General features: G+C 41.7%; 3 protein-coding genes across 3 annotated transcripts; all 3 read right to left on the minus strand.

Moving 5' to 3' along the window:
• Positions 1 to 2,902: 2,902 nt before the first annotated feature.
• calm1b (calmodulin 1b) lies at positions 2,903 to 14,722 on the minus strand. The gene is made up of 6 exons (XM_071478677.1): positions 14,591 to 14,722; positions 9,647 to 9,677; positions 8,622 to 8,765; positions 5,175 to 5,281; positions 4,746 to 4,881; positions 2,903 to 3,982 (listed from the first exon to the last, which is right to left on the minus strand). Exons 1-6 carry the CDS (start codon positions 14,591 to 14,593, stop codon positions 3,954 to 3,956), a joined length of 450 nt encoding a protein of 149 aa, XP_071334778.1. The 5' UTR covers positions 14,594 to 14,722; the 3' UTR covers positions 2,903 to 3,953.
• Positions 14,723 to 18,963: 4,241 nt separating this feature from the next.
• Positions 18,964 to 29,255, minus strand: psmc1b (proteasome 26S subunit, ATPase 1b). The gene is made up of 11 exons (XM_071478676.1): positions 29,166 to 29,255; positions 28,582 to 28,635; positions 27,938 to 28,034; positions 27,606 to 27,730; positions 27,320 to 27,505; positions 26,934 to 27,062; positions 26,069 to 26,165; positions 22,256 to 22,445; positions 21,543 to 21,694; positions 20,642 to 20,796; positions 18,964 to 19,321 (listed from the first exon to the last, which is right to left on the minus strand). The coding sequence occupies exons 1-11, from the start codon at positions 29,166 to 29,168 to the stop codon at positions 19,187 to 19,189; spliced, it is 1,323 nt and encodes a 440-aa protein (XP_071334777.1). The 5' UTR covers positions 29,169 to 29,255; the 3' UTR covers positions 18,964 to 19,186.
• Positions 29,256 to 33,915: 4,660 nt separating this feature from the next.
• kcnk13b (potassium channel, subfamily K, member 13b) lies at positions 33,916 to 44,854 on the minus strand. The gene is made up of 3 exons (XM_071478678.1): positions 44,406 to 44,854; positions 39,123 to 39,910; positions 33,916 to 35,759 (listed from the first exon to the last, which is right to left on the minus strand). Exons 1-3 carry the CDS (start codon positions 44,740 to 44,742, stop codon positions 35,604 to 35,606), a joined length of 1,281 nt encoding a protein of 426 aa, XP_071334779.1. The 5' UTR covers positions 44,743 to 44,854; the 3' UTR covers positions 33,916 to 35,603.
• Positions 44,855 to 72,089: the final 27,235 nt, after the last annotated feature.

The raw sequence follows: 72,089 nt of genomic DNA on the forward strand, positions 1-72,089 counted from the left end.
AGGGGAACTGGTCCATTGCTTTAAAATGACGCCATCTTTACAGCCACCAGCAAGAAAAATATGCTTGTTTAGCTCAATATGACAACATCCAAAACAAACACATTAGGCTGGTGCTAATGGACCTCTAGTACGACTGTGTGTGTGTGTGTGCATGGTAGAAAGTGCCAGAAGCTGATCCACTTCCTTAACTTGCTAATACAGCTGGACACTACACCAACAAACAGGGATCCATGTCACCAAACACATGCTCTGTCTGCACCTGCCCGCCCACACACACACACACACAGGATACACAGGATACACAGCCTCTCATAGATGTGCACACTCCTGCTGTATGTCACAGGCCTGTCTCATAAGTGTGCCTGTTCTTTCCAGGAGCGCTGATACGTGATACCTCTGCCCGGTCAATCCTTCTCGCATTACTGCCTCTGCAGTGTGCTGCTTCATTTACACGTGAAATATTGATGTTCTTAATTTAACCCCCAGGGTGCTCAGGTGTCCCTTCCTCCCCTGAGAGGAGGGGACGCCTTTTCCAGACAACCAGCAGCCCCAGAGCCATAACCACACCCTTTCCTGCCAGGGATTGGTTGACAGTGGGTGTTTAGTTGTGCCTCATTGGGTGGCTGGCACTTAGAGCGGTAGCACAAACACACCAGTGGGCGCTTATCCCAGTGGGTTTTGCCCTCTGGTGTCTTACCTGTTGTGTTTGTCTGACACATGTACTGCATGCCTGTCAGAGTGTGTACAAAGTTTAAGGCTGTAATCGTAGAGTTCGAAGTGTTAGAAATAAATGATGTGGTAGGAAAACTGATCTGCAGACTGTTCCTAACATCTGTGAATTTCAGTCATTCAGACAGCAAACTGGCTTTTTTCCCACCATTCACTGCTGCTCCAGACCTCCAACATAAATTGATTTCTGTTCATAAATATTAATAAAGTGAAACGTGAGCTCAAGAAGCTCAAGGTAATTTCATTTCATCATCCTTGTTTTCATTCATTTTTATTCTCTAATCAACATTTCTCTGAAGGGAGGTGGTATTCCGGCGACAGCTCTTCTAAATGACTCCTCTCGTTTCACTTTTTATGACTGTGCTGTCACCAGTGACCTCTCCCTCACCTTTGAGCCAATCAAATGCCAGTGGCTTTGATTAGCAAGGCTCAATCGCTGCTATCAGATTTAGCTACTTCCTGTTAGCGTGAGCAGCAACAGTGAAGGAGAAATTCTAAAACAACCCAACTAGCTGCAAATAAACAGTATGACTCGATAAGTAATCAACTGATTTTACTAATTTATTAAATTATTTCACAATTTATTGATAGCTTTCATTTCATTTGACAAGGCTGCACATGCTACCTACCAAGCCAGCTAGCTAGCTAGTATGGGCTTGAATCATTGGGCCTACATGGCATCAAAATGAAGAGCAGAGCAAACTGAGTGAAAAGCAAACGTCTTGTTGCTTTCTCGAACCAAAACTGAGACTGTTTCACTGTCATGAGAGGTAACATTATGATATCAATATATGGCATGAGATAAACATGTCACAGGGAAAATGTAAACCTTTTACAAAAGCTCATTTGGAAATAAAATAAAAAAAATTAAAAAAAATTCAATCATGAAAACTAAATTAACTCCTAGAAAACTGTTGAAATGAAAATCATCAAAAACACTACTTTCACAATTTCAGCCATTTTCCTTTAAATGTACATTTTAAGGTTTGAAAACCTGACCAAGTGAGGTAACCAAGAAGAGCAGTGCTTCAGCCCCGACTGTCAATCAGCTTCACTGCTGTTCCTATTGGCTTGTCTGGTGCTGCAGGGAGGGGCGAGGAAGGACGGCTCAGTGCATTAGTTTGCCTGGTTTTCTTCAAAAATAAAACACCATGGCTGTAATTAGGGGATGATAAACATACTTACTGGCAGTAGTTGGGCGGGGTTTCTCATCCTGTTCTGTGTTACTCGCCCTCTCCTTCATTCAGCCTCTGTTTATCTGATTAATGTGGGGAGGGCTCGTTCCACAGTAGCTAAATGGCATCTAATTTAAAACAGATCTACAGAGATAGTGTATGAAGAATGTAAAGAATGTTCTGTGGTTTTCCTCTTGAAAGTAGAACCATGCCCCATATCTGCGTAAAAGGAATAAGGTGTGTGTGTGCCTATGTATAGGTGTATAATTAAGGGCAGTGCTGGTTTCTTGCTTTATCTTGCCTAGTAAATGTGTAGGTGGGTGGAAATCTGTCTCAGTCTATCTTTGCTCCTTTCCAAACATGGTCAAATTACTCTCCAAACAGCTCCGTGCTAACTTGACTTTTTAGACATTTAGGTAGTATGCTGCTGGAGGCCAGCAGAGACCTTCCTGCCTGTCTGTCCTGTACTCTCTGTGTGTGTGTGTGTGTGTGTGTGCTGTTTAAAAAGTGCACACCGCAGTAAGTGTTGTGGCCTGGTTTGCCTTACTAGGACAAGCCAACATGGAGTCATTGGCAGAAGCAGGAGGGTTTATTCAAACTCCCACTTGCCTTTTCAAAAACCCCCATCATCCCAGTTACAGCATGCTGCTGTTGCCTAGCAACCAGCTGTGTCTTGAGAGAGAGGAGAGGCGTCATAATTGTGTATGTATATCCACGGCTGAGCGCGAGAGCAAACACTCTCTGCTGCCTCTCCCTCCCCTGTGGGCAGCTCACTCTCTCCACCACCTCACAGCCATGTAATGGGCCACAGTATCACACACTGTGCATCCTGCCTCTGCTCAACATCACCCAATGACACCGCACATGAGGAGAACGATGCTTATAATCATTTATTGTTGACACATTTGTCTCGTCGGTAAACAACATACAGACTTGTTATGCTGTCTTTATAGATTATTTTCACAATCAAGCAACAAGAAAAATGACATAAGACATGATAAAGTTCATGGTCTTTTATTTGAAAAAAAAATAAAGACTAGCATGTACAACTTGGAATGAATGTAAACTGAACTCAGACGAACAGTCGCGAAAACTGGTGCGCTGACACTCCTGACAGCATGCGCTGCGAACACAGCACACCCCTCACTAATGCTCTTGTCTGAGTCGAGAAACAGAAGAAGAAAAAGAAAAGTGAAGGCCAGTGATTCTCTCTTGCAAGAAAAGAGGACAGACACTCCATCTCAGCGAAAGAAATTAAAAGAAAATGAAAAAAAAAGAAAGCTCACCGTAAGACTCTTTAAGTCCCCCCTCCTTTTAAAAGGGCAGGACGCACAACTACTAAGATGGCCGTCCAAATAACATAACAAAAACAAAATAACATGCCAAACATTTGAAAATGTATTTTTTGTACATTGTTTTTTTCACTTTTTATCTAGCATACAATTAAGTCCCATTCCACTTTAACGCTTGAGTTAGAACCTGGTATATTCTCTCATGTTAACAGTACAGGGTTCCTCTCCAAATACAAAAAAACTGTACCAAACCAACAAGAGGACAGCTTATAGTGGAATCAGCACGCTCTGGTAGCCCGGAGGAGGGATGGGGGGGCAGGGGGGTTAGTGCTCCGGTCTCAAGCTGCATGCATGAAGAACAGAAAACAGAGAGAGAAAGAAGAGATGGCCAGCCCAGACATTTACCACTAGCAAATGGAACTGGAAGGAGTTCGCCAAATGCTTTTGCTTTAGTCTGAAGGTAGTAGTTACAGGGTTTGTTGTTATTATTTTTACTTGTTAAGTACTGATGCTAAACTGATCTCCGGGGGGAGGGGGACAGGATCACTAACCATCATTTTCATGCAGATATTTTTTGTATATTTTTATATTTTTCCTGTGTGGACAGAAGGATATTTTATTTCAACATTCAATTATTTTCTATACAGAAACAGTATGAATAAATGAACATTTTTCCAAGAGGTAAGTAAAACATTTTGATTTTTTTTTTTTCCTTTTTTTTTTCTTCTAAGAGGGGACAGGACAGGGCGGGCAAGCTTCACTTCGCAGTCATCATCTGTACAAACTCTGCAGAGAGAGAGGGAGAGAGAGAGGGAAGGAGGGAGAGAGAGAGGACAATAAGGACGTGAGGTTTAAGGCTTTGGCACAGCCTGTTGCCAGTGAGAGCAGTCACCTGCTAAATTGTTAAATGCTTTATTAATTTTTTAATCAACTTGAGCAGGTTCAGAACACACATCCTAATTAGTGTCCCCTTTCCAAACGGCTTCCATGTTCATCTCATTAAACCCAATTGATTAAAAAGCTCCTGCATTGTGCTTACCGTTTTAGAGCAACGTGATGACAAAGCACGCACATAAAATAAAAAAAACAGATCAAGGGAGACTTGGAGCACATATTCTCTCTGTGGTACACTGACGGTGTAGAAGTAGGACACTTTTCAGCCAAGACTTATGGACTGTTCATAATATATCAACAGCCTTCTAGAAAATGAGCGCAGTCTCTCGTGTAATGTGCCAAGGGAGCGACAGTAGGGGGATGGGAGAAGGAGAAAAAAAAGGCTCCTGGCACACTGATGATAATTCAGACGGATGACTTTCTCCCATCTCTGTTTCAGCAGGCTCCATCTATAGCTCCTATCTAATAACTAATATTACGTGTGGCTGGCTTATCTTGCAGCCGCCCTCAGAGAAATACACAGCTTGGAAAATGAAGTGCTCTGGTCCCCCTGTTTAATAAAAAACTTGCACCATGGCCTAGAAACTAAAGCTATTTGTGCACCATGACATTTTTGTATCTGCTTCCTTTATGGCATCTTATTTTATTCCTTTACCTTCGTAGTTGACCTGTCCATCTCCATCAATGTCTGCTTCTCTGATCATCTCGTCCACCTCCTCGTCCGTTAGCTTCTCTCCCAGGTTCGTCATGACGTGACGGAGCTCTGCGGCGCTGATGTAGCCATTTCCGTCCTGGATGCAGCATGGGATCACATGTGTGAAACATTGTAAAAAGAAATCCCCACAGGCTGACAACTGCTGTGGCAGGTGTTAAAACAAGCAGTACATTTTGTTTTGTTTTTTCCATGTGCAGGAACTTAGTTTACTTCCAGTCTTACTTAAAAAGCTTAACAGGTGATATAGCTGCAAGCAAGTCTTCTTGTCCCCCACGGAAAAATTTTAATATTCAAGTAAAATTAAAACATCAGCTTGCCAAGCATAGAAACTGTTCTACAATCTCATTATGCACTTGAAACCTCATTTACCTTGTCAAATACCCGGAAAGCCTCACGGATCTCCTCCTCGCTGTCTGTGTCCTTCATTTTTCTGGCCATCATAGTCAGAAACTCCGGGAAGTCAATGGTTCCATTACCTGGAATGGGTGATCAATGAGGCACATTTAATCAGCAAAAAAAATTCCAATTACTTAAAAGCAAATTCAGATAAGTAGAGATAATTTGACCCAGCATTTAGCTGATGAAGAGCACCCGACTGAAATATTCATTTAGTGCTCCAGTCCTCTTTTTTTTTTCCTCTCTGTATAACAGTAGCGTGTACATTATTCTGTGAGGCATAACCTCTCTCCAGTGACGGTGCGGCTTGGGGCGTGAGTAACCACAGCAGCCCTAAAATCATTTTAGTTTACACCCTCCTTCCTGTGATAAACACAGCTACTGCAAGCTGAGAGAGGGGGGGGGGGGTGTATGTGTGTGAGGGACTCTGTGTGTTTGTGTGTGTTTCCCTTTCTTCCTCAGGGAAGCCCCAGGAGGAGGTTGCGTATGTAATACACAGCACAGCAGCATTGCAAGGGATGGGGGGCGGGGGGCAACCCATGGCCAGTCATCCATAATGTAGATGTACAGTACACTGTGCAGCTTAGCCTTCAAGGAGCCTGGATAAATCAAAGGCTCTTCTCTCCTGGTGCCCCCTGTCAGAAACCGAGGCTGGAGGGGTAGGGGTGGGTGGGGCTTCAGCCCAGATGCTCCATCCCTTCTTTCACCATTTATCCATCTTAGATTCATTCTTTTTTTTGTCCTTTTTCCTTGTCAAATATCCGGCAGTGTTTGAATGTGTTTTTGGGTCGTGCAATAGGTAACACCACATACACCACCAACCACTGGTGGCTCATGTTTGCGTGCAATAGGATCAATATCCATGCTGCTGTTGTCAAGACAGGATTACCAGGGGATCAGACCCTCTTGACAGGGGAAGGATCTATGAGGAGCTCAGGAGCTCACCAACTGCAGCAACAGCAGAGAGGATGGGAGGGCTGGTGGTAAATCGAATGGTGCTGGTGGTAAGTCCTGCTTTATGTAGATGTAAGAACGTAGGAGTGTGGAGGTGTGTTATCATAGAGAATTGACACAAGGAAAAAACAGACATTTGTGAGGACGCTGAAGTGAAGGTCAGAGACGCTGAGGGCAAAGTACCCAGGAGGATTAGCCCTGGGGTGGGGCGGATTTGGGGGGGGGGGGTTTGTACGCAGATTAACCAGTGGTGGAGCACGCCTCAGAGAGCGAGACAGAGAGAGAATAAGGGAATGCATGTGTGAGTGTGGAACAAAAAGGGATACAGTAATGTGATGGGGCAGATGGTGAACTCATGACCCGGGGTAACAATCTAAGGACCTGTTATCTAACACAGAGAGACAGCCAGCAGCACCGAGGGAGCACATGCTGCCACTGGGGGGTTGGAAGGGAGGCTGAAGAGGGATAGGAGGGGGTTCCAGCTCTGGAGAAGAGAGAAGCAAGGCAGCCATTGAGTGATATCTGTTCACCTGCACCTCGGGCCAGCTGGAGGAAGGAGGGATGAAGGAAGGGATGGAAGCAAGGAAGAATGGAGATAGGGAGGCAGGTGGGAAGAGAGGAAAAAAACGGTGGGAGGGAAAGAGAGAGAAAAAGAGAAAGGGAGGGAGGAAGTGGGTGGAAGAGAGGGAGATGTGAAGAGGAGAGAATATAAGGAGTGAACCGAGTGGGAGATGGTGCGATTACACATAAGAGGTGCTGACGCAAACTATAGAAGGCTGAGGAATCTCAGTGCACTTGTGTGTGTGGTCATCGTTTTTCCTGCATCATAAAGCCAACTTCCATCCCTGAGATAAGAAAGAGGGGTGGGATTGCGTAATGATGATGAGTGATGTGTCGGGACCCAAGCTAGTATTTTTGTCATGCAGTTATTTAATCCATATAATTCTTTAATCTTGTCTCAAACGTCTCTTTTGCATATTTCAACTCATTAAGGTCTAACGCTGAAGCCCTGTGTCATTTTAAGTAGGCGTGTTTGATTCCCGATGTGTGTGGCTGTAAGATAAACAGCAGCTTCCAGATTCCATGTCTTACTCTAAACCACACTCTTCATAAATAGCGGCTTGGCTTTTACAACCAAATAGCCAAGAGACTGTTTCTTTCTACAGCTGTGTCCAGCTAAAGCCCTCCATCCTCTCCTCCATTCATTGTCATTCTTTACCACAGCATCCTTGTTTGGTAAATAAAGCTGATTTTCAATGGGCCAGCTGACATCCAATGGCTGCCGATGTGGGTACGGGATGTGCAAAGCGCAGAGAGGCCTTATGTAACCACTTTTATTTTCCATTACTAGCTTCATTGCTGTCTGACCTAGATTGCATCAGCCAAGGGAGGCAGAGGCAGAACAAGGGGATGTTAGTGCTGTGTGTGTGTGTGTGTGTGTGTGTGTGTGTGTGTGTGTGTGTGTGTGTGCTTGCTCCTGGGTGTAACCGAAGGGGGAAGGGGAGGGGGAGGGTGCTGAGGATGATGGGAGGACGTTTCAATAAAGGGGCAGCCAAGCCGCGGTGCAATTGATTTCTCCTGATCAATGTGGTCCCATTTTACGAAATCCTATAAGCTGACAGAGCACCACTGGGGTAAAGGCCCCACTGACAGCGAACATCCTCGACTCTACTGCACAAGGACGGCCAGCTTGGGAGCCACTAAGCTGAACTTCTCGGACTCCCCTCTCTCTGCTTTCAGTCACAGAGCCTTTGGGAGACGCTGCAGTGCAGGATGAAGAGGTCGTAAACACAGGAGCGTGGGACACTGTCTTTTGACACTTAGCCTTCTCACCAGCACTGTAAGCACCTCCTGCACATTCATTACTCTTACAATGTCAACTATGATGGACACACAGTGACTCAAGTGCTGACACAGAGTGACATGTCATCTGAAAATAAAGCTGGCCGGACAGTTGGCTCGGACAGTTGGTTGACAGTTGGCAGAGAAGGGGAGGGAGGTGGGCAACAACGCTACTGATGTGTCTCGAAATGGGGCAGTAATGGATGCTCTATATAATCCCTTATCCATTTGTAACAGAGGTCATGTAATGAAACGTTAACTCCAAATAATGGTTATAATCTCCCAAAAGGGAGAAGAACGGATACACCTCAGTTTGTACTATAGCACTTTGGATTCAGCTGAAATTATGAACTGGAAACATAATTTTCAAGATACAAGATACTTAGATGAAGTTCACAGTGAGAAACACATACTCATATTTATTGTTCCAGCAATGTCTTTGTAAAGTAAACCACCACTGACACTAAATTTTTTTCAGCTTCATCATTTGGGACCAATCAGGAGATGGACGAATCAGCTCTATTTCCTTACTTGGCATCTCATTATGACCTGAGATCTTGTTTATTACTAGTATATCAGTAATAACTGTTAATATCATGGCTAAATCAAGCTGGGTATACTGACCATCAGCGTCCACCTCATTGATCATGTCCTGCAGTTCGGCCTCTGTGGGGTTCTGGCCCAGCGACCTCATGACGGTGCCAAGCTCTTTGGTGGTGATGGTGCCGTCACCATCCTTGTCGAATAAGGAGAAAGCCTCCTTGAACTCTGCGGGGGCGGAGGTAAGAGTGAGAGGTTAGGTTACTGTTGCTGTGCAGTTACAGAAATGGGTTAGGCTAGGACACTGCAGTCAGGTCTGGAAGGTCAATCGATTCTTGTGAGCAATGTGACTACAGGGGCTGAGTTAACTCGGTTCATGCTCGTCTGTAAATTGGCCCACATGAGCTTGAACACAACTGAAGCTGAGTGTGCTGAGCTCTGAAACCACACTGGGATCTTATCTCTTACTGTGAGAAAAAAAAAAAAAAAAGACGAAGATCGAAGCAGAAAATTGGAAGTTGAAAAAAGCCACAAGATTTCAGTGTGAGTACTTGTGTGTATGCATCAGGTTTTTCTTAACAGCAACTACAGGCCATGATAACCCATCCAGGGAAGAGAGGGCAATACCGAGCATTACCCTTGGAGCATTAGCACAAGCTAATTAGCCACAGAGGGGGTTTGTCTAAGAAGAAACTGTGCAGCCTCCAGTATTAGTACAGAGCCTACATTATTTATCAAGAATATCAAGGTGTCTGAGTGACTGAAAGTACTTGTGAGTTTGCCTGGAAAACTGTCTATTCATGCAGCTTCGTGCGTTTGAGCCCTGACTCATGACATGCTGTAAAATACGTCTTCCTCTTACTTCCTGTTCATTTTCAAAGGCTAATGATCTACCAAGGGAGGGTGGGTGCCAGATCCTTCAACTTTCTGTTGCATGTCATGTTCTCTGTAAATGATGTGGAAGCAACCAGGACAGCTAATGAGAAATAGGAAGAGGAACTTTATTGAATATTAAAGGATGGAACTGATCTACCCGTCGCCAGTAAATATGTGAAGACAGGAGTTGGTTGCAAGGGGAAATAAAGAGGAGAAAATCTCTCTGTTCCTACCTGCAATCTGCTCCTCTGTTAGTTGGTCAGCCTGCGGTTGGAAAAAGAGAGGGGAGGGAGAGAATTACAAACAAACAAGTTACTCAACAAGGCAATTATTCCCAATACCAAACTGTTTCGTCATTACATTCCTCAGCCTCCCCACCCACCAACCACCACACAGCTTAACACTGGCCACAGTGTTCAGGGGTCTGTTGGCCTCAGTGCGAGGCCATCACCAGAGGCCTCTACTGGAATCTACTGGTGGCGCTGCCATGATTTACCAATGACGATAACTCAAATTAACCACAAGCCACAGTCAGAGAACTTGTTTCAATACTGTCCCTATCTTAACAGCATTTTCCTCTCAAAGCAGAATTTCACCATGCCCAATTGATTCTGTCCTTTTAATGATTTAAAGCCAATTGGAGTCTTGACTGCTGTCTGACTTTGACTGCTATATAATTGATGCTGATGCTGAAAATCCGTTATCAGACTCGGCTCACACTGATAGCAGCGGCTTATCAAGATGCTTTTTAAAGGTTGTGTTTGTTTGATAGGCTGCTAGAGCTAAAGCTAACACACAGCAATCTTTACAAAGGTACTGCATGATGTCAAGCCAGCTGCTGAGTGGCTCCATGGGATTGTACAAAAGTAGGCTATGCCATGGCGGTCCTCATAAGAGGGACTGCTGGGAAACAAGATGGAGTAATGACACGGATGAAGTGCTGTCTCCAGACCGGGAGAAAGAGTTTAGGCAGGGTTGTTTCAGGACATATCAGCATGGGAGTGTTTTCCATGGCTCTACCAACAGGAAGAGAGGCCTGCTGGGTTGGCGCGGGTTGGTTACCCCCCCCCCCCCCCCCTCTTCCCACCTTGTTCCCTCCACTAACCAGGGCGCTTTAATGGCTGATAGTGACTCATGAATGCTTTAAATGGCTTGGAAGCGAGCATCCACTGCCAGGCCCTGTTTTTACATAGATGGATCCAGCGTCTTTGTAAAAGCAGCACCACTGATTTCAAACAAACACCCACAGCAGTAAAGTGTGAATACAGAGCTTGTGGTGCAAACAACTCCCACAGGTACCCTCCCTCATCCCTGCTTCAGAAAAAGAAGGAGTTTGTTTTATTATCATTGTTAGCAGACCACTCTGACATCATTGTGCTTGGCAACAAAGGAGGAACACACAAAACGTGAGTGGTCACAGATGTGCACATGTACTCACACACTAATGTACATGCAGCACACACACACACACACACACACACACACACACAGTCTCTCTCTTAATGGCATTCTTCCTCAACACCAATACTTTCCATCCCCATGTTTCCTGTGAATTAGTCCTGCCTCAAAGCAAATTCCTCCCGCCCGTGTGTGTGTTTATGTGTTTGTACAAAACAAGAGTCATCCTCACATTGCATGGCTGTGGAAACCTGAGCTTCTTTTTCGAGGTGAGGGTATTTTTTCATTTTGTAATTGAAGTCGGTAAATTCAGTTTTGTTGCCTAATGGCTAGATTCGGTTGGACTGGATAAGATCTCGCAGATCACCGCATGACAAACTTGGAGCTGACCTTTAACTCGTCAAAAGACAGAAAGGACTCTCCTCAGCAGCAGCAGGACGGATCGATCCAGCCAGTGAGGGGGTTCATGGATAACTTCAGCGGCGCTCATACGATTAGCTGACATGATTCAATAACCTGCTCCGCACACAACAGCTCTCGCTTTTCTTCTCCTTCCCTTCACTCTCTTCCTGTCTCCATTTCCATTTGTGAGGGAGGGAAATGTCAAGAGACAAAAACAGCCTCACCAGCACTAACGTGCCACCCAGCTTGACCAATATTTTCACTCTCATTTTGTTCATTTTCTGACACCATCTTCCACTGTTCCTTTCATGTCTTATGCTCTGTCCTCATGTCAATTTCTCGCACTCTCTGACTCCCTTCCTCTCTCTGTCCTTAGTCACCCTGTTTTGTCATGCTGTGTCGCTCCTGTTGTATCTGTGCTGTCTCTTTCTGTCCCCCACTGTCTCTCTAAGTGGACTGGGTGTGGGGTGTGGTGACTCAGTGCTATGGATCCTCCCCTGGCTTCAGCCCAAGCTGCTGGGGACTCACAATGTTGCTGCACCACCAGGCCCACTACCGGCCCATCCCTTCCTTTTTGCCTTGTTCTTCCTTTTTTCCCCTGGCACTTGGACCTCGGCCAATACCAACTCCTCCTCCTGAAGACCTTTCCCTCTATGTGTCTCTTTTCTCTCTCATTATGTGGCATACTGTTCAGAGGAAACTCCCTGTGATTCACCATCCACGGTGTCTTATGGACAGGATTGTTCACTGCCAGGCTTCCACTCTTAATAACAGCTTGTAGAGGATAGCGAGCGTGTGTGTGCGTGTGTTTTTGAGGATCGTGGTGCTCTGCTGGCAGTAGTCTGTTGGCCTGCGTCGATCAACCACTCCTGCTGTTGCCCGGGCAGCCGGCCTCAGCAATGCGCTCCAAACAGGACTGTGAGAGGCAGGGGGCAGTTCACTAGGCCAGGGAGGAATATCTTTTACTCTCACTTGATGCCATATCACACTGCATCCTTCCCTGTTCATGCTACACTTAATTTGACAGGGGATGCAAAATGGTGCAATTATTATCTTCTTCATTAGCATCATCAACACTTTCCAGGTTTTTCGAGTTGCCAGTCTGTCACAGCAAGGTGCCCAGGCACTTCCTGAAGTAGCTTCTCTATATTCACCAAGTGAAAGGCGCAAAACCCAGCTGTCACTCTGACAGATGGGTATGACACACACACTCTCATACACACTTCCATTCACCATGACACAAGCACAGACATAAAGCGTCAGTGTGACACACACACTCTCTTTCTATAGGAGCACTGAGCTCCACAAAGCGCCGAACGCCTCTCCCCTTTGAGGCTGAACAAAAGGCAGCGAGGCCTCGAGCCCGGGCTGTGTCTGGAGGGGAGGAGGGAGAGAGGATGGCTGTAAACAACACCAGCCTCCCTGCACCCTGCAGACAAGGCCGGTCCACCATATGGCCTGATGGTGGTAGGTGGCTGGGTACTCCTCCGCACCACAGAGAGCACTTTACTGCTCCTAGACACTCGGGACATGGAACATGGCTAGGTGTTGCCGCCAAGCATATAAATTATTCACTGCAGCGGATCAGATGTCCTTCAAGTTACTAAACATGCATCAGCAAACAAGAGCGTAACAGGAATAGGATAGGGCCTTAGCATGGTCCAGCTACTTATTCGATACTTCCACCTCAATGGGGGAGGCTGTTTCCACTTCAATGGGCGTATTGATGCAGACAAGGGGCTTACGCCTGTGGATTAAACTTTTCAGGGATGCTGATACGCAGGCTAACTCCATAACAATTCCACTTTACACTCCGATTACCGCGCCGCGTTGCAACGTGAAACTGCATCGCAGCTCGATACCATATATGGGATATTTGATCACAGCAGAGGAGGGGAAAGAGATGTACAGCTTCTCGAGTCCCTCAGGCCGTCAGTGATCTATCAAGATGGATAATCAATGGATTAGCTTGAAGGCCTCTTTTCCATCCACATCCACACTTGGTAACTTCTCCTTGTGTGACGTAGCAGGTGGAGGGGCTCTGCTGGATTAGCTGCCTGCAGATGTCAAAGTGCACGTAGATGCGTGGCTCCAACATCTGGTGAAACTGGTTATAATCTGGTGGTAATGTGTATGTTAATATATTCTGCAAGTCACTGAGGCCTAGTGAAACCTAGTGGTTTCACAGACTTTAAGTTGCTACAGAATAATACATCAACTTTAAAAATGTATAAGCTGGAGAGCAGCATGGCAGTCCTGTAATATTTATATCTCAGGATATGTGGCGTTACACTGGTTTGGAAAACGTAAACTAAACTTCACAGCTGTTGATGTTTTTCAGAAAGAGCTTCTTGGACAACTCACACGGTTGCCACATTTGCATAACATCGAAAATTTGCAAAGAGGCAACCAAATCAGCCACATAGCACAAATAGATAACACAGCCTGAGATAAACCCCGCAGTAAAGGCGGAACTGCGCCTCATGTCGCTTTTTTTTTTTTTTTTTTTTTTTTTTTTTTGTGCAGCCCTTGCAGACAGTTACAGTATATCCCTGTAATTACAGGATATGGTCAGTTTCCGTTGCGGAACACTGACGAGATCCAGTTGTGCCAATCCCCCATCATGGCGCGGCTCCACCGGCAGCTCGGTGGTGCAACCTAGAAAAAGGGAAACCAAGCTCGTTTCCCTCCTGACGAGGGGCAGCGCCATTCACCGTGTTCACGCCGTGTTCACGCCGGGCACAGGGAGGGAAACCTGAATATCTCCGTCCCGACATACGGGCAGAAACATGTCGGCTGTGTCGGGAAAATGTCAGCGTGCGGCTCTCCTGCGTCTCTAATATCTGTAGGCAGGGCTTCCCAACGTGCCTGCGCTCCTAAGACGGATTGTAAAAACGTACCCTTAACTGAATTACGCTGTAATAACCCAGAATAGCTTGCTAGTTATTCCGATACCACCACATCTAGTCCAAGAATTAACTCGATCTGCTCCGAGCAGCCGCTCACCAGCTACTTGACCCGATATAGCCGAACAGCCGATAATGCTGTATGAATTGCGCAGTTATGGGGGAAATACGCTCCCGGTTTGAAGGTGACCATCATTTCAGACAAAATAACACAAACGCGAACAAAGCCAGATCATAATAGGTCCTCATGTTATCTCAAGCACCCGCTAAAACACGTAAAAAATGCGGTTTGCGGGCGTTTTCCGTCCTCGTCTCCACATACGAGCAGCTCGTAAGAGCAATCAATGAGTGAGCAGCGAGCACGGGGACGGAAAAGCATTAAACCGCCCCGGGGTTACACTTGTAGTAACCAGGCTCTAGTACAATTAAAAACGCGTTTCCCTTCTACACAGAATGAATGACAATACATACCATGTCTGATGGGTTGTGTGCTTGTCGGTCTGTGGAGGCAGACTAGGAGTGTGGTCGTCCCTTAGATGGAGCTCCACTGGCGGGTTAGGAGTGTGTATATCGGCCGTGGCCAGAATGGGGATTGCCTGTGTATCCCTCCGCCGCACTAGCACTGATCACTCACTTCCTTATTTCAATTCAGGGCTGTTGCAGCAGCTCGGGCCTCCAGCAGAAGACATGCCAATCACCGGGGCTGAAACGCCTGCAGTGCACGGAGAGCATCCTTCCACTCATACTGAACTGCATGACTGGAGATGCAGTGGACAGTCAGTAAATTATAGATATATCCATCTTTGGAGGATCATATGAGCCAGGATGTGCATTAAGACTGTTACCTATAGAATATCACTTTAGCAATGGATAGGCTATATAAAAACACTCAACAGACCTGGGGATCAAATCTCTTCTCATAAGCAATTAGCCTCCATCACAGCAAGCAATGCCAAACCATCGTGAGTCATGTCAGGAGAAGGTCTTTCAAGGGAAGTTTCTAAATGTTTATCCACAGTTGCTTACTGGAGGCCAAATGCACCACACTTTTTGATATTTACTTATGCCTTTGTTTCATGCACCATATGCTGCATTCTAATTTAATTAGCAAGAAGCAATATTTTAGAGTTGTTTGGTCGACCCCTTGGGAGCTTTTAGGCCAAGTTAGGCAAAGCAGCAATAAAGCAGTGAATTAAAGTTAAGCCCAAATAGTTACTGTTGTGTCATGGTTTACAAAGACCATAATTAAATTTGAGTAGATAAGAAAGTGCATCTGAACTAAGCCATCGGTATCCTTATCATCATCACTGTCCTTGCCAAGAATAAGAGAATCCCATAAATGGACAGGGTACACCAACTTGTTTGTCTGGATCATCTACTTATTCCTCATTTTTCCACCGCCTGATAATCATCACAAATCATTATAATACGAGGTGTAAACCTATTATGGCTAAAAGTAATCAACAAACGAAAGTTATTCATGTGTAAGAGAGAAGGCATTTGACATATTATACATACTCTAATCATAAACATAGGAAAAACTAACTGAATTTAAGAGTAATCTTTTGTTATTATTCAAGTCTATGATTCATATCAGTCAACTAAGGATATATTTCTGTGACTATTTGTATTTTGTTTCCATATGTAGAAATGTTGAACTCCATAATCAAACTCATAGGCGAGGGGAAAAAAATGCAGACTGTGCCTTTAAATTGAGGCAGATAATTATGAGAACTCACAAGTTCAGAGGATTTGTCTATTACACACAAGCATATAAAATCTCCTTTGGTGCATTTTGAAGCTGTCATATATCCACCTGACTTCTTATTATTCCGGAAAGAGAGGTGAATTCTCCCAACATGGGGTACTAGTTTGCAGCCGCGGAAGGATACCGCTAGTGTAGAAAGCAGCCTGGTCGACACTGGAGAATTTGCTGTGCCGGTGTGTGAGGTCGTCTCTGATTGGCCGCTGCAGACCTGCAATGTTATACTCCATGTGTCGGCCGCATCGATTGGCTACACGGGACCTGCATTGCACCAGGCAGTGGCACTTGATGGAAATATAATAAATATAAATACGGGAATCTTAAAAATCCACGCAGCTTTCAGCGCCGCGTTTCCGCTGCTTTGTCAGTGTCAGTAATTATTCACATGTATTTGGTGGAGACGGATGTAAAAGGCGACAGGTTTTCATTGGTGCGGGGTGACTGTTTGATAGGCTCCATATGGGAAGTGCGCAGACTTACTATTGGCTGCTGCACAGTCTGGTAGGCCTACGTGAAATTAACAATGAAGCATGGCGGTGCTGCTGCTACCTATTTAACCTGGGTGCGTTAAAAATAGAGCTTGTTATTAAAGCCAACATTAAGCTGCCCTCTGAATCAAACTAAAGTCAGGGCGGTAGAGTGACGACGCAGGATGTGGCAACGCAGATAGCATGCTGTCATAATAGTGTACACACGCACACGTATGTAAAGGTCCTCCAGCCTGTTGGTGACTGCGAAGTGTACCTGACTAAAGCACCACTCAGTGGACAAAGTGTAGAAATCAGGAACAGTTGTTTACAGCAGGCGGCAACACGGAAGACAGAGCTGCCACACACTGGATGCACACAGAGCAGGTCCTCTCTGCAGAGTCCTAACTTCAAATATAAATATTGAAATCACTGAGACCTGTTAGGAACTGGTTTCTACTTTGATTCAGGTGTTTATTAACATGTGAACGGACTCATACAAGGCCTCACAATGTTTTAAGTTAGTTGATGAGTTACATATTCAAGGCTGCGGTTGTGAACAATAAAACTGTATTAGTGACCATTAATAATAAGGAAAGTTCCCAACAACCCAAAGCCAGTGTTTTCAGTGGACCTGCACCGGGCAGTCACTCTGTACCTTGTTTTATTTGATTTAATTACCAGTTCTATGTATATGTATTTATGTGCACAATATATTCACTTTTACTTAATCATATGAGGATGTTTTCCTGTTGGACCCAGGAAGAGTAGTGCTCCTAACACCTAACGGGGATCCAAATAAACTCCAGCTTTTTAATATTTAAATCCAGCTCTTTAGAGATCATTATTACAGTTCTTTAAGTAAAATGCACAAGACTCCGCGGTTCAGTAAGGGAGCAGGCTGTTTGCAGTCTTCTCATCAGGTCAAGTAACTCCAACTCAAGTTGAGCTGTTTCGTTTGTTAATCTACTGGAACTAATCGGTACTTCTTACTGAATTTGTTCGGTGTGTTTGCCCTGTTTAACAGGAGAAATAGCTATTACATAAGCAGATATACATTTCTCTTGCTGCTTTGCGTCTCTCTGTCTCCTCCTCGCACACAAACAGTGTTGCTGCACTCTTTGCAGAAACACACAGGTGAGAGGGTGAATGCTGTTGTTTACATGCTTGGGCCTACATTTCCCTGCGCATGTGGGGATTTGAGAAGGCAAAGGTATGATCACAGCTCCACTTTTCCAACCTTAAACCTCTTACTGTCTTTAAAAGGCTGAATATAATATGACCTGAGGTGTCTGATAAGGTCATAATGCAGGTAAAGAATTGTCACGGTGAAGACTGTGAGGTGGATTTCTTTGTTAGTTCTTTCCCATTTCTGTGTTTACGCAGAGCTGCATTAACTAGAGCACAATCTGTACACACTGTGGCTGAACAATAATGTGGATGTGACATTTCAGAGAATGCCAACACCATGGTCAGCCCTGCTGATCATCCCCCATCAATGTCTGTAGCGCTCACGGGGGCGGTTTAGAAATACCCAACCCAGAGTTTGCCTTAAGCTGACAGGGCATTTGCCTCATTAGAACGCACACTCCTCTTCTTGTAACCCTCCCAGCCTTTCTGGCCCAACACGCCACGCTTGATTTGAATGGGTTTTTTTTTTTTTTCTCTCTCTTCCATTTGCTGAATGTGCTGCGATGTATGAGCTGCAGTTGAAATGCGTGACTGATTTAATAAGGAGAGTGTTTCCGAGGAGGGGGCTGCAGTACAGCAGCAGCAGCTCGGTTCTCACTCGAGCCCGAAGATGGCCCTGTAAAGTGGTTCGATGCTTGCTGCATGGGGCCACTTTCTGCTGAGCACTGAGTTACACATGGCTCCACATCAAGAGGAATTAAATCAACGCTGCTGCTCACCACATGTCAGACTGCAGCACCGGCAGCTTAGCTGGATTTACTTAACCGTGCTGTAATAACTTACAAGGCTGATTTGAATGGGGACGGCAAAAATCAAATCATATGCAGGAACAAAGAAACATGCACCAAAACTGACTTTGACTTCACTCTGTTGCTGAGGAACATTTCCCTTTAAAGAGTGAAGCATTAGTGCATTGACATTACGCAACTCCTGGAGGAAATGTCAGAGTAAAATGCGACAGTCTAGGTGTTCACTCTCTCATTGTGTCTAATTATGTGCACTGGTGTTGTTGTCAAGTGTGTGAAAGTCATGAGGAATATTCTAGTAATTAGTGAATTTCTTTTAAGAGAGGAAACGGGCAATTCCTCCGGGCCTTTGCTTTGCCTCTGGGCTCTCGTAATAAGAGGTAAGTCATGGTCAGGAAGTAGATGAGGAGGACAATAAGACAACAAACATGACTTTGCATATTGATAGGACCGATTTGTGTCGTTCGTTTGTGACACGGAGGGCGACAACAGAGACGGAACTAATTGAATAATTCATGCGATTAATTATCTCAAGCACAGAGATGAAGTCAATATACAGGAATCTAATAAAGAGCAGATGTCAGCAGATGCTGCGTCTGAGCAAACAAGATTTTAGAGGGAGCTCTGTAAATACAAAGGAGAAAACTGATGACAAACACACTATCGCCAGATATGTACTTTTTCTTTTTTTGTCATATTATTTATTGTCTGAACACATAACGGTAACAGGAGAGTGGGAAAAGCCAGACATGACATGCACAAAATATATCAAAACTCTCTCTGGGGGAGACAGACAACTCAACTGCTGCCTCCTTTCTTTCACACAGCGATAGATAGAGGTGGGGGTGGGGGTGGAGGGGTGAGGTGGGGGTGAGAGAAAACATAAAAAGTTTGAAGGTTAAAGGTAAAGCCCCTCCGGTGTGCCCTCCTGCTTCTTGTACAGGACGTTCTCCTTGGATTTCTTGAAGTCTTCGTTGGTGACTTTCATGCGGCGCTCTCGCAAAGCCATGAGGCCGGCCTCTGTGCAGATGGCCTGGAGGACACAGTGAGGGGAGGGGAGAGGAACAAGAATCAGACTCAATTTAGGCTTCAGTGAGTGTTTTTGTGGAAGAAAACAGACACATTGCACTTTGTGGAAATACAGTGAAGATGGCTGTGGAAGCTCATTCTACTACTGTGGAAACAAACAACAGCAACAACAAAGCCTTGCACTGCTTAGTGTTATTTAGTCCATGTTTAACTTTGTTGCTACAGAGTAAACTTGTAACACACACAAAACAGGGAGGGAAACTGATGAAATGTGGATACAAATGATTTGCAGGAATAACAAACACTATTAATTAAACTGACAATGTACAAGAGTATAGAGTGTATTAAACTAACTTTGGCTGTAGGTGGCATTTACTTTGGTTTTATTTCACCACGACAACTCATCACTGTTGCCATTACTACTAAATGACCAGTATTAAAACTGATCACAGATCAGAGCAGCAGATAAACTGAACACAATCTGACAATCAGAAGATCTTTAAGCCTAACCCTTACCCATGAAGTTCTCCCCACTCTCACTGCCTGAGGAGACAAGACAGGACCTGTTGTATGCTAATGTTAAAGAGGCCTGGAGATTCTATTCATTACTATCTTATGATAGTTTTTACTTTTTTACTTCCTCTTTCCTACTGAGTGTTGTGCAATTATAAAAAAGCTGTTTCCCTGCAGGGATCAATAAAGTTTTTATGATTCTGACTCGCCATTTATATTTTATGTTAAACAAAAATCTACACAAACGCTGAAAGCCCACTCAAAGTGTCATTCTCTATTATCCCACATGAGGGCAGCAGAGTTGAGTCAATGAGAGGTGAAGCTCTGAATGTACAGTAAACACTTGGATCTTTTTGAATGGAGGACATCGTACAGTTAAATAAGTTGACAGTAGAATAATTGAGAAAACCAGCCCTGCCACAGTGTGAAGCTGATCACTGTTCAGACCTTTTGAACCCACAGTGAACAGAACCAGGCCAGAGCGAATGAAGAAAACTGGCAGAAAACATTTACAGTTCCAGGAGGCCGTACGATTGGACACGCCTCCCATGCTGCTCAAATTCACCCTTATGTTAAAGACAACATACTCCTACAAATACTACTACATCTGTAAAGCACTAAAGAAAGACTCTCGCTATGGTTGGAAAATGTCAAAATCTATTGTCCTACCAATTATTTACAGGCTCCTTTTTATTCTAAAGAAGAATGTGTCAGGTCAGAAAGTGAGACGGACTTCAAGGTTTAGGAATTTAGCTACTGGGAGGAGCTGGAAAACCATTATGCAGTTGATAATGGACAGTCTGGCTCTTACCTTGATGTCTGCTCCTGATAGGTCGTCCTTAGCCAGGATGAGGTCATCAAGGGTGACATCGTCTGCTACTGTCATGCGGCTGGTGTGGATCTGGAAGATCCTCCTCTTGGTCTTCTCATCCGGCAGAGGAAACTCGATCTTACGGTCGATTCTCCCTGAGGAGACGGAGAGAAGGAAACACAAATGTGACAAACTGTTTTCAAGCTGGTTCTATTAAGACGTTCTCACCATTCTAGCATTATTTCTTATTTTGACATTTTAGTTCTTAACTAAAGCCAGTCAAAACCAGTGTGATTAATAAACGTAGCAGTGCACTTCAAACAATAACATTTTGTTAATTCAAATATTTATCTTTTAAGGATTTAATTAAGGAAGCACCTTTGCCCACGATGTCTCCACCCAGACTTTACTTTTACAATACAGTAAAGTATTTTAATAATAGAACTGACCAGTGATCAACTGATCACTCAATTAATTCAAATAGTTCTGGGGCACAATCAGTGAGAATGAATGAATAAACTGTTTATATGTAATGAGGTAAAAAGGAATAAGTGAAGATTTTCTTATGAACAAAAACATGATGATAACAGAAATGTTGATTACTCTTCTGAGTCTTTTATGTATAATAACAAGGAAGAATTTTGTATTGTTGTGTTAGTAAATTCATTTCTTGTGTACAAATGAGCATCTTTATCATGATCTGTGTCTTAAAGAGCAGCTCACATTCAGAGGCAGAACAAGATAAATATTCAGTTTCACAAGCAGAAAAAACTAATAATAAACATAATTTCTGCTTCCTGTCGTGACTCAGCAAAATCCACCATCTCTCAAATGCCACTCAGTTATACTGTAGGTATACGAGCCGGCAGCCAATCAGGGACAGATACAGACTCCTACTGACCGGGTCTGATGAGGGCCGGGTCCAGAGTTTCTATCCGGTTAGTGGCCATGATGACTTTCACGTCCCCCCTCGAGTCGAAGCCATCCAGCTGGTTGAGCAGCTCCAGCATGGTCCTCTGGATCTCCCTCTCCCCTCCAGAGTTAGAGTCATACCTACACAACACACACACACACACTTAAAAAGCTTAACAATGTACTGGGCTACACCACATTGTCCTACATCTTCAGGGCTCCAAGGACTCCAGCTTGTCCATCATGTGGTCTTGTTATCACCAACTCATTTCACTGAATGTCTGCCATCTCTTCCACGTGAGGTAAAAGCTGGAACAACCTCATTCATTATTTAACTCAGTGAAAATCCAACCAAAGTCATGTACAGGCTCATTCATTTACATCTGCCAATATGTCGTCTAACAAAGAAATCTGATTAATAAACCCGGTGTACTGCGCCGTTCAATAGGTTTACAACATTTTAAAATTCACCAAACAGACACACACCTTCAGTCAGATGAAGAGGAAAACACTGCAACCTGAACTGTTAATGTGCTGTCAACTACTGAATAAAAATACATCCATCACATATTAAGGCACAGTCTGTTTTCACACACACTAATCCAACACCTTGTCATCCACTTCTGACTCCTCAACACCACAGGTGTGACATCACCACCGCTCTGACGCTCTCAGAATCAAACTGCTTTAACCTCCTTGTACCTTTTGGTGCCGATGGCGTCGATCTCATCGATGAAGACGATGGAGGGTGCATGTTCCTCTGCCACCCTGAACAGCTCTCGGACCAGCTTGGGCCCGTCTCCCAGGTACTTCTGGATCAGCTCTGAGCCCACCACACGCAAGAAGGTGGCTGATGTCTGATTGGCTACGGCCTTGGCGAGCAGCGTTTTACCTAGTACATGCAGAAAAAAACAACAACACAGAAACAAGTTCAGTAAACATATTTCGCATGAAAGCACTAACAACACCCTTGGGCTTTGGAGCCTGCACACTGCTGTTTCTTTATTCTCTCTGTCTGAAGCCCATATGAATGTCGTTAATTATGAGCAGGGTAGAATAGAAATAGTCTGATGAGATATGCGAGACGTTTAAATCGAGAGGACATTTTCAGTCAAAGGGTCAAATGGTGACGAGCTGGCGAACAGTAGGTTTATTTTAAAAGGCTTTTGCAGTTCCCATGACATTTTCTTTCATGTACAGTGGTGAGACAGTTCGTGAACCCTTTGAAATTATACGGTTTTCTGCACTAATTGGTCATTAAATGTGATGTGATCTTTATCTGTGCTACAAGTGTAGACAAACATAATGTGCTTAAGCTAATAACACAAATAATTACAATCTTGTGTGTCTTTATTGAACACAGCCATTAAACATTCACAGTGCTGGCGGAAAAAGTAAGTAAACCCTTGGATTTAATAACTGGTCAAACCTCCTTTAGCAGCATTAACCTCTCACAAGCAGCAGATCAGACCTGCACCAGTCTTTCCTACAGAGCTGCTTCAGCTCAGCCATGTTCTCAGGATGTCTGGTGTGAGCGGCTCTTGAGGTCTTCCACAGCGTGTCTGTTGGGTTAACGTCTGAGCTCTGACTGTACTTTTACAGACACTCTGTGGACTGATGAATATCTTACACTCTTTGAGATGACTCGAACCTTTTCAGCTTCATGCAAATCAACAATTCCTGACAGTAAGGCCAGGAGCACAATGGCTGTGTGGCGTGTGTGACGGCTGCAGAAGGTCTTGGTTTTAATTTCAGCGCCCTTGTTAGCGGGTTGGAGCGGACACGCTGCCTGCTTGAGACGGATGCATTGCAAGATCTAGAGATTTGCCGCCTCGCCTATTTTTCAAGTGTGACGCATGGCTCCCAGCAAAAGCGTACAGAGAAACAACCTGTTGATATCATATTGACATCAGACCAGCAACATAACAAAACTGACACCGTCCACTAAAGTCACCAAAGTCATTTTCATATGACAGATACGAAAAATACAAATATATTTTCAACCATTTTAGCAGCTGCATGTGGAGACAGTCGCATTTTAGAGACATTTTCTGTCAAAAATAAATCTGAAATTAATTCATAATGAAAAGAAATCCAACATTCAAGTATCCTGCACACTCTATGTAGACAGACAGAGCTGGCAGTAGCAGCAACACAGCAGACATGCAACTGGTGTGAACACACAGAGCCGCAGCAGTTCAGCGATACAACCTCCACGCACAAGCAACACAGGCAGTGTGTTCCCGGCATAAGTCCTCTGAGATCTCATTTTTGCGAATCATGTTTCACATCAGCAGATGCTTCTAGTGAAAAGCAAACTCTCAATGTTTGTCGAAGCAGCTCTAGCTGACAACTGCAATCTGGTTTCATTGATATCTCCTGACTCCTATTAGCTTTTGTTGATGAAATTAGCCGAGGAGGTAACTTCTTTTTTCCCGGCTACACCCTGAATGTTAGACTGACATTTTCAAAATGGACAAAAACAATACCAAGATTTGTGTGTAATTACAGATTTTGTTGAGGGGAAAAGAACTAAATAGACCCCCTGCAGCAAACTGATATTAAAAGAAGTCTTTCTTCAAATGTTAATGTTCTGTTACTTTTATCCATGGACTTGTTCAGGTCAGCGCTCCAAAAGCTTCAGCTTGTGTTTTATGGTGAATACTGAGGTTTCCTCTGGATCCTTCTTCTGTTGTAGAAACCAGACTCTTTTCACTTTCACTTTCTTGGCTGGCTGCATGTCATTTGCATCCAGAGTCTGCTGATATTTAGTGGGATCTAATCTTCCTTCTGTCTGTGCCATGTTTCTTATCCCACTGGCTGCCACACAACCCCGAAGCGGTATACTTCCACCCTAGTGCTTCACATTGGGCAAGTTGTTCTTGTCATCAGATGCTGTTCCTTTTTTCTCTAAACACACCACTGATGTCTGTGGTCAAAGAGCCCAATTTTTATTTCGTCTGTGCACAGCAGTTTTTTCCAAAACGACTCTTGCTGACTGTTTGTGCATCAACACTGCACAGTGGAACAATGCACGACCACAGCTAAACCTTCCTGCAGCTACTTCACAATCATGGGGGTTTGTTTTGCCTTTCTGTCCAGAGGACGTGCAGCTTTACTCTATTTTCTTTGTCTCCCAGATTTTTTCAGTTTTTTAAGTTCATGAAACAAAAAATAACAGAGCATTGACAGTTTGCTGCAGGGGTTGTATTTACTTCTTCTCACTCCAACAAAATATGTAATTTGCTCAGGGGTAACCAACCATTTGCATACACCTGTATCAGCTCTTTCTTAAGTTTTGTTTATTTCTTATTTGGATTTGAAGGTTTTCAGGAGACCTACAGACAAAATACCACACACTGCTCAGGTGCACCTGAGAGCAATTATAAAAGGGTCACAGACAGCACATTGTTCCATCACATCCCCCAAGCACGTTTACCTTCTTACTACCTAATATCAACACAAATGAGATTTTAAAAAATGGGACTCATTAAGTTCTATATGAAGCAATTAGTACCATCCCTGAAAGAAATTTGTATACACATTTAATACAATATTTGTGTGGATTTATGTGCAATTATTCTGTTAATGATTTTTGATTGAGATATTTCTTTTAACAAATCTCCATCCAGTTTGTCCAAACCACAAGTTAAAATTCTCATGGAAAGACAGTGCAGTAATAAATGGTTATGTAATATAGAGAAGGATGGCAATATCTTATTTTCAGAGAATATATCAGAATATATCTATATGTATAAGAAACAAAAGTAAAGATTATAAACAGAGCAGTGTGCCATCAGCACCAACAAAGCAACACATGTCCAAAGAAAAATCTCAGGACTATTATTGCTCTTCTAGAATAATTTCAGATACACACACACCGTCTCCCCGTATTCTGATAATAGACATGTTATCTGTTGGCACACTGTCATCAGAGATAGTAAATAAACATGTTGCCATTGACACCCACAAAGATTAAAAACTTGTCTCCCCTTTTTCTTCAAGTGGAAGTTCAACTTTATTCCTATTCTATTTGTGGCGTGTAGCCCTTTGTAAAAGAATGTTATAGAGGTAGCACTGAAATTCACAGCCAAGCCCAACTTGGAGTACACCCTAATGCCTGGATTTAACTTGAAAATGCTAATGTGACTGGAAATTTAAAGGTTAGGCTATATTACATATTGCATATGTATAATGGTAGCACCATATTATTTAAAGAACATAATTATCAGTGCATCACATGTGTGAAAATATTATCTATGAATAGCTGATAATTTTCAAATCAATTCTAAAAAGAGGAAAATATGTACTGAATTGTCACTTTTGTTCAGTCCTTATTTAAATGGCTTCAAACCATTACAGTGTCGCCATGTTTCATGCTTTCTGAACAACATGGTGAACGGCAGGGTGGATAATAATGTAAGGTTATCAGCTTCTTAAAACTGTCTTTGTTTTACTCGGTTCTTTAAGACTTTGACAGCCACTGTTGTTAACATGTGTAATGAAAGAACTTACCTGTGCCAGGTGGTCCATACAGAATGACACCTTTGGGAGGCTTAATGCCCATCTCCTCATAGTACTCTGGATGTGTAAGAGGCAGCTCCACCGACTCCTGTAAAAACAACAGTAAACTACACAGTCAGCCTTGGCCTCTAATGATGATGTTAAACTAATACAAGCAAACAATGTTAGATACTTAACCTTACATGGTGATTACTTAGCAAATGTCTCAAGTGATGCAATAGGTTACTACATAAGCTACAAAGATAAACAATGTATTTAACTGTATTGTGTGTTTCAAGCAAACCGAGCATGCATATTGAGAGCAGAGTATTATAATACAGAAGTGACATGAGCAATTTTGCAGAATTCAACTGCAAAAGTGCAGCAGCTGCACAGTGTGCACACACTAGAGTTACCTTGTAGCTGATCTAGCCAGAGTGTCTGAGCACATTTTGGATTTAATGACTTAGTAATAACTAGCTTTGCCATTTCGATTTCATTTCAAAGACCTGCACCTGCAGCATCATAAAGACTTATTTTACTGGCATATGACACGTTTGGGACACCATCGCAGGGCGCACCAGCTTTCATTTTTTAACCACAAATCGCGCTTTCCAAAGATTCCTACTCCCAACTTTAAGTGTTTGTTTTTGGGTTTAGGTCAAGTGCTAAATGGTCTAGCAATTATTTTATAAGTAATTTATCAAATTAAAAATATATATGAAAAAATGCAGTTCAGCACTTCATAAGTCCACCTGTCTTCTTGCTTCTTTTTGTTTGTTATCATATTAAAATGAAGACTATAGGTTAGGAAATTTGCAATACATTTGTCACTGTACAACATCACAAGCTGAAGTGCACGCGTGATACACTGTACCTTGATCTCCTGGATCTGATTGTCCAGTCCTCCAATGTCAGCGTAGGTTTCTTGTGGGGCCTTCTCCACCTTCATCACTGTCACCAAGGGATCAGTGTCATCCATGAGCACCCCAATCACAGCATGAACCTACACAGGATTAACAAACATAGGACATTTAGTAAGATTTTATACATCAATTAAGAAAGGTCGCTGTAATTTTTTAAAATAATCTTTACAGTGTTGGGTGTTGTGGAATACTAGACAGATGGACTATTAAATACTGCAAATAGTTGAATAAAAGAAAAATACCAAATATCAAGAAGCCATACAACTGCAGTTACTTCTGGTTTACTGTCTTGAATAACAAGAGGAAGCCTAACATATGCGCTATGATTGAATGTTACCTTGTGGTTGAGCAGGACAGAGCAGCCTGGCTCCAGCAGATCCTTATCCACGAAAGACAGGATGCTGACGTAGTGCTCTGATCCCACAGAGGTGGACACGATGGCGTGGTTGTCATCGATGATTTCCTCCAGGGTGCCCACAGACATGGGGGTCCCTCTCAGGTCGTCCACCTTTGACCTCTCCTCCTGTAAAAAAAAAAGGCAAGAATTGGATTATTCTCTCTATGTTTAATCCAAATATACAGCAAACAAAAGCACATGAGGTACTAAGACTGTAAAGGCTGACCTCCTGTTTCTCTTCCAGGGGTTTCATCTGCTCCTGATTCCTGATAAACTCCTCCTCCATTAGTAGGTAGTCTTTGATTCGCTCCTGCTTGAGCAGCTTCAGGCGGCACTGAGTGTGAGGGGTGACTGAAAGACAGACAAATTGCTGCATGTGTAAACTTTTACCAAACAGTATCTTCATTTATATCCAAAGAAGAGAAAAAGAAATGGTATGGTCAGTAGTCCTGAGAACTGAATACCCATCATAAATGTACCAACTGCTACAAAAACAGAGACAGATGAACAGATAGATAAATTATTTCTTTAAAACTCCTTGTCATTTCAGTTTCTTACCCAATGGTAGTTTGCTGGCGGCATCTGGTCCCTTGGTCTTCTTCTTTTTTTTACCAACTCTGGTGGGAATTGGAGGCTCATACTTCTTTTTCTTATCCTTCATTTAACACACAGTGGAAAACATCAGATACACATCAACTGCAGTGTTTATCTTCCATAGACATTTACGGTAATAGAAATATTCATTTCCATAGCAACGTTAGCCAACTTCTGCAAATATTTCCTTGACTGTTATCTTCACACAAAGAGCAATACAACATCTTTGCTTACACATAGCACAGTAGCTTTTTGTACTCTTTACATAGAGTGGCCAGTAGTTTAACACAAAACCTGTGTGGTTGGCCTATCCAACAGTGAGAAGAACAATATATATATATATATATATATCATAGAATGCTATTTTACTAAATGTGAGGCAATCACTAGAAGGTGTACCACATTTTGCTGTTCTAGCTGCCACATCAAACTATCCTATATATTAGTTAAATCATCAAAAAATATATCAGCGCTGTATGCAAATGTAAGTATATAATTAATGTTGAAATTTGATGCCCATTATGAACGACTTAATTGAAAAGATCAGTGTTTGGTGATTAAATCGTGCAGATTCAGAGGTCAGCTAGCAGAAGCTGTGTCATTCTCACCTTGTCATCCTTCTTGCCTCCCCCTGGACCGTGGCCTCCACTCTGGCTTTGACCCTAGAAGAGGTTTGGACATTTATTGATAATGCTGAGAAAAAATTGCTATGTGTTTATTTTCACCGTTACAGACAGTGAGTTTATTTCCTAGACGGCCCATCAGCAGAGCTGTTTACAATGAAGTTTGCTTACGTCGCCGTTACCTGCCCGGATAGCAAGGCTCAACGTGTTAGCTTCCACTTAAAGAAAGACGAATTATAACATTGACATTGTCAGCCACGAAGAAACATTACAGACACTGATGCTAAGTGAAAAGGCTGTCTCCAAAGCATGAATGACTTCACTGGTAAAAGCCAGAATAACGACTCTGCTAACCGGGAGAGAAGCTAATACCGCTAGCCTTCGGCTAGTGGGCTGTTACCTACTTTTAATTCTGTTGTTACTTCACAAATAAAACAGAAAAACATGTGAGACTACATGATGGAGTGAATGTTAACGTTTCAAGCACAACGAGTAATGTTATATTAGCGAATAATACGTTTAAAAACAATAAATATACCAGCCGCAGAGAAAATTGCTTGCTCACTTACCATTGTTACTTGTCGCTCTGGTGTGACGTCAGATGGTATGGCGAGCTTGTAGGACAAAAAGCTCAGAGAGAAAAAAAAAAAAAATCTGTCGCTGGAACAGGCCACGGCGAGGCTACTGCTAAAACATTTTTTTGTACAATACTGTATGAGTTTAAATAGTATATTTAAACAATTTATATTAAAGGCCCAATCAGTATATTTTTGATGCAAATATTAGTCACTAAAATGAATTAAGTAGTAGTAATATTTGGACAATACGACATGTTTTTAACATTAAACGTAAGGAGTGAATAGAACAACATCTAAGACATCATGACGGCAGCCATGGTGATTTTATTGGAATATTTCATATACATTAAAATAAAACTTGTTTTAATTGGAATATTCAATCACAACATCTTTAGGCCCCACCAAACCGCAGGGCAATGGATAAACATAAAAAATGCATAATTTGGTGATGTCATACCTTCATACTGGTATTAGCCTGTGGTGCCAGCACACTGTATTTTGTTTTGATCAAAGTTTTCCTTTAAAGTTTATTAAGCAATTTTAATGAACATCACATGTCATGCGATGTCATGGTTAATTGTGCATTTTTGCACAATCTTGCTGATTTTTAATCACATTGTTCATTAGAGCAGGTGATAAAGCAAACTGTTTGCTGAGTTCAAAAGATGAGTTATTGCATGGTATTTCATAACAAAGGGGTTTTCTGAATGACACGAATGTAATGAGACAAGGTAGACTTTGATGCAAGGCTTTGAGGACAGCATCCTTAGTACTTGTAAGGTCTTGATGCGGCTGCTCAACAGTAAAGAAGATGGAATAAAGCTGCAGAAATGATTTTGTCTCAGCATATGTTTGACTAGCACCACATGCAACTTGTGCTTGGCTTGCTTGCTATTTACACCGTCACACTCATGCACATGATAAATCAATGATTATGCACATGACATTGGCAATGCTTTCCTCCCATACTAATTAAATCATTAGGGTAATTTGCTAATTGTGCAGGGCTGCCATTGTTTGTGTAGTTAATCCCCCCGCCACCACCCTCCTGCATCCCATCCCATCCACCCACAAACAAATTGTCATAAGGAAAATAAATCCACTTTCATTTATTTCATTTATTCTCAAAATACCACATGACTGTTCCATTAGAGGAAGTTTCAAATTGCCTCAAAACCAGGAGATATGACAGCAGTAACTCTGGGAGTTGTGTTGATTCGAAAAAGAGCTTTAACAAAGAGTTTTTGTATGTCTGCATCCATCGAAGTCTCACCTCCAATACACATGCATGTATTTGTGCACACATAGACACACAGACATGAACAATCATTTCTTCAAAGCTATTATTATCTGTGTAGGCACAGCTTCCCTTGATATATTCTCTGATTCTCTATTGAGCCATTTTGTGTGTGCCTTTTGGTGTGTGTGTGTGTGTGTGTGTATGTAGCATGCATTCACATGAGCATTGGCAATGCAAGGCAACATCTTTCTAGTTTGTGCATCAGATTATCTGTCTGAGGGTGAGACTGTCTCCATAGCAAAGAGTGGAGGCTGTTAGATCCAAGTTATTTTTGTCTGTTTTATTATTCTGTGTAAGATATTTGATTTCAGGATTCAGGGATTTATTCATGTCCGTGTTAGTTGCTCCTTCTCTACTGACTTCCTGATAATGTAGGTGACATCTCAACATTGGTTTTGATGGGGGCAAAATGTTAAGATGTAAGTTAAATACATTATATTGGTAGGTAGCTCATAAATTGTAATACATTACAACATCTTAACTTGAAAGAGTAGACCAATTAAATACACTAAAGAATTGTGTCAAATGGGCAAATTAAAGCTGCTCCAATTGACTGCTCTCTCAGTCATACTGCCCTTAATTATTGTCGACAGTCCACATATTGTTGTCAATCCTGTTCTCGCTCTGCACATTTATAGTTTACAGTGATAATGGTGGTCATTTTACCATGTTTGAAGGAATGGGTCCCTGTTGTTAGACTGAGTTCTACCTGGTGACCATCTATTTTGCCAGCCAGCTAAAATGACTACAGTTTAGTTAGCTAGCTAACTTAGTTAATGTTAGGTGCAGTTAGTTGTCATGTAATGTCATCTCAACCTGACTTTTTTAAGCAAACAGTGAAAATGAGAATCTTGTATAAGATTTTACTTTGGGGCTAAATACATGATACGGTGGTCACAGACCGAAGCTGCAGCTGAATGAGTGGCTAATGAGTGACTGATTACACTGGGGAACACAATTTTTGTTGAGTTCGGTCTGACAGCTGATTTTAACTCATTTTTGGGTGCGGAATCCAAAACTGATCTCAGATTTTCTCTATCATGTCAAGTTTTTGAACTATAGGATCCCCGTTTTCTTAAAACATATGAAAAATACTGTACTTAACAGATATGTGCTTGTTTTATAAAAATTTACAAATATTGACATACAATGAAATATGAAAGAAACAGGCATGACTGCAATGTTTATTTAACACTATTATGTTTTTACAAAGGATATGGCTACTGTCATTATAATCGTGTGCAGACATGATCTGGAACAAAGGAAATATATACCTATGTAAATAAAACACTAAGATGGAATAGTTACAAGCTTTGAAAACTAAAAAAACAGCATAAAACAAAATAGAACTTACAATGGTATGCCCATGGTTACAAGGTTAAGAGAAAAGCCAGCACAAATCCTCTTAATTCCTACTATGCCAGCTTTCTGTTTGCAGATATTGATGGTACTGACCTATTGGGAGCTGCACACACCTCTCACCGCACTGTCTCATTGTGACTGCACAAACAAGTTGCCACGTAGCTGTTGATGAGTCCAATCGTAATCAGCTGGCAAGTCTTACTACAGCTAATCAGTGGAATTTTGCTTATCTGGAGGGTAAGCTGTGGAGAAAAAACTTGACGTGCTAGAAAAAAACTGACTGCAATTTTGGAATCAGCGTGCCAATTTTAGTTTTAATCAGCATAAAAATCTAACTCAACAGAAACTTTTTTCAAATTGTTCCCCAGTGTAATGTTAGCCTCAGCTGTGAGCATCCAGGATTGGCTTCCACACATTGGAGAAATACTACATAGCGGAAGTGCTTGTGCTAGTGAGTGCTAATGATGTGCTCTTTGGCTTTGGTGGAAACACTGAGTAATGCAGCACTCACACGTCCATGTTGGAGGCTGCTCATTCACTTTGAATGGGGTGATATCATGGGTTGCTTGGATGCATTTTACTTTGCATTGCTTGTGGTAGAAGTTGAGAAAAGTTCAACCTTTCAAGCATCAGCACAGGCGTCAGCCAATGAAATCGTTTTTATGCAAATGTTCCGGCATGAGGCAGGTGCAAGCCAATCAAATTGCATTGCAAATATTCAGAGCGCTCAGTGGGCGCAGGTCAAGCCTGGCATTCTAGTTGAAAATGGAGGAGAGGTTGATTATTGATGTCACATATTGTGCTCTGTTACTACTCTAGGTAGAAAGCTAGTTAGGCGGATACGCTAATGACGGCATCACAAAAACACACTGTTTAATGGAGGTTCTGTAAACGAGCCTTTAAACAATAATATAGCAGCAGGTGTAGTAGAGTAATTCCGTCCTGACCAGAGAATATCCCTCAGCCCCCTCTGTGTTTTAGCCTGGTAGTGCGTGCATGTTAGTGCATGTACGTGTGCATGTGAGTCCCTGCAGTAAAACTGTTGCCCCCTCCCACCTTTATAAACATAGAGGGACCACCCCCACCCACAAGAAGCCACAGTGCAGTTTGCAATTTTCAGGTGAAACCACCTTCAAGAATTTCCTCCACTGAAGAAACCACCTTTTTGTCTCAAAGAAAGAGATAAGACCAGAGCACATGTGGACCAGCCATGGGGACTACTACTACTGCAACCCTGGTTGGCTGGTGGCCCGTCAAAACACCCAGAAAGTTTGTAAAGTTTTTACCGGCTCCGTCACTGTCATTCATGCCTCCGTGCAGATAATACCAGGGCTGAGCTTTTCCCAGTCCAACTGAGGAGAACTGCATACTGGTCTGGCTTTACAGAGATGGAAAGTTGGTTAGTTTTGTGACAAAGCATTTGTTTTGGTCAGAGCTGTAGTTGGTCTAGTGCAACATCTAGTGGCAGTGACGAGCGTCTGCAGAACCTTTAATATGGGAGCTGAACATCAGCCTCCTCATCAACAAAGCTCAGCAGAGGATGTATTTCCTGAGGCAGTTGAAGAAGTTCAACCTGCCAAGGACTATGATGGTGAACTTCTACACCTCCATCATTGAGTCCATCCTCACCTCCTCCATCACCATCTGGTACGCTGCTGCCACGGAGAGGGACAATAACAGACTGCAGCGTATCATCCACTCTGCGGAGAAGGTGATTGGCTGCAATCTTCCGTCCCTCCAGGACCTGTACGCCTCAAGGACTCTGAGGCGTGCAAGGAAGATTGTAGCTGACTCCTCCCACCCTGGACACAAACTCTTTGAGACACTCCCCTCTGGCAGGAGGCTGCGGTCCTTCAGGACCAAAACCTCTCGCCACAAAAATAGCTTCTTCCCATCTGCTATTAGCCTCATCAACAAGGCTAGAGAGCCCCACTGTTGCTGATCCCCCTGATCCTCAATTGCACCAATCACCAGAAAAAATTCCTTGTATGTGAAAACATAAAACTGATTCTGATTCTGATTCTGATATACTTTTATGTGATTTCGATTTTTTGGAAATGCTTAAATATCTGAAAAAAAAAGCAGAGTTTTTTTTGTGTTTATCTCATGCACGCTGTTTCAACATGTGGAGAAATCCAGGGCTGAACAGGTTTGCCTTGCTGGTCACAGTTGCTGAACTATGACTGGACAGGTTGGACAGTGTTTCTTTCTTTTCTTGCAAATACATTCTTTACATGTGTTTAACCAATGCTGTGTGCCACCCAGATCTCTCCTCTTCTCAGTTTATGCAGTTTTCAGTTTGTCATTGCATCTGTACAAAAATATTATTTCTTTACAGTTTTGCTAGGCTGTCATTTTATCAAGGCAACTCCAGAGGTTGTCTCTCAGCTCACGCTCTCTGTAATTCAGACACACTTTAATCAGATATACAAAAGCTCAGCTGGTGACATAAGAGGTGGAACCTGGAGGACTCTCACCCTGTAATTTCAACCTCCTCTCAGATGCATTTACATTGAGCTTGAAGATGACTATACAATCTGCCTAAATCAGGCATAATGTCGTGTCTGCAGGTCGTTCTTGCTCTTGGCTGGTCACAGGTTTCACTCCACAGCGATGTTATTGACAATCTCGTCTGTCTTTTGTCCTTGTGTTTACTGTGCTTGCTGTGAATCCAGGCAATGGGAAAAACATAAACATGACACTGCTGAGCAAAAATCAAATAGAGGCCTAGCTTAACTATTTGTTTCACTTTTTTACATTTACATCAATACCAACCACCTACAGGTCTAGTTGGCACCAGGGTGTGAAAATGTCTCCATGTCTGCCTCCGTGGTTGGATAATGTGCAGCAAAGCCAAAAACAAACAGCAGTCTGACATAATAGGTTTCATCTCAGATTCAGAACACTGCTCATTCAGCTTCGGATAGGTCTGTTTGGTTTGTAAACAGATTCTTCTCTGAGGTTTTGTCTTCTATTTGTCGTGATAATGAATTAATTCAGTGCCAAAGACAGAAGCCATTGAGTAGGATATAATATGGCTGTAAAGCATCTGTCTCAATCATGAATGATGTGAATGAGGGGTGCCATTGATTGCCTGAATCTGAAATAATATATTCTGCATTGAAGGTAAACATTCAGTTACCTGTGAATTAGGCTTCTTTTTCATTTTCCACATGACACTGAGTTTTATGTAATAACTACCATTAGACATGAAACCAAGAAACACCCTTTTTATTAAAGCTATTTTTCTCTCATTAATGTCCTTTACAGAGACAGATACAGTATGGATGTGGGCAGAGTCATAGTGGGTATAGTAAAGTACTGCACATGAGTGGAAGTTGTGGTTAGGTGTGAAGTAGCTGTGTAGTGTGCACGAGGTCTTTAAAGCGTAGATACAAAGGCTCTAGGCAGGCTTTTTTTATCACCATGGCAACTGAATTTCTTGCGGGGGAACATTCCAGCGCTCTGAGCCTGGTCCAGATGTGAGACTCCAGCAAACTATCATGCATCATTCATGTAGTCATGTTCTCGACAGGAAGGTGGGCTGAGATGGTTTGATTGTAAGCTGCAGCAGCCGGGGGTCAGCCTGCTTGTCAATGGAAAGGATGTATTATGTAGTCATGAATTCAGTCTTGTACGCCACGCAACTCTTGTTTCCTCTTCGGGAAGGCAGTCCTCAGTGCTTGTTTGTGCTTACCAGCCTCATCCTCTCAACCCTTTTGTATCCTTTGAAAAAAAAAAAAAAGATAGATTCACACTGTTTCCTCTTATCTGTCCACACTAGTCTCTGCCAGACGATTGTTCATGATGCCAAGGGCGCCCACCCCTCCTGAGAATCCGTTCTGACGTGAACTGGAGCTGGACTGGCGCGGGTGCCCAATGGCCATCTCCGATAGCTGTTTCTGCATAATAGCCAGGTTCACCTGCAGGGAGGGGAAAGAGATAGAGAAATCAACAGATGGGGCAATATTTGCTGTCTGTTTGGAAGTGGTACGTGCAACCTGTGAAGCATTGTGAAATAAGAATTAATGCAGTGCTGACAACAGGCACATCTGATTTCACAGGTGTGATATAGCAGCAGCCGAGGGTGTTGGGGTTTTTCTTCTCCGTTGCTGGGTTGACTTAAGTGAACAAACACAACAAACACTGACAGAAACCAGATATTTACTCTTCCATACACCAGCCTTTCCCTTTCATTTTTCACTCTGCAAAGCAATGTGGAGAATTTACACAATGGATGTGTACATTTGTTCAGTATTGAATCAAATGAGATGGAGGTATTTTATTCTACATACAGTTATATGTGTTCTTAGCCATGCTAAGGCCTTGGCTCTAGGGTTGGCAATGTCAGTCCACCACTTTGGTCCAGAGGGAAATATCTTGACAACTATATATATCTTACCATGAAATATTGTACAGACATTCATAGCCCCCAGAGGATAAGACCAGCCCTGGACATCTGTTTTTGAGTAGAAGATTTTAACAAATATTGCCATGAAACATGGTTCAGTCCTACATTATCCCCTCAGGATGAACTGTAATGACTCTGGTGATCACTTGACTTTTACTTCAGCACCATTGTTAGATCAGAAATGTAATTTTGACCCATACTTTGGTTTAGGATCAAATATTGCCCTCATCAGCCTCAGCTACACTTCAACTTTGATGCAAATTAGCAAATGTTTGCATGTTGGCACACTGAAGTAAGAGAGTGAAGATAGTAAACATTACTGTCACTCGGAACAGATTAGCATGTTGATTTAAGCATTTAGCTCAAAGCACCACTGTGCCTAGATATAGCCTTGCAGAGCTGCTAGAATGGCTGCAGACTCTTCTTGTTATAACTGAAACAAAGGGTATAATCAGAAATCTTTGTGCACACATGCAACTTAATGTAAGACATTTTATTGGGTTCAGTTTACCTTGAGAGAACCACAAAGTATTTTGATTGCATAAAGGTGTCAGATCAGTGTACAAAGTTAATGTTGTTATGCTGAACTAGCTGTTATTTTTCTCAGTAAATGGATGTGTCTGATGGGGCCATGAACTGTTGACTTCATCTTCAGTGTCTGGACCTAGAGTTTATAGACCTGTTTCTATCAATTTCACCACCTTTTGCAGCTAAAGAGGCTGCTGCAAAATAAAAATGTATTCCATTAACACAGACTGAGCTCCAAAGGCTATTATAAATTTCAAGCCACTGAATTCCGCCTACATGTCATGGACATTCAGGTGTCCCTGATTGAAAATGAAAAGGTCAGTGTGTCACCTTGAGCAGCTGCAACATTCGAACTTGTAGAAGTCTGTGAAATGTCTTGTCTACAGCCCTCCCTCTGTCCTCTCTCTCTTATTCTTCTCTCCGAAAGTACAGTATCTACACAGCCAGACTTTTCCTCTGTCTTTTAGAGTGAATGTTCAGACAGACTAGTCTAACATTCAGACTGAACTGCCATTTTGTTTCACTTCATTCATTCATATATTATTATATATTACACAATTCACAGCAATTCACAGGTCTGGAATATCAGACCTCTACAGACAGATGGGGCAATAGCATGATTTGCTGTCACCCAACACACTAGGAAGCATCCATGTCAGGCTGTGATGTTATCAGCCAGCTCTAAGGCAAAATGAAACTTCAGTTGTTCTTTGTTTTGAAAGGAGACTGGATTGTATTTGTTTTTGAGAGTATTGTAGATTTTCATCAGTGTTTTTGTGCATAAGCAGAAGAAAACAAAGCTATAGCACACATTTGGATTTATCTCTCTGGGGGAGGTGGGAGGATTTTAACATTACCTGCACTGGTAAGTGATTTCACTCCATCCAGAGCACGTACAGCATGTGGATCCTGGTTTTTTTTCACAGCTATTACCTACTGTTTTTCAGCAAACCTGCTGGTCCTTCAGTGATTTAAGTCTCACTTGAAGTGATGTCCTTGTAAAATAAAATGGACATCTGAATTTTTCCTACAGAAATAGCAGCTTGATACTTTTTAAATATAAGCTAAGTGTAAAATGTATCTGTTGTGTGAAAATTTTGTAAATGAAAGATGGTTTTGCTAATTTGAATTGGGAACTCATATGATGACAGAAAAAAAACATAAAACCATTAGCAGACCTTGTACAAGCTCACATGTAGAAATTACTACTTCCTCATCTTCAGACTGCAGTGACTCACTATCACCTCTTGAGTGGCCAGACGGGATAGGCCAGGGCTAGGTGGTTAGCAGCTTCATCACACAGTACTCAAGTGAATTTTTAATAGTATTTGGGGTTGTAATGCTTTCATTTATAAGGCTGGCATTTAGTTTAGTACATAGTTATAGTCTGGCTATCTATAAGAAGCAAGTGGACGGGAGAAGGTCAGAGTTGTCTGTGTTGAACTGGGCATTAGGCTTGTTCCTGGAGACAGTACATAGCAGTGTTTAACTGGTTTCGTTGAACTCACAAAAATGATCAATACTGTATGTCTTCCATGTCTGTGTGTCAGTATGTTTGTTAAGTTTCCGTGTTAATGCTTTGATGTCAGTGTTATCACATCCTTGCTACAGCATCACTCCATTTATTCTTCTAATTTTCTCAGTCAAACCCCTCAGGTTCTTCAGACAGAATGATCATCTGGTGTGAAAATCCAGCTTTTTAGAGTTTGGAATAATCCTTGGGTGAGTGAGCGTGTATTTGACATTCAACAGCTCACACTGCTCATTCCTCTTATCTCACTAACAGTAGAGTAGTAGTTATGGAAATGCACGCACAATTGACACCTCAGACAGACAAGTGTCTGTAAGGGCTGTTGAGACATTTTACACATAATATTTATGTAAACCCAGAAAACAGCAGCAAAAAGGAGGCTCTGATCAAAAAATGATTCATTATTATAATCAAAACACCAACCATTGACTTGTTTTGCTTATTATTTCATATTATTTAGACAAATGCTACAAAGAGTTTGTTGTGACTTTTACTAATGATAAGTAAACACATGAATGTTATGGCTCATGAGGAATCTCTGCATTGGCAGTTCCACTGCAGCATTAAAAATTCAATAAGGCTTATAAAGATGGAGATGACTGAGAGCGGGGTGAAGGAGTTAATGAGTGCAGGAAACACGACTTCAGAGAAACAAGGTTACTGACTAAATGTCTGCTACTCACGTGAGCAGTTAAATCAAATTACTCTTGGAATTAACTTAATATTTTGTGTGTGATAACACGTGTGATTAGATTAAACATGTGAAATGTCACCTGAGCTGTCAGCCACAGCCTGCTGCAGCCCTGCAGCTCTCACCTTGTTGGCTGCTAAGAAGTCCCTCATGGAGATCATCTCCCCAGACATCCTGCGCCCTGTGTCAGTCTCGCTCTCGTTGATGGCGTCTGTCTCGATCGAGGGGTCTCTGCGGGTACGCAGGTGACCTGGGGCCACCACGTTCCGTCGGGGGTGTCGGTGCGGGTGGTGACCCCTCCTGGGGAAACAGCAGCGGCAGGGGGCTTCCAGCCTCCTCAGCAGCCAGTTGAGGACCTGCTTGATGACGATGGAGATGACGTTAAAGAGAGAGTAGATGCAACAGACGCCGGTGAGGATGAAGAAGAAGTTGCCCAGTCGGTATGCAGCTGTTGCATGGCCCTCGTAGACGACCCGCTGGCTGCTCACCATATCTCCAAAACCGATGGTGCTGAAGGCCACAAAACAGAAGTAGAGCGAGTCCAGGTAGCCCCAGCCCTCAGCTGCTGAGTACATGAGCGAAGCGCAGCAGGACACCAAGATTGCTGCCGCTCCTAGAATGAGCATCACACAGTAGACCGAAGGCTTCCAGCCAGCCAGACCCTCGCCTTTTCCTCCTCCACCTCCCGCAGCTCCACCTGCTCTGTTTCCCTCAGAGACTTGCCGGCCATTTTGTGGGAGCACAGCCTTGTTGTGGCGTCGTTCGTGACAGGACTTGAGGACAACGGCGATGACAGTGATGACCCGCTCCAGAAAGAGGTTGAAGAAGAGGATGGTGGCTGCGCAGCCAAGGAGGCCGTAGAACATCAGGAAGACTTTCCCTCCAATGGTGGCAGGAGTGGTCATCCCAAACCCTGGGATACACACAAAAATATTATGTAATAAGTAGAAAGCACACATTGAAACAGGTATTATGAAGAGAATCCTAGGTAGAGTAGCTGAGCTTGAATTCGTCAATTATTTGTCCGCAGATGTACAAGAACCTCTGAGTAAAAGGAAAGAATAAAATAATTACTTTACATAAAAGCATTACATTCACTTTAACAAGTGCTTAGTCTTACTCAGTGCCTCGGTTTTTCTTTCACAAACACACTTAGGCACTCTAAGTAAATGAATGGATTATTTGTAGAGGAGATGACGGTGGTCATTGCCTCCAGCTGCTTTCACTCACCTTTAAAACCAAACTCACATCCTCTCTGTCCTTAACAAAGATGGCTAATTACTGATCTCCTCCTCTTCCAAGTGAATATTACACTCACACAACAGCTTCACTCCACAGGGTTGCCATTGGTGATGCACTCTCCCTCCTCCTCCTCCTCTCTCTCTTTCTCTCTTTCTATCTCTCACTCTCTTTAAGAGCTGAGGTGTTTTCAGTCCAAGCACATCACTGCCCTCAGTCCCAATGTGTCAGGTTGTCGAACATTTCACTATATTCCTCTCAGTTATTTGGCAACTAAAAGCCCCAGTTGAGCCCTTTCACTTTCTCCATTTGATCATTTTCGCATATTTTTAAAAGATTCAAACCCATTTAACTGGTTTCACCCTGAGGGGAACCGAGACGCTGTTTGTATGAGACTTCTCCTTTGTCTCTTGAGAACAGACAGATGAACAAAATGGAAGTCAAAGTGAGGGGCCTTCCTATCAACTGCGTCGGTCTCAGTGATGGATCTTTTTCATCCCTCACTTAACACTGAAAGCTCAATGAAGCGCCAACTGTCTGCCTGCTCTGATTTTTCGGTTTATTACATTCATAACATTGTTGAAAATTTGAACGCTTCAGATTCTCACAGCGATTGCAGTTACGTGCATCGTGCGATGGACTGACTGTTTACAGGTATAGCAGCTGTAAATTGTTACAACACGAGAGCTCTTTTCTGTAGAGACACACAGATGAATGTTACCGCGTCTCGTGTCATCAAAAGCATACTCTGCAGCTAGACTAATTGCTACTGTGCCACAGGCGGACTTCTTGTGGAGGATTTGATTGCCTCCACATTCAAATTGGTTCTCAAGGTGCTAATTGAGCTGGAGTTTTCTGGCGATAAAGCCAAATGAGCCCGATTTTATAGATGTGTTTTACTTTCCTACTTGTTTTGTTAAGCCCGGTTAAATGTGATGTTGATGAGTCATTTAACCTGTTTAATAAAATATACAGCCCATAAAAGAAAGGGGAGAAAATGGTGTGCTATTGTGTCAGTATGACATCTGTGTCGGCCTGGCTGTGGGACAAAATCTGTGAACATAGTGGGTGTTAATGGATGGTGCTGGGCTGTGCTACACAGGCCTGACTTTTTCCTCCTAAATGCAGCCTCACTCACTCAAGAGAAACATTTAAACTAGTAAAATGTTTTTTTTTTTTGGAAAGTATGCTTGTTTGCTTTCTTCCTAGGAGTTTGATAAGAATACTGGTACCACTCTGTACGGTAAATATGACCTACAGCTAGCTTAGCTTAGCACAAAAAGCGGAAAACAAGGAAACAGCTGGCTTGGCTCTGTCTGGGGGCAGAAAATCGACCTACCACCATCTTTAAAGCTCACTAATTCACATATCCTGGTGGTCACAAGTCTTCCCATCAGCGTGACGACTTTGTGACTCCTTTGAACACAGCCGTGCTAGCTGTTTCTCCCTGTTTCCAGCATTTAAATTAAACTAAGCTAACTGGCTGCTGGTTGTAGCCTTGAAGGGCTGCGAAGAAGAAGAGCTACCAGTCCCATACATTTTTTTCCTTCTGTTCTGTATTCCTGTTACAATTTTGTTCTGCAAACAATATTACTTAATATAGAAAGAGTGGACTCTCCTGGATAATGTATTGCTTATGTAGGATTACGCCATGACTGCCAGTTTAAATCTTGTTTATGAGAAATCATGTTTTTATGCTCGTTTTTATGCATAGCGGACGTGTCTAAATGCTACAATACCAATGAGCCATGGCCATGGAGAAGAAGTCATTCATTCATTCATTCATTCATTCATCCATCAGCAATACCACTTAAACTTTTAAGGTCTTGACAGGGCTGGAGCCAATCCCAGCTGAGATTGGGCAACGGCAGGGTACCTCCTGGACAGGTCGCCAGTCTGTCACAGGTCTGAACCTGGGTTTGAACTCCTGCAGTGAGAACTACACCACTGTCCTGCCCCAGAAGCCATTTAGAGGTGACCAAATCAGCCTAGTGAACTCAAACGCTTCATCTTTGAATTTGTAAACAAAGCACATCACCGAAATTTACCCAGAATCTAAAAGGAATCTGCATAAACAGCACAGTGTATTTTCCGACAGCTCAATACCATCATATTTAGCTTCCGTCAACTACACATAGGATCATATGTAAGAAAGTAGAAGAATTCAGAATTGTGCTTCAGTGATTGGAGGTTTCTTACCAAAATGTACCCTGGGAGGTGTGGTTAACTTCCTCCCTTAAGTTTTTATGTGCACAGACTTACTGTATGACTTTTTTAATCAACAAACATTTATTATCTTTTGGACTGATGGTTCAACTGCGACAGTTTCATGTGCTCCAACTGTGAGTTACCAGATACCACAAACATGAGTATGGTATCAATCCTCTACTCTACTTTTACAGTAAACCAATCTATGCACAACGTTATTATACATTTTAATCAAGTCATTTAGCCAAATAAAGTTTAATTATTACAATTTTATAATAAACTTTACCTTTATTATTCACACTTAACTCTATTGCATATTTTCTGACCACGCATGCACTTAAGATATTGAAAAGATGCAATACTCTTGTGCTCCTCTATGTATTCATCCAAGCTCTGACACAAGCAGTTCTCTCTGAGTGGATGCAAAATGATGGCGTTTGTGAAGGGCTTTACGCCTAAAACCCAGAGATGAGTGTGTTAGATAAAAAGAAGATGAAAAGGCTAAAGATTGCTTGGCTTGGTGACAGTAAATTAAACATTAGAAAATCTCTCTCTCTCTATTCAGACAGGTGGATTCAGAGTAATAAGCAGAACAGTACAGCATACAGTATCTGTGCAGGAGGTTGCAGCATTGATGATGATATGATTTAATCATCAACTCTAACTTGTAACCGTACAGTCTGTGATTGTGCTGTGTTATGCAGGAGCATTTTGAAACTCTGCATTCATAAACTGAACAACAATGCTTCTTCTCTTGGGAGGCTACTTGATTGAAAGATGTGATGAAGTTTGTGTTTAAAAATCAGGATGCTGCCTTCACTACTTAGTCGGAGGTCTCAGAGGAAAGTGCAGAAGGGCTGCCTGTACGGAGGAAATTCGTCTTGGAGAGTCCTCGGGAATAAATGGATCAATCTTGCAGTGTTCTCTCTTTTTAGGCCACAATAAATCTAATCAATCTAGGTAAAAAGAAAAGGGAAGGAGATTGTATAAAATGTGATCAATTAGGAAACTGTCTTGACAAACCTCTGGTCCTGCATCACCTTCGCCCTGATTTAAATGCTGATGGCCATGCCAGTGATCTAATCAGAGGGCCTGTCAAACTGTCAATCATCATACATTCAAAATCACTCCCAACAAAGATGCTGGAATCCTGAAATACTAATAATCAGGTTCTGAGAAGTGAACACCTGAGTGCGCAAGGTACAAATCAGAGGCATCAACAACAAAAGTTCCATAGGTTTACTGTCTCTCTGCTCTGTCTGTCATACTGACACTGACACCTGTAGCGCTCTCAGATTGAAATGGAGAAGCAGACTGTCAGGGACAAATCTTGCTCTGAAGCAGGGATTACATTTTTTTCTCCCTCTTGTTGTACCCAAAGAAACAGACTGCAGGAGCTGACGCTTCGAAATGAAACATACCCATGGTCAGAGAGGAGACTGTTAAGTGGGCACTAATTGTGGAACTAATTACATTAATTATGGCTTCATTCTGCTCAGCGGTGCTACATGCAGGGCTCTGGTCATGTGTAGGCTGGATCACTGTGTGGACTAATGTCACATGAGAAAAAGTCCATCGCACACAATAAATTTTTTTTTGCCGGTTTTGCTTCATCTGCTTTGTGTGAAAGTTTGAAGGCTAACTTGCTTTTCTAAGACATTTTCAACAGAAAATAATAAATAATAGGGGGAAAATAATTTTGCCATTTTAGCTCATGGAAAGTGAGTAACGCGTGGCCTTGATGTCAGAGTTTGTCACAGTATCTGCAAACTGTGGAAAACACAATTAGTGACACAGTGAGTCAGAGTCGGAGTCAAAGCAGGAAGTGGTAATTACATACAAAAGACAAATCATACACGCAAGTTAATGACCGATTAACCTCAAAGAGGTCAAATCGATTCTGAAAGCTTTCAGAAATTGCATTTTAACAGGGATTTTAAGCGCCTGTCTCTCCATCTCACCAATGGTTGAGACCACAGTTCCCACGAAGTAAAAAGCGCCGGTGAAGTCCCATCGAGGTCTGACCGTGTCCACACGGATACCGGCCACATTCGCCTCCTCGTAGTTCCTGAGGAAGTTGTTCAGGTCCTTTTTACTCAGGTTGTACTTCTGGCTGAACTGCTCGAACCTCTGCGCCCAGCGCTCCTTCGCCTCCCGCTCCTTTGGCTGCTCCAGCGCAGAGAAAACCGCGGCACCACAGAACAGATAGATGACGATGAACAGTGCCAGCAGCAGGAACCTCGCGTTATCCTCGTTGATAGGACCGGAGCCGCAGCAGCAGCCGCTCCTACATGCCATTATGTTGCTGTTGTCACCGCGGTGCCGTTGCAGCGAGGGACCTGTGGCATGGTGGTGTCGAATAAAACGCAGGACGTTAACAGTTTTCTTGTTTTTCTTTCTTTCTTTCTTTTTTTTTTTTTAAACAAAAGAAAAGTCCTGCGCAGTACAAGCAGGCCTAAATGGTCGGTTAGTCTGTAAACGAGTCGCTTAAGCCTGTGGATTTGGCATTTTGCTCATGGGCATCTGCACAATCCAAAGTCCGAAGCGTTCGGCCAAACCGATCCTTTAACGACTCCTCAGTTCACCTCCACCCACTGTACTCTTAGCTGTGGCTTTGCCAAGATGCTCAGAGAGGAGGAGAGATCGGTGCAGCAACCTGTGGACGCAGGGAGTCGAGCTGTTGTGCGCTGGGATCCTGTCTCTCCAAAGAAGTCTCCACCCCGGAGCGCGCGTTTTACGCACCACGGATTGACCAGCATAAAAAGAAAGAATTTACAGCCTCCGTCCTTTCATCCTCGTAGGCGAAGTCTATCTCGACAAATCTACTGATTCCAGGAGTCACTTCACCCTTTCAGCTTGTAACAGGGCCTAGTCTGATAATTAGTCCCGAACTGACCTAAAAATGTTCGACCTGACCCCAGCTGCGGGGGTTTGATTCCGACAATATAGCGCGCGTTTGCATAGTGAGATCAATATCACTTGACCTTTCTGAGCTCTGATGAGGGATTCATGCTCCTGCCCATGCTTACCCGGGGACGATGTGAGCAAATGTCACAACGGAACGACGCTTCGAAATAAATTATTCAGGATCACAGGGACAACAAAAAGCTATTTCTGTAATATGGGAATTTAACACAATGATGACGCGTTCAGGGGCATTTCAGCACCATGGACAGAGCGTTAGGTCACATTTTCTTAAGGTTTTTTTTTTTTTTTTTTTTTTGGAAATAACAAAGTACTTACTTTGCCAGAACTACTTTAGAAATCAATTTAAACCTGCTGAAAGCAAGCCTGAAAGTGTTCACTGGACCAATAATTAGCATTCTGCTAAAATTAAAGCCCAGATCAGATGTCTTTTAAGTTGTTGAGCTGTAATAGGAGACGTGTATCACTGAAAGGCAACTGCTACTTGATGCATAAAACATTAAGAATTCTGAGCACGTAGTAAACTTACTTTGAAGTAAGCAACATATTCAGCTGTGTTAATGTGCTAATCCATGATTTCAACTGACTGAATTAATTTCAAACAATAATAGATTACCAAATTAGACATTTTGGAAATGCCCTTAATAACAGGTACACTTCCATAGTGTTTTGATGGATAGTTAATATTATAATTAACAACACTGAAAAACATATTTAATAGCTTAGTAACTTGATAATAATTGTGTTTATACTATTGCTAATTCAATATTAGTTCATGACTCTACACTTACACTTCAGGACTCCATGTTGATCAGTGGAAGATATCCTATCTGGAATTATTGCACTGCAACATAACAACCACTTGCCTTTGAATGGCAGCTCATCAGCTTGGATTGTTCCCAGTGATTGTTCCTGGTTGTGGGCAACAGCAAGACAGTAGTGCCAGGAAAAATCTTTTTAAACTAAACAAATATATTTAAGCTTACAGTTTAAAATTGCTGTATAAGGAAACAATCCAATCTGTCTCTGTCGTGCAAGGATTGAAAAGTTACTGTGTAAATAAGATTTTATTTTAAAGGGGAATTTTTACAAGTGAAAATGTCAAAGCATTGAAAACTAAGCTATTCTACCTAATATTTGCAAACACTTCAAATATTGATTTCAAAATAGAAGAATACTTCACACATCAATTTAGTGAGGCAGGTGCATAGTCTGACATAGTCTGACAATAAACAGTTTAAACGTTGCAAATAAATTGTTTATTGCAAGTCAGACAATGTGCAGGATCTTCTAATTGTGACAAATATGGGTTTGCCAGTCCTTTTGTCATATTAGATTCATACATAAGCTTATGAAATTAAGAATGAGGGAATGCTAAGTAAGTAAAGGCAGTAACATTGGTCACTTTTATCAGTACAAGTTAGGAGGAGTTATTTTTGTCATTAAACTTGAGGGAGCAATTGATAAATACAGGAAACACCTCATAAAATAATACACCAGTGAAAGTAAACAATCAACTTGATTGTTTACTGTGTACATGGCTCACAGCCTGATTACAGCTACCTTGTGACTTTTATAGACTGGGCCAAATCCATACCACACAACAAAGTATTGATATTTCAATGGCGATTATTTGAAGATTAGTGTTGACTGGAGTGTTGCTTCTCCACTCACACGTGGCTGTTAAAGCCCATCAACAAGTGATAAATAAACTTTTAAGTGTGTGTGTGACATTGAAACAAAATAGGCAGAAGTGATATTTTTACACTCACTGAGTGTTAGATGACACTGATGATTATTCTGTTTTCTATTTACAAGTGACTCAGTAAATAAGGGTTTTATGTTATACTATACACTGCTTCTACTGCTATGTTGTACAGTATACTATAGTAAAGAGTTGTAATGTATGCATGTAGTAGAGTACAATATAATGTTGTATAGTAAAATAGAGTAGAGTAGTATATAGTATAGTTCATTTAGTGGTGTATATAGTGTTGTATAATATAGTATAGTATAGTGTTATATGGTACAGTATAGTATAGTTTAGTATAGTATAGTAGAGTAGCATAGAGTATAACATTGTAAGTTATGGTATAGCATAAATACATTACATTATAATATAGTGTCATGTAGTTTAGTGTAGTATAGTATAGTAGACTAGAGCAGAGTATAATATAGTAGAGTATAGTATAAAATACATTACAAGATAGTAATAGTATAGTATAGTCTAATATACTAGACTAGAGTACAGTATAATACAGCACAGTATAGTATAGTCTAATATAGACATATATTACATTACATATTTATACATGAAAATACAAACAGGCAAACCTGAAGCTGTTTCTTTCCCACAGCACTGATGTACAAGCAGATCACATTTAATTAATTTCCCCATAGCCTGAAGCATAGCCTGACTTTGTGGGACTTGTAGCAACTCCCATAGAGATGGACAGCAAAACAAGCGGCTTCCCTCCAGTCCCTCTTGTTGTTAATTGTAATAAAATGTTGCAGCCCTAGTGTTGTGTAACTTCTCAGAAAGTACCAACAAAAGTAGAAACAACTGCATGCAACTCTAATCTTGCTCTCACTAAAGAGTAAGTGAGAGCAAGTTTCTTTTTACCTCCAATTCTTCTGGTTTCACCTTCTAGATCTACACTTTGTAGCCAAGTATTGCTAGTAGCTATCTGTATGCATGTGAATATTAGGTTAATTTCCCATTCTGTTCTTATTTCATGAAGCAGTGGTGATTGTTGGACTGTGGTGGTTTTATTAATAATATAAATCATAGTAGACAGACGGGTATTGAACCTCCCGTTAATTCTGTGTTCCCTGCAGTTATGGGCTCAGTCCATTTCAGTTGAAGCAGTAAATGTTTCATTAATAGTCCATGACTTGTCTGAACCCCACCTTTCTTCAGACTGCTTGTAGTGATTGTTGTCTGATAAACCAGCATAAAATATCAATTTACAAACACTGTGATTACTATCAGGGCTCTCTGCACATACACTATGCTTTCATGGTTGTGCATGTATAGCCTTGATTATAGTAATTAATTGTCTGCGCATTCAAATGCATGTGTGTGAGTCTGCATTCATGCCATTTGCTTATTTATGCATACACACAGTTGCAACCACACATTCATCAGTCTTGCCTGTATATGTGGCTTTGATGCTGTCGCCTACAGTAGCTGCCTCTTTCTTTGGAGAGCTTTCAGCCTATACATGGCCTTGTTTTGTCCACAGTCTTCACTTGCAATGGAAAATAGGCCCCGGCAGAAGCAGTGCACACAATTTTCTGAGGTCTGGTTCACATCATTTTGACCAATCTTCTACAGACTGTACTGGTCTGTTCTTATCTTTAATGGGTGAGTTTATCAGCAGGCACTCTTCCAAAGTTTGGTGCAAATCTGCACTGGCCAGAGTTTTTATAAAAGACCAGTTCACTTTAATGTGAAGAGTTAGATGAGAAGATTGAAAACACTGGTATCAATCTTCTCATCAAACTATTGGTAAGAAAGCAAATAAACATACTTCTGAAAATGTCAAACTTTATGTTAAAGTCACTTAATCAAATGGAGGCAAAATTCTTAAACATATTTAAAATTAAGATTTACATTGTGCATTATGAGGCCAGAAAGTTAAATACAAACAAGTAAAGTTAAGTTTTAAAGGTCCCATATTTTACACATTTCTGGTGATTTATTTGAAGTTTTGATACCAATAAGAACATACTGTATATTTGTTGTTTTAAGAACCAAAAACCATCTTGGTGTAGTTTTACATCTCCTCTCTCAGCCTTCTCTCTGGAGCTCTAGTAACAACAGGTCAGTGAAGAGCCAATCAGAAGAGAGGATATGAGCCGCTCTTTTGATTGGCTGACTGTTTTCTGAGGGATTGAATGAAAATATTGCAGATTTCAGGTAAACACTCAGAATATTTTTTTTTTTTGGGGGGGGGTGGGGTGGGGGGGGTGGGGGTTGTGCCTTTATGATAGATCAGTGGAGACTGACAGGAAAGGGGATAGAGAGAGGGGAATGACATGCAGGAAAGAGTCAGACTGATTGGGAGTCGAACCGGTGACTGCCTGCTAAGAGCGTCTTGTGCTTACACATGGTACGTGCCCTAACCACTCGACTACCGGGCCGCCCCAGGTAAACACTCAGATAAACAAAATTCTGCAAGGTTGAATGATGGGCTAGGGTTTGGTCATAGCTGAGAGCAGTGATTGCTTTGTTGTGACATCACAAAGTTACAGAAGTCCTGACGGCTGGTTTTAAAGCTCAGTTTCTGAATACAGGCTGTGTGCATTTCTCTGTGGACTGAGGCTTTGATACTTTCACAGTATTAATATAGAACCTAGACCTGCTTTATTTAAAAAAAAACAACAAAAAAAAAACCAAGTAAATCCCACTTTATACAATATGGGATCTTTAAATAATCCCCTTAAAACCAGTCTTTCTTTGCTCCAACACAACAAAAGCTCCACAGTGTCCTATAAGCTGGTGGAAAGTCGGCTTACGTCTAACTTTACAGGAAGGACTTCAGCTGTGTTGTTCAGTCGTCCGTCTCATGTTAGTCCAACAACATAAGTCTGTTTCCAGGTGTCAGGGAATCTTAAAACCTTACTAAAACCTTCTTGGCTGCAGTGGGAGCTGCACAACATCCGATAAATTGCCTCTGGTGATGTCACTTGAGTCGACGTCAGTTGGGTCTGTGGGGTAGTGTGGATTAAAGACATGAGCTCACTAGACCTCCGTAACCCCCTGCTCTGCTTCAGGCTAGCAGGTCAAGGTCATTTGCTGCTCCTAGCATACCACGCGTGAATCTCTGACAGATGCACTGTGAATAATTATGGGTAGACGCCGATGACTGTGGCACTAAATTTGAAAGATGCTCTCTTCTCTCCTTTCTTAATTTTGTTTTTATTCACACATCCACTCAGAATATGAGACTTGAATTACATAAGGACTAATATTCTGAATAGGAAAGCATATCTCATATGATCTTATTTGGGAGAAATATGAGCATTTCATAACTTTCCATATGCTTATACAGTATACAGTGATTCATGGGATAAATCCATAACACTAAGAACTGAATCTGTGAGAAGCTCTGTATGACACATATCTATTTATATAGGATGCTGAAGCACGTTATTGTTTTATGAAATTTTCTGTTGTTTTTTCTGGATCTGTTTCCATGGAAATACATTGGGAAGAGTCACATAAGTGTTATTCATGAGCTAAGCATTAACGTATTTTGTGAACACACTTACAGACCTGCTGTAGCCTAATAATAATCTACTCTGTCGCTCCTTTTCATAATTAAGCTGCATAATTATCTGCATGTGCATGATCCCGGGCTTTTTTCTTACCTGATGTATTGACACTGTTGCAGCTTCACTACTGGCAACTATGACCATTACCATGTAGTCTGCCAAGGTCACAGCCATTTGTCATCAGCCTCTAGAGCTGTAAGTGGGCACTTCACCTCATTTTGCCCTGGTTTATAAGCAGCGTCATTAAGCTAGTACTCTAATCATTTACTCACAAACAGACACATTCACATACACATAAGCAAGCTTTCTAAAGGAGGGCTCTATTTTAAGCTCTTGGGTCCACAAGCATCCACACTGCTGAATCGCATCTCCAGCAGCTTCAGGAAGTTGTTCTGTAGCTGACCCTAACCTTTGACCTCCCTGTGGAGTCAGAGCAAGAAAAGAGACAATTTGTGGTGGAGTTGGAGCAGGAGGCACAAAATTTAGATCATAACACAAAAATCTCAAAAGAAAAAAAACCCTGACCTTGATCTTAACAGTTTTACCTCATGGTGGACTATTATTACCCCTATTATTACCAATTTAAAACCTTGAAGAAAATTTTGGATATGGGCTGTGTATTACTGTATGTTTTCCTTATTGTTAAAATTAGATCAAGTTTTTTGTCTTTGCTGTGGGTAACAGTACAGCTGAATACAGACCAAATTGTGTTAAAAACAAAAAACATACAGTATATATATGCACAGTTAAAAACAACCTCCACTGAGTTTTGAGGATGGGGTGAAGGATCCTTTGTGATGAGGGTTACATCTAATGGTTTAGGTGCAGAGGTCTGATAGTTGGACTCAATCAGTGATAAAATGCCTCTCCTTACACTGAAATGACTTTTCAGCAAAAATAATCTGACTGGGCTCACAGACAGACGCAGTCCCTGTGCTGAATGAAGGACAGGAGTCTGTCTATCTGTCTATTCCAATGCCCGGCTATCTAAAGGCATCGCTTGCTCGCCAACCTTTGAGTAACAGGGGTTCAAAAAGTGTGTGTGTGTGGGGGGGTCACCAGATGCTAGGCTGAGTTTCAAGCAACACTGTGTTAAAAAAACACACCGGCAATGCAGTGGGGCTGCCAATGCAGGAAGGACTCCAGCAGAAAAAAGCAAAGTCAATCTGACAAAAGTTGAACTTGGCCAAACTTGGCCAAACCTTTGCTGCAATGCAATGCGACATCATCCAGCAAGGCTCTGAGGTAGCCAATCAAATACATGCAAGTACACATTCCTAAAAGATTACTTCCATGAATGCCATGTTTCAACAGTTTGTCTTATAGTTGTTTCAGAGGAAGAAATGGAGTGAAGATACTGTTACTTTTCAGAGTTTGAATTTACTGAAATGTAAATAAAGAAGTGCTGAATAACTTTTGTAATAACTCATAATGGTTGTTGCAATGTTTTGACACAAGACTGTCCAATTGAGAAGACTGTAGCATGTCAACATTTGAGATAAGCTTATTGTAAACTGTTCTTAACAGAATTTGTTATTCAGAGAACAGACTAACTTTGACTTTGCCCTCCTTGCAGTTTGGTATAATAGGCTGGTGGGGTGGTAGGGTAGTTGAGGAGATTTTATGATGTTTCTCATGAATTGGGGTTGTTTCCAGGCCCAGAATAAGTACATGAATCTAAGTCAGTGGAGACTGACCGGAGAGTGTATTTTCTTATTCATCACTCACAGTATTATAAACCACTGTGCAGTGTTTTGGCGTCTAATTAACCCTCAGACTCATGGATCTGTTAGTCAAAGCTTCCTGGATCATATTTCATGTCTCACCAGAACCTGAAACAACACAGCCACTTGCATTTTAATGCAGGGTTGTTTTCAGTTTGTTAGTTAATCAGTACAAGTTATGTTGTTTGTGTGGATAGAAAAAAAGTGGATTTGGGACACAGCTCTGGGGAGCACTGTATTTAAAATAACACTGCTAGATTAAGAGAAACTAAATGTTGCAGCCTATCCTTTAGGAAGTTCTCACTGGGTTGACCTGTGGGACAGAGATGCAAATACCTGGGAACACTAGTGTGGATCGAGTCTGTCTGCAGCTGAGGTGGATAGGTGGTCACATACAACCCTCTCCATCTACTTAGCAAGTCCAGTTAAACGTACTCAAGACTGCTCTATTAGATGCCATTAATTCACCCAATCAGTGTAGCTGAGCTGTAATCGTGGTTTTCTTTGCCAAGGTGATATACAGTAATAACATTTTTTACAGTATATTGAGTACTGCTGTTAGTACTGCATCTCTGGATAATTCTATGACTTTGTGTGGATGTGTCTTTCCTACTCTTTTACCTGGACAACAACAAAACAAATGAAAATCTTATTCCATTTGAACTAAATCACAAGATTCAATTGAGTTTTGGAGATTACATTCGCAGCACACATCTCTCTCTCTCTCTCTCTCTCTCTCTCTCTCTCTCTCTGATAGAGAGACATTTATCCACAGAGCATGGGGTAACCATAGTAACTAAAAACTGGGTTATAAAGTACTGTATATAAACAACAGTAAAGTGCACAGGAGCGTACAATGATCGTACAGATCTCAGACAGTCAATACTCTATCAACAAGATGTTCCAGGGAAGAATGCTGAGTATGAAGTGCTTTGTTTGTCAGAATATGTGTGTGAGTGTGTGTGTGTGTGTGTGTGTGTGTGTGTGTGTGTGCGTGTGTGGGTGTCTGAGGGTCGCCTTTGTCTCTCTCTAAGTCTGTCTCTAATTTCTGTATCTGATTCTCCCTCTGTCTTCACAGATAATACACAAGCTCAGTTTTATTCCAGCCACACAAAAACTTCTGGGGTGGAAGACAGCGTATGCATTACTGTAGTAGATTCTATAGGCGGCTATGATGCTGTGTCCACCTCTTATATAAACAGGCTAGTTCTCCCAAGTGATTCCTGTAATACACATTGAAAGTAAATATGCAGCAGAAAGCATAAAAAATAGCCTTACCCATAGCAGAGTCTGGGAGTCATTTCAAGTATATTTTTATCTCAGAACGTACTTTTATCAAAGCCTGCTTTTATCGCACAATGCTAATTTTTATTTCATAACTGCACTTTCAATTGCACTGTCAGATAGGGCAGGGCCATTATGTGACTGGATGTTATTGTTGTCTCTGACCTGATTTTCTTCACTTACAGATGAATGAATTATTTAGTATTGTACATGTCCAGAATAGACTTCTATTGTTGTTCAAAAACAAAGAGAGCCACATTTTTGCACCGGGTGATTTTACAACCATGAGTGAGAGCACTTAAGTACATTTCAAGTCAATCCTACATACCCTGCCCTGCTGTAAACACTATAGCAGAAAAAATAGTTCCCAACAAAGATATTTTCTCCTGTTTGAGTAACATTTTCTGAAGGCTACACTGCCCAGATCTTTTAAGCAACTACTTAGTCTTTTTCTAAAAATGATACTTTATATTTGTATTTATATATTTGATTTGCCAGCAGACTTCAGGCTGAGTGCTACAGATTAGAAATTCAAATTGGTTTGGTGTTGTCATGACATTTGTTGACAATAAGGAAAACATACAATACACAGCCCATATTCAAAACCTGAGCCTCAAACAAGCCGTCAGGATTTCTGTAACTGTGTGATGTCATAACAAAGCAGTCACCGTCCTCAGCCACACCCCAAGCCCAACTGGACCCACCATCCAACCTTGCAGGATTTGGTTTCTCTGAATGTTTATCTGAAATCTACTGTATTTTTGTTCAATCACTCAGAAAACAGTCAGCCAATCAGAAGGGAGGCTCAGAGCCTCTCTTCTGATTGGCTTAGTGTTTGCATGCTAATGTTTGCTAATGACAATTGAGGCTGACAGGAACATCATTAGTTCTGCAGGGATCTGAAAAGTAATGTTGCAGGTATTTAGTTGTAATTAGTTGTTATCTAATTGTATTGGACAAATCAAAATTTTGATAGAGGAAAAGTCAGGGGATCACCAAGGTCATTAGGATACCTCATCTGGGAACTGTGAATATCTGTAGCAAATTTTATGCCAATTCATTGTGTAGATGTTGAGAATCTTGACTAGGTACATGAAAGGTTTGACCTGCTGGTGGTCACCATCTAGAGACCATGAATGTATGAAATTTCCATGAAATCCATTCAGTAATTATGGAGATATATGAGCCTGGATGAAAATGATGAGCCAACAGGGTAAGAGCCAGACTGCTAGCATGGCTAAAAAAGATATATAGATTCTGTCCATGATCCTGGCAGCTACTCTGAATTATTGCCACATGAAACTCATGAGTAGCTCCAACACACATGACTATAACTATATATGACACTTCCAGCAAAGTACTGTTTGCTATAATGGGTTCCTCACAGTAAGGCATACTGGTCCTATTTGGGAAACCTATTGGTTCAGCACATTGAATAGATCTGTTGCTTGCTTCAGTATTTCAAATAAGAAAAAACGAGCCCTCCACCAGAAAGTGTGAGACACATCAGTCAGGGTGACCGACCACAAATCATCTGTCATCACCTTCCAATGGATGACGAATCATTTCTTTGACTTCACTGATAGCATGGAGCCAGGTTGAAGGAAAGGTCTCTCCAATTTAGCTTTTTTATCATAGCACTTTGGTCTCTTCGGCTGATCACTCCTCACAAGGAACAAGCTCATTATTCCTCCCTTACCAATTACAGTGTGCTTAAGAGGCTGCAGTTGTTGCTGGCTTTGGACTGTGAAGTGCCACAGTGCTAGCCCCCCCTGTGTTTCACAAAAGACAGGAAAAAGCTGTGAGCATCAAAGGCAGTGGAGATAAAGGCCTTCCACATACTCACCAACACCTAAACTTGTACACTGTCACACACATACAGTATATTGTCTCAAAGAAAACCTCTCATGCATAAGCAGATGCACATAAATATGTAAAGATATGCACAGAGCCATGTCTATATGCTTCTCCCCACAGAGACACAAATACAAAGCAGCCATAGTGCACAAAGCTGCTAATTGGCTCAAAACTAATCCCAGCTCTGTGAGACTGCTGATACAACTCCTGTGCAACAGAGACGAAGCTCGCTGTTTTTAGTTCAAGGTCTAGGTAGGTAGTGAGGTCTGAGTCCTTTCCAGAATAACACATTTAGTCATTTACATAACAAAAGGTGAAAATGAAGGAGAATTTGCTTCAGAGAAAATTAAAGCCATCATCTGGAGCCACAGTAAATATCAAAAGTAGAAGACTTCTCATGCATCTTCAACCTTTATCCATTAACTGGTTGAGACCAACACATTTTTATCTTAAAGCAGTAAATTTAAAAGTGCCATATTTTACACTTCAAGTGTTGATATCCACATGAAAATGTATTTGTGGTTTTAAGAACCAAAAACCAACTCAATGTAGTTTTTCATGTCCTCTCTTAAGCTGGACTTACACTTCTACGTTGAGGTGTTGCACCATATCTACAGCAGATAGGAACGTAGGCCTTGAGGTTATGCCACAGCTCATCTGCACCCCCTCAAATATGTAACTACATGTGAGGGCTACAAGGGGACTTGAGATACCATGTTGTACCACAAGAACTGTGAATGGTCTGCTCACGTTTTCTCCTGATCCCAGTGAAGGTTACTGACACTGAAGACAAGGAGGTTAAAGAAAAAAGATTCTCTGTGGTCGTACACACACACACACACACGCACACACACACATCTAGTGGTCTACATGTATGTGTGTAGCCCAGCATCGCTCTGTATCAGTAAAGAGAGAGAGCAAATGATAGAGTTACTGTGAAGAATATAATTAAAGCACACTACAGCCCAATCATGTATAATACATGAGTCTATCATTGTAACGGCACCATCAGTGGGTGAGAGTCAGCTCTCAACTGTGAATCAAAACCTAGGCCAAAGGTAACTATGGCAGTAGTTACTTTTGGCCTAGGTTTTCACTGCACTGCACTGACTATAACTCCAGCTTCAGTCTTGCTCTCATATGTATTATATGATAAAGTAGGTATTGATGTTTTTGGGTTTCACTGCTCTTACACAACTTAAATCACATGCAAATCTGTTGATGATTGTTACCATTAAAGAAAATTAGTTAGGTGCTTTCCTTCCAAACTTTGGAATTGAGCAGAGAAATGTATCCGTCAAACAATTCATCAGATATTAAGAAGATGTTAAGAAATCATTCTGCACTTTTTATGTCTCTCAATATCCTCAGCAAAATGGGTTCTAAAAGTGCTCCTGCTGCCTGGTTGATTCATTTTTGCACTCAGGGATTTAAGTTTTAGTTTTGGGGGGGTTTTCAGTAGGTGCTCCTCAGCGTTGATCCTAACACATCTGAGATGTGTGATCAACATGTGGCAGTGTTATTGACAAACTCACCTTTTCAGAGCTTCCACAATTACATGCTTATCAGCATATAATGAAGCAATTACATGCGTGCAAATTATTCAGTCAGTGATTGCTGCAACAGCGGGAGACCAGAAGGGTTTTTATATTTATAAGCAGGAATTTTGGCAGGTGCTCCTGTTACACTACTGCTCAGTATTCACGCTTCAGGGACCCAGTTGGTTGTTTTGTCTGTTTTAGCCGATTAACAAAAAAAAAAAAAGAAGAAAAGAATGTATCTCTGCCACTACCTTCCAGGGTTTAGATCAGTTTCACTTTGCATTTTTTGAATAATTTTGCAATAAATGTTATATATAAATAGTTCTGTATTTGTCACCATGTGGTCTTGCAGTTGCAAAAAATGTTCATTTTATGTGATCCATTTTTGTAGCTTTTTTATTGTGTGCCTGAATTTCATCAACACCTGATGCTCAGGTGTGAGATTGTCTGAGCGTCCTTGAATGCACCAACGACTTTTGATGATGTTGCAAAAACAGGAAAAATATGTGGTTGTCATAGAGTAAAGAGATTTCTATCCAGTTTTCTCATGCATCTTTGACTTGACCAACACTATTATGCTGCTTCCCTCTCGGTGCCAGATTGCACACAGTCTTCTTTATATTACACAAATCATTGCATCTTTGCTGAATTATTTTGCACAAAGGCACTTGAGCATGGCAGATGCTTGTAGACACAGCTCGCACCTTTTGAAGGACTGCTATTCTTTTCAGAAGGGAGTTCTTTTTTTAAGTCTTTTTTGGTACACTCAGCTCTCGGTTTCAGGTTGAAGAAATGTATCAGTCTCATGTGTAATACTACTATTAGAGAGAGGACAATGATTTGCTCCTGTGCCCGAAAGCACCAGAAAAATAAGTAGCCATTTCAGCAGAGTTGTAATGTAATGATGATGCATTGATGATGTGATCACACAAAGTTCAAAGTGTTCGGTGCCTGACTCCTCCTCCTATTTTTCTTATCTTACCTCTGTCCCCCATGAAACAGACGTACCATAAAACATCCTAAAAGACCTCACACAGTGTTTTTGCCCTCTGTGGCGATGTCATGGTGAGGCAGAGTGGTTGCCATGGCTATTTCCAGTGGCTGCCCCTTTGATGTGTCATAGCAGCTTTTCCCGCCCATGTTATACCACACTCCCCACTTCAATCAACCAATTAGATCCGGACTGGTCCTTGGATGTTTCATCTAGCCACGGCACCCGTGCTGGGAAAGCCTATCAACAATATGGGACCAGTGCAAGCTTTTTAATCACTTGTAAATGCACATTTTGTTTGGTCCAGAAATGTCTTCATGATGTGTCTCTCAAATGAAAAATAACACAAGTGCTTTGTGAGGTGTGGTCCAGCTTCTGTTGACATTGTCATACCTGCATGCAGTTGTCATTGTCTAGTTTGTGTGCAACATGAGTCATAAACAGAAATAGTTGATGATGTGTAAAGACCATGTTTAGCTTAAGTTCCACCTTTGACAGGTGGATTGTGGGTGGACCCGGCTGTCAAAGTGCACTATGGGGGTTGAGAGGCAGAAAGAGCTGTTACAACGTGAAGTACAGTGTAGATGCAAGCATGGCTGGGTGAATGGATGACCATTAGAGGAGGGGGGTAATTGGGTGTCAAAGAAAAATAAATAGTATCACTTCTGAATCCGGGAGTATTAGCATCAGTTATTCCACAGGCAGTCTAACATTTGACACAACATCCCAGTCATAAATGCCATCACCATGGTTTCAGGGTAAAGCTCACACACAGTAGGAGGCGTTGAAAAGTGGCTTCTTTCTCAGAGGAAGTTTTGCAAACTGATGTGGTTTGTTTTCTAATGATTTAGTGGAAGCAGATGGTTCTTTTTACAATGACCGATGTGAAACACGTCACAATATTGGTACTTCATTTGGCAGCCACCAGGATGCGTGTACATGTGCGTGTGTCCATATACATGTGTTTATAGGTGCATGATATGTATTGGAGCAAACAGGCAGTTTGCTGCCAATATCAGTATCACTTAAGAGACCACAATGCAACCATAGATGTAGAATGAGAAACAAAATGCTCAGAGTCATTGCTTTACCAGCAGTATGACACACTTGCAGCTGTACTGGTGCATTTCATGTGATTAGGGAGATAGGGGAATGGGTTTCATTCAGTCCAGTACTTTGGTGTTTCGGATGGATTACCATGAAATTTTGTATAAACATGATGAATCCTACAGATTTCATCCTCTGATTTTTCATGAGGTGCCAACAACAGGTCAAATATTTCACTTTTCCTCTTAAATTTCTCTACATCTACTTGATGCATTGTCAGAAAATTCTGTTGACACTTACGATTTCCAGACGATGAATCTTACAGACCTTGGTGGTCCCCTGACTTTTAGCACGACACTGAGGTTAACATTTGTGATTTTTAGTGAGCTGTCCTGACAGCACCACTGTACTTAAGTAGCTATAGCATCACATAGCTGCTAACATTGCTGAAGACTATACTGTTAATGATTGCTGTCCTTATGAGCAAATATAAGGACTGAAATGTGGATCTTTGATAACAAATCTTAAGTTCTTTGTCTTGTTTCCTTTGTAGCATTTGAACATTTAAACTGTCAATAGGAAAGAATACATTACAGAATACAGGTTAAACACTCTCCATAAAACACCCCAATGCTGTACATAAAGTATTTAAATCAGTGCTATATAACCACTTTGAAGAGAAGCCAAACCATTCCCTCATTGTTCTCAACCCTTTAGTTTTTCCAACAGTGATGTCTCAGTCTGTGCAAGTAAAGCTTGTGCAGCAAGCTGGTGTGGGTCAGCAACAAGCCTCGCAGTGACCTCCGACAGATTGGATGATGTGAAAGGAAGAAGAGGAGTCCCCAAAGATCCGCTTTGATGTCATACACAAATAAGCTTGTTGTTAGAGCCGAGGCCTGGAGGGACAACTGCTGAACAAGTGTTGTTTAGCCGGAATTATGATCATGTTGTAGAGATGTTAAGTGTGTTATAATCATTATGAAGAGAGGAAATATGACGTCTTTTGTTACTGGCATGCAGTGAGCCAGGCAGTTTACCAGGCCCGTGATACATAGTGCATAGTGGCATGTAGAGGACAAAGGTTGAAGCACAGAAACAGAAAACCTTTCTGTTTAGGAGAAAACATCTATGCATTTTAAATGCTATTTATAGTTTTATGATTTGGTCTGAAAAAATTGTTTCAGTAATCATGTATTAACGAAGCTGCAGCGTTTACAACAGCTTGGCTTTGCCTCAAACAAGCTTTTCCTGAATGATAAACAACTAATTAAACACTAACAAATCAATTACAGTGCCGAGCTGTATTATTAACTTTACACGTGCTAACTAACAAACCAAGCATCATCATCATCATCACCACCACCACCACCGCTGCATCCAGCTGGAAGAGATGCAATTCATGTCCTCCTCTCAGCCCCGGTGATTGTGCTGTCATTGCAACAGCTGTAAATTAGCACTTCTCCCATCCTCATCCAGCCTCTCAGCAGTTAGCCACCAGCACGGTGCTGTAATAAACCTTCTCAGGGACTAAGGGATCTACAGCTATTGGACTGATATTGCAAAAGGGGAGAGAGCTCAAGCTGTTAACTTGTGACAGTTTGTATCCTTCCCTTTATTGCTCCTGTGTCATCTCTTTACAGCTATATCTCTAAGTGTTTGTGCAGCGGAAGAGAACAAACAGAAAGGTTTTAGAAAAGTTTGTCCTTCACAAGTGCAAACACTAGCTGCTTGAGGATATGATATCGCAGTTTACTCTCATCTGAAATAAATGATGTATTTCAGCTGGCGTTATTGCTTTCGATGACACTTAAAGGAATGGCTTAGGAAACATCCTCCTTCACTGTCTTGTAGCCTGCTACTGTAGTTTGGTAAAAGTCACTGGTAAATGCAAAAGCTGATGTCAGTCGGTGCTGAAATGAGCTGAACAGATGGTCAAGTTTGGGCTAAAATGCCATGAGCCTGGTTTCGGTGCAAACCCCTGGATCATCTGATGTCGAGGTGACCATCTGCGGTGTTGGAGCATCGTGGTCCAGGAGTGCAGGTGTGGCGGAGCCTCCTGCCCCTGCGTCCCCCTTGTCTGTCGAGGCCAGCCAGCATGTGACTATCAGGGGCATCAGGGAGGTTGATTATCGGGCAGCTAGTACAGCAAGACTGGAAGGCTGCATATAAGAAGTATTCTCTGCCTGGGCAGCAGCTATGGAGACAAAACCGTCAAGCAGCTTCTCCTTTTTTTGGTGTTCTGACAGTGGATATCATCTCTTAACTGTGAGTAAGCAAGATTGCAGTCCAAGTTCATAAAACAACGTGACTGATGATCGTAGAAGAGTTAAAATGATTAAAAGTTGAAAAGTCATGAATAGAGATTGAATACAAAAGCTAATTTCGGGTAAACACTTGGAGAAACCAAGAAAGCCCTGCATGGTTGGACAGTGGGTCCATGTGGGCCATGCTGGGGGCATAACTGAGGGTACTGACTGTTTCCTTGTGACATCACAAAGTTACAAAAGCCATGATGGCTTGTTTTTAAGGCACAGTCTTTGAATCGTAGACTGTACGTAATAATGGGCATAGACGTATAGATGTGAAAAGTGAAGCCAGTGTGGATGTGCATTAAACCTGCATTCTAGCTAATGACCATCGGGGGACGACTTCACTCGTTGCACAAAGAAGTCTGCATTGAAGTTTATGGGAAATGACCCTACTTCTCACTTGATCTATTACCTCAGTAAACGTTTTCCTAATATGTTTATGGTCTCAGTCGCTAGTTTCAAGTCTTCTGCATTACAACATGATGTTCATTTTTTTAATTATGGTCCCATTTAGAGGAAAATAGACCATAAACCAGGGTATGCATTAGGGTGGGTCTACCATGTAACTGACAGACTGTATCACACACTGTGACTTGCCTGACAATCAGGATAGAATACCGAGCAGGTCAGATCCACCCCTCACTCCTCCTCAGTGCCACCATCTCCTCCAAATATGGTTTCTTCTGGTTTCAAAAAACCAAGAAGGTGACGGCCAAATTGCAAACGAGGCTTCATAGCAGCAGTTCACAAACCAATGAATATGGGCTGTGTGCATTTCTTCATAGACCGAATGGTTTGTTACTTTCATGGGATTTATATAGAACCTAGACCTGCTTTATATACTTAAAAGATATGGAAATCGCACTTTAATCAATGTGGGATCTTCAAAAGAAATTTGCCTATGCTATCTCTTAATTTTACAAATAAAACATAATATCTTGTTTTTTTTTTTTTAAATGTATATACAGAACAGCATATAAAAACAACAAGTTGTGTTTTTAGGGGTAGTTACCAGGAAGTTATGTGCTGGAGCTACATAATGTTTCAATCTGGCACAGGGACTTCCTGGAGTCTGCAAGTCTGGAGACCTAGCAACCAGCAGAGACTGGTTTGTGTACTGATCAAACAAACAAGAGAGAACATGTTAATTAGTTAGCCTCTCTGCTTTTACGCAAATCAAACCATGCCACAAGCTTTCTGGCTTCATGGGGGTCAAGGATCAACACCTTGAATGTCATTAGTTATTGCAGCATCATTAAATAACACAGGCAACAGCAATAGGGAACACATTATAACTTCAGGATAGCAGGACACAAACACACTTTATGCACACATATTGCTTGGGTCGTCATGGAAACACAAAAGGAGGGGTTAAAATTCGAGAGAGATAGCTCATTTTGCTCAGAACAGCTTGGTGTTGATTGGTTGATTGACAGCAGGGTAAACAGAGTGGCACATGGGTAAGCTTTACTGAGGGGGGTTAATGGGAGAAAATGTTTTAAAGTTGGTAGAAATATGTTAAACCTGAATTCATCTTTTTTTTAACAGCATCTCTGCTATTTGTTGCTGGGATTGTTTTTCAGCTGGTCTTAGAAACCACTGCAAACAGCTGCCTGCTGTGTCAAAAAAAAACCAACACTGACAGGCAGTGAGAGAGAAACCAAACCAGTAACTGTGAGCCCGAAATTCAACATAATGAGATGATACAAAAACACTTGACAGAGTTGAGAGGAACTACAGAAGCAGGTGAAAAATTCTCTGTCGATTTGTCACCATGAGTGACCCTCCTTACTTTATACCTAGTTATTTGATCTGGTCTAGAGCTACATCCGTGAATGTCTGTGAGTGAGTGAGTGAGGCTATGTCTACACTACCATGTTTTTGTTTTAAAACACATCTCTTTTGCTACGTTTAAAATACAATTAATATTCCCTTTTCCACTGGTCATGAAACCTTCTAAGACCTGCTAACATCTGGCTTTTCTTGGCAATGGAAAAGGGTTCAATCAGTATTCAGACCTGGGTCAAAAGACTGCAGTAGATGCGTATTTACTAGCTCTGGCTCAGATGGGCACCGATCGGCATTGATGTAAAAACAACACCCAGGTCACACACCTGTCACCTGTCCAACACTGTGCTGTTACACCAGAAACTCTGCAGCTACACTGAGCTCGGGGAAAAAAGAGTGAGCTGCAGCTGTGAAAGTTTTAAAGACACACAATCACCAATCGAAGCATCTTGTATGGAGGCTCCGACACTTTAACAGGCTTTTACCAGTTTGCACGGCAGGTAGCAGCTCATTCTCTCTCTACTGTGTCTGCGTGTGTGCTCTAAATGCATGTGATGACATTGCTCCTTGCAGTTGTGTGTGTCTTCAGCCCAAACAGAAAGACAAAGTGACTGGCAGTGGAATTTGCTTTTATTAGTGGGTTTACCCGAATTTAAAAAAACCCACTAATTTTGGTGCAAATAGTGTATATGTGAGCACAGAGAGTAGGAGAAAAGCAGACACATAAAGAGCTGAAATCTGCTGACACTAGACAGAATGCAATTTCAAAGCAATGACGTCATGAATATGATAATTAGTATATTACGTCATCTAGCGACGTTTGGCGACTTCTCAGAAGGATTTCTTCAATTTCACACATTGACCATCCACAGTCTAGCTGTATACTTAGGGTTTGACCTGGACTAACAATCTTGATTAGTGCAGCTTTAAGTATAAACGTGTTCAACAGCTGGATGTGTCAAAAGATGGGAGCAGATTCATCTCACAGTGATTATGTTTAGAGGATTTCTAAACCTGCTGTGCATCCTCTGAAAGGTGCTACAGGGTGCACATAGCATCCCAATAGATATTGTTTGTTTAAATTGTGCTGTGGTACAATGATAATCTGTTATAAAACCTTATTCATCCATACAATTTGAAGTGGCAGCGTATCAGCCGTTAACCCTGTCACAGTTGGTGGTTCATGGCACAACTCCTTTAAATAGAAAGGACTTGGTTTCATATAGCAGAAAAACTTATGTCTTGGCAAAACATGAACCCTGTGAATTTACTCCAAGCAACTCATTATCTAGTTTTTTGATCTCCTCCATACTGCATGGATATGTACAGAGAACAATTGTACATTTTGCAAAAAAAGGGAACAAAGACTGTCATGGTTGGAGAGAAAGTGTAATTTTAATTGGGCTCACGCAGCGTCTGGCTGCCAGTGGGGACTGTGAGAAGATTAAAAAGAAAAGCAGAGTAAATAGTAGAGCGCTAGAGGCTCTTTATCTGCCCCTACCTCACTCTTCAGTCTCTATCCACCCCTCCACTTATCCAGCTCTCCGCCCACATGGCTTCAAGGAATCACCGTTACCTGGCAACCCTGGGGCGGGAAGTGTGGTGTGGATGCGGGGCCGAACGTGCGGAGAGGTGAAGGTGGAGACGCATCTGTATTAAGGAGGGTAGGGGCGGATCAGGAGCTTCTTCAGAGACCTCTGAAGATGAATTCAAGCATTGATTGAGTTTTTAAGGGCGTCATGGTAACCACCCTGTCATATGGTCAGCAGGTTTTAAGGCAGGGCCAGGTCAGGAGAAAAATGCCACAGACATTACAAAATATTTAATTTGCTTTACCGTAATCATGACCTCTAAGTCAAATGATACCAGCAGGTCAATAAAAGGAGAAGCTGCTTGTGTGCAGCACTTCCACTGTTTACCTGACTGAAACATAAATTGGCTGTTTGGCAATCAACATAAGTTGGCTTGTTAACTCAAACACTGTGGGTCTACGAGGAGGCTGCAGAGAGGCACAGAGCTGGAAGTGGAAATATATAAAGAACAGAAAAGAAATGAAACAGATGAAAGATGAACAGAAACTGGATTGAACAAGATAACAAGTGACTATGATGAGAAAGAGCTCACAGGCAAACATAAATGACTCTTGTGCTGGAAAAATGAAAAATGCTTCTGCAGGACTAAAAAACTTCCTATTATTGCCGATAGAAATGTGTATGTGTGTGTGAAGTGTGTGTGTATGATTGCACTGTTTAACGCAGTTCACGTTCCAGCCACAAGTGCTATTTCCATCCTCTTTTCCCCCACAGCCTCTCTCCCTGAAGGAGCCCAGATGTAGGCGCAGCACATTTTGGCAATGGTGTTACCGTGTCATTGCTATTTTTAGGTACCCACCTCGACTGCCTGCCTAATTAACATCTTGTGACATTGTGAGAGAAAACAAAGCTTTTGATTGGCTCATGGAGTCTGGAGTGTCTTAACACAGCTTTTGAGCTTCTCAAGAAATGGACAGTTGGGACTCATTATATCCTGATTTAACATCCTTGCTTTTTTTTTGTGGGTGACAGAGTCTGCAGATTAAGTGTGACTAGAGGGTTGAAATCTCCCAAACAGCTGTGAATTTAGATATGAAAAGTAAATAAAACTCTGACACATGTACCATCATGTTGCTAAGAGGCCACCAGCAGAAAAGTGGCTGTGTTTCCCTGCTCTGATTATGTAGCTGTGTGTGATTCAGTGAGAGACAAAAAAGGGAAACGAGAGAAAAGTGTGAAAGGTCAGCTTGACAGCAAAAAGAAAACATCACAAGGTCAGACAAATGACGTAAGGATGATATTGAAAGAATATTTAGAAAGAGGTTTTGTGAGTGTGGAGAGTGGTACCTTGTATTGTTGCAATGGGTGAATGCCCACAGAATAAAAAAGGTTTTACAATACGCTGGCATCAGAAACTGGGTTGCACATAATGATTAAATAATGGATGTAATGGAATAAACGATTAATGAATGAAAAAAAGTGCAGTGATTGCCAGTTTTTGTAAACTCTCATGTTCACTGTTTGATATAGTCATATATTAGTTTTGGATTTGTTGTTGGGCTTTAGAATAACTACTGGCATTGGCATTGGTATTGGTGTTTCCTTTAGGAATTAAACATATAATAAATGGAACAATGGCAGAAGATGGAGGACTGCCATTTTGAAAAGTGTGAATGTCCTGAGGAATGTCTTGTTTCCTTTTTCAGGCTGAAGAGGACTGTTCTGGGCAGTTTTCAACAAGTTGAGATGGTAGCTTGTGGAAAAAGCAACAGCTATTTCTGCAGTGATGCTGGTACTTGAGGGTCTAACTTGTAAGCTGAACCTGAAAGTTACATTTAGAAAATACACTTTTTTAGCGTGAGAGTTATATGAGAAGATAGATGCTACTAGCTTGTAAAGGGGCTATTTGTGAGTTTTCTCTGCCACCAAATTTGGTTTCTTTTCGGGAGTGGGTGGTGTTGATTGTTGCTTCACAAGAGCTTCAGCCATTGACATGGTTACAAGACAAGAGGTTATAATACACTGTCTGAGCAACGCTACGTCTTCAGGACCGATTGGACGCTACAATGAGTTGCTATCAGAAAATGACAACATGGGCTAGCTAGTTAGCGTGCTAACTTCAATAGAAGAAAAGAGCCAAGAGCTTTAGCCATTGTTGTATTTGCAGTACAAAAGGTTATGATACGTCCTCTGAGCAGCACTACTTGGCCCCTCAGTGACTCTATCAGAAAGTGATGAGACGGGCCAACTGGGCCAGGGCTAGCTGGTTAGCATGCTAATTTCAGTGCAAGAAAAGAAGTGATAAAAATAGAAGCAAAACAAAAGGGTTGCAATCAACCACTAGAGACTTTTGGTGAGTCAAAGAATAAAGTTTCATGCTGAACTTGCAACATTTCTGCTAGACTTGCAAGTAAACAGCTGTTAATGCTGATGTTGGCTATGTATAGCAATAATGCACAAATGGTTCAGTTAAATATGGAACTAGAGCCATGGAGTGATTAGTCAAGTCAAGACTGGAAGTAGGGAAACACAGCTAGCCTATCAGCACCTCTAAATGCCACTCATGGACAGGGTTGTACAACCTATTTAATAGTTAACTGTAAACAAGTAATCTGTACAAGTAAAGTGACAACTTTTGGTTTAAAAGGAAAATATGCGCCGGAACTATTTCTGGACAAACAACAGTTTATCCATCCACCCAGCACTTCTGTGCAGTGTCTTTATCTACATAGCAGCAGTTACTAGATACAACTGATGACCACAGGCTTTATTACAGGTCTCTATAAAGGCAAAATGGCACCAAACCTGGCAAAACTCAATGTGATGACAAGAATGTGGGAAGCTGCTGCATCTGGCTGATGTTTATTAGGAAATAGTTCAAAAATGTCCCCCGTAAGACCACAAACTGCCATTGTTATATTCTGTTTGTGCACAGATTAAATAAATGAAGTTAGTCTTCTTTGGCAGTGTTACTACACATATTTTTAAACTTTGGAGAGAACCAAGCTACATCCTCCTCTTTATACGAAGCTAAGCATTACCACCTCCACACATTAGCCCTGAACTTCAAAGAAAAAGAATATGTTTCTGAAAATGTTAAAGTATTCATGGAAAAAAAAATCAAGCAAAGTAGCAGAATAAACTTGTCTGGCAAGAGCCACAATCTTGGTGCCATTAAAGAGATTTAAGAGAATTTATTTTTGGTCCATGTCTGACTCATCGAAACAGATAAAGTCGAAGCTGTGGACACAAACATTTAGACATGTGACTAACCTATCTGCTCAGTTTTAGTCCTTCACACTGCAAGATTAATTTGTTAGGCGTGTTAGGCTCAAATGGCACATTCCACACACTAAGTCAGTTCTAAGTGCTTTTCATAATGCTTTAAACATAAAGTGCAAAGAGAACACAAATGAAAGGGAATAAAAGACATTTTTCTTCTCAATGGCAGGTCAAGACATCCCTCTGGAGGTTTGGTCCACCTCCTCTACTCTGCTTCTCAATGATTCATTTGGACTGTAGAAACAGTTTAGTACTAAACCAAGTTCAATAGGTTCAGTAGAGCAGGTAGTGTTAGCAGTTCAACATAGATTTTTATGACTGATCACATTATTGGTCATGGAGGGTAAACAGATTAAACATAGTTCATGAGGGAAGTCAAGCCATTGATGAGTGAGGGTCACATTTGCACCAATCAGAAGCGAATAGAGCAGCGTGATGTCAGCAACTCATCCTCTCTGAGGGCCTGGGGACACCATGTGATCTTGAAGGGCCCTCTTTAGAGGCTCTGTGGAAATTACACAGAGTCAGATGTATTTGTATGTGTAGGTCTGGAGATGGAGGGAAAGGGAAGCTGCAGACTTTTGGCGAGATTCTTCAACAATCACATTGGTATTATTTCAGGCTGCATTAGAGGAATGAGGGTCAATATCCTGACTGATTGTACTGACAATGACAGTACCAACACTCTTTGGATACTTTTATAGCCATCTCAATGCCCTTCATGCATGGATCAGGCTGTGTGTCTTTCAAAATCTGATATTTTAGATATGGTTGCCCCGGTTTTAGCCAAAATGGTGTATCCCAGAAGCTGTGTTCCAGGATTTAAAAATGTCACTGCACTATAATTAAAGGTCAAAATTTATATCTTTGAAAGCTGCTATATTCTACCAAACTGACAGATTTAAAACCCTGCTAGCTCCACACATTCCCACTGATGACTATACAACTAAAGGTCAAAATTGTAAAGTCAAATGTGATACTTAAGATACCACTGTTCCAGTTCTGATGAAAGCTGACAGGATGATGCATTTCGGCAAAGTGTCAAACAAAGACCATAATTGCTTTATAAATGGCCCGTTAGGATGAAATCTGGAGGAAGGATGGTAGTTACTGGTGCATGGGCTCATTTGTGTTTAAGTTTAAATCCCATGTCCACAACAGAAGCCGGTAATTGGCTTTAATCTTGGTGGAAATGAATAATCACAGAAAATGATGACTGCTGATAGGCTCATCAGTTCTTCCTGGATGTCCCCCCTCCACCCTCCACCCGCAGCTTGTTTGAAGTCCTTGAACTAAAGGAACAATGTAGAGGGCCTCTCCTGCCATGTAACTAGTAATCCTGTATTAGTCAGATAATTAGTCAGTTTCTGTGACAAAGACTATTGATAATAGTGTAGTGCAGCTAAGTGGCACACACCATTTTCACTGATCATCACTTACTTTGTTCTTGCCGTGGCAGGGCTGCTCAGCGGCGTCTCGTCCAGCGCCACTAATGGTCCCTGATCTATTACTGACAACAAACACAAATCAACTGCTGATTTCACATTGATGTTTTACTGATACACATTGATTGGATGGTATTCTGTATTTCACCTCTTAAATCTAAAGCACTGGGAGAGAAAGCCTCTTTGTCTTGCATTTATATTGACAGTAACAAAATGCTCATCTACATAATGAGGCTCTACATAATAGTAAATTTACTCATCTGTTTAAAGCTGCTGTAATCCATGTTATTATATTAGCTAGTCAAAATCATTATGCGTAATGTGAAAGAAGTGGCTTGTGATGAGGAACCATCATCATCATCATCATCATCAACCTTTATTTATTTTCTCGGAGATACACTGAAGGGTGACCCTCATTTTCAATGATGCTGAGATTACAAAAGCAAAAAAAAAAACAAAGCAGACAATCAGAATACAAATAATTTCCTCATAAAAACAGTTCAACATTCAAAAACATTACGATTTAAAAGATTTAAAAGCATATGTCTGAACTGTCCCAATGTTTTCAGAGTTTTATCACAAAACACTGCAGTCCAAATCAGCTCTGGAGAGTTTTAGTGTCTTTAAGCTCATTGTTTTAGTTTAGCTGTCCCCAACTTTAAAGGTACTGTTGGTAAAGGAATGAAGTTGGATGCTGAACTTTTCTACTATACTGGTGACAGCTGTTAATGCTAACATTGGCTATGTAGCAATAGCAAAACTTAGAAATAGTTCCTTTAAAGTTTGGTTCACTCTGATCACTGTAGTGTCCAGCCGCAGGCAGCTGCATTGCCCATCACTAAATGGCAGACAAAGTTAGTGACAAGTTATATGTTGTATGACCAGATGATTGCATGTGTTAATCTCCATTCTTTGTTGGAAGATCAACTGTCAGGTTGTGTGAGACTGTGAGCAGTTTGTTCAATAACATTGCCTCTGTTGAGCTACTGTACATGCACGATGGCAACAGTCACAAGCGTATAGGTTACTGTTGCCATCTAGTGGACAACAGCACACAGTACACCCTTGGTGATGGTAATGGAAATCAGTGAAAGGTCCCATATTTTACACTTTCCTAATGTTTTATTTGAGGTTCTGATATCCATAAGAGGATATACTGTATTTTTGGTTGTAAGTACCAAAAACCATCTCAATGTAGTTATACTTTCTCTGTGGAGCTCTCACAAGAGCAGGGTGTTTCACTTCTGAGCCTGTCTTCTGATTGGTGGACTGAGTGATGCACAGCAGGCCAACCACAGGAAATGGATCTCAGGGTACAACTTTAGCAAAAATGTGAATAGTGATGGTCAGTCAGCGCTGAAATGAACTGAACACACGGTCACATTCTGGGTGGACTGTGCTGGGGGCATTTCTGAAGGCGGTGACTGTACGGTTGTGACATCAAAAATTTGTGGATGTCCTTGCAGCCCATTTGAAGGCACAGTTTCTGAATACGTGTGTGTTTATATAGCGCCTAGAGCTGCGTCATAATGAATATCACTTTCCGCAATATGGGACCTTTAAGTAGAAGATTTTTTCTTCACTAAAATTTCACTTTTTATTATTATTATTATCATCTCCAATCTCACTCCTGTTACTTAGCTCTTATTATTTTTAAAGTTATTTCTAGGGATTGAGAGAAATTAGTTCTACTAATTGTAAGCAAACCACTGGTAATGGTAAACTAAATATAGTTCATGAAACTAGTTTTTTGAGGCTTGTGTGCTGCACAGAATGAAAACATTTTGTTAAATGCCGGTACAACCACAGGAATACTAATCTGGAAATTTTAAGCACTCTTTGGAAAACAAAATACATTAAAGAGTGATTAAACACTGGTGAACAGCAAATGCCCTGAAAAAGATATTAGTTTGGTGCCTTTTTTTCTTGACAGTGGAAATACTGAAGTTTTCATATTTTCTGCTTAAAAAATGGTTCATTTACATAAATTACACACAAAAAATCCCTGAACAGACTACTGAAAGAATATAAAGACTTTATTTTTGGAAAGTTAAAAACTTCATTAAAAATTTAAAATAAATGATAAAAGCACAGTCACTGGAACCTCTGCATTTAATGTGCTGTCTCACTCCAACTTACACCAGGTGTTGACAATTTCAAGACCATTTTCAGGCTGAAACTGTCAACTTCAAAGTTTGACAGCTGGCCTAGTGGAAAAGAATACAGAGTCATAAGCTGCGTTCACTAACACTCAATCACACACACACACACACACACACACACACACACACAGAGCCCAAGCTCATGCCCTTGTCTGTCAGGTGAAATGACTCTCCTCTTCTCCTTTGTGGCTCCCTGCTAGGCTCTTGACCTATGACTGGACGAGTCCCGGACACTTTGCCGTGACAGTCCAAACGGATTGACTCGTACCAACGACCTTGTTCATCCCCTCTGGACATCTGTACTCTCACTCAGCGTGGACAATCAATCTAGCTTTTTAAGTGCATGCCGTGCCCCCGGTCGCCATGAGAGGGTGCTGAGATACTCTTAAATTTCCTGGAACAAATTATTGTTTGCTCTTTCTCTTCTTGGCTTCACTGTGTGTCTGAGCTTGTCCTTGTCTTTTGTCTTTTTGTCTTC

The sequence above is a fragment of the Trachinotus anak genome, unplaced genomic scaffold (assembly GCF_046630095.1).
Source record: "Trachinotus anak isolate AG129_WGS33_773 ecotype Australia unplaced genomic scaffold, CSIRO_AGI_Tana_v1 ptg000005l, whole genome shotgun sequence".
Lineage (NCBI taxonomy): Eukaryota > Metazoa > Chordata > Actinopteri > Carangiformes > Carangidae > Trachinotus > Trachinotus anak.

Excerpts from the sequence above, each read along its gene's own strand:
- calm1b (XM_071478677.1), bottom strand. Across the intron at positions 8,766-9,646 it reads AACAGAGGAGCAGATTGCAG|AGTTCAAGGAGGCTTTCTCC; the intron begins GTAGGAACAGAG and ends CCGCCCCCGCAG. Across the intron at positions 3,983-4,745 it reads TGGACAGGTCAACTACGAAG|AGTTTGTACAGATGATGACT; the intron begins GTAAAGGAATAA and ends CTCTCTCTGCAG.
- psmc1b (XM_071478676.1), bottom strand. Across the intron at positions 28,035-28,581 it reads GAGGCAAGAAGGATGACAAG|GATAAGAAAAAGAAGTATGA; the intron begins GTGAGAATGACA and ends TGTTAAATGAAG. Across the intron at positions 27,506-27,605 it reads CCCTGGAAGAGAAACAGGAG|GAGGAGAGGTCAAAGGTGGA; the intron begins GTCAGCCTTTAC and ends TTTTTTTTACAG.
- kcnk13b (XM_071478678.1), bottom strand. The coding sequence starts at position 44,742 with ATGGCATGTAGGAGCGGCTGCTGCTGCGGCTCCGGTCCTATCAACGAG. Across the intron at positions 39,911-44,405 it reads AACTGTGGTCTCAACCATTG|GGTTTGGGATGACCACTCCT; the intron begins GTGAGATGGAGA and ends TGTGTATCCCAG. Across the intron at positions 35,760-39,122 it reads ACTTCTTAGCAGCCAACAAG|GTGAACCTGGCTATTATGCA; the intron begins GTGAGAGCTGCA and ends CCCTCCCTGCAG.